Raw genomic sequence first — 72,089 nt, 5'->3', positions numbered from 1 at the left:
GCAGGAAATGATTATCAGTGATATCTATTTCCTGTTTCTTAATGTCTTAGTAGTGATACACGATTCGTTTTAGACACATTGGACAGTCCGTGTCGATACTTTACCAAATTGGGGAACGTGATTCACTGTTTGGTGTTGAGCTAGTCCAAACCCTGTAGTTCCTTTCAGTTATGTTTCCACGTTAACTCAGCTCACTGCGCTTAACCCATATAGCCTTCTGACACACACAGTCCACATCACTGCCATGACACGACCGTTTATATTGTGCAATCTCCGTGCCTCCGTATCTATTCATTGTGTTAATCAGTATCGTTCATGTATTCGGTAATGTGTTTTCTCAATCTGCGGCAAGCCGCTGTTCATTAAATTACCTTATCGCGATATGTAATTCGTCCTTAAGTGAGGCTCTTCCAAATCCTTACGAGGAAGTGGTAGAATTGTTTTCTGTGTTACGTTCTGCGGACTTTTACGCATTAGGTAATCCAGTACATGTGTCATCGTTTGTTTACTAAGGGGTTGTGTGTTACCCTTCACTGTGATGGATTGAAGTCGTGCCGTTGGCTGACCCTCCCATGAGGAATTTATTCTCCGATCAATGAATGCATAGACTACCCATCACATGAAGCAGCTCAGCACGCAGGTAAGAGTAACGGACGAGTATGCTCATACAGTATCGTTTCATCACTATGGCCGTAACTCTTTTTTTCTACTAACGAAGAGTTATCTGCCTTTCTTGTTCAGATGACTCTTCTTCATTTGGTCATAACTTTACGCATTACATACGAGTATTAAATAATAATATTTATGACATGTTTCTGTTATTTCATTTAAAACTGAGTTCCTGCGTACTCAGTTCGTAAATATCATTTAGTTTCTTCGCGTTTTCGATCCCGCATCAACTCATCTCATGTTTTGCAGGTGGTTTTTGTATTATGTATATGACTTAGCATAATGTTGAAATTGTTTGAGCCCTCTCCCTCCCCGGTGAGCAAAAATATTTACTTGGTGAACTGGTGAACCGGCCTTCCTTTTCGCAAAGAAGAGAGCCGTGAATAATGGTAATTGATACTTTACGATGTCTAGCAAATAACGTATCTTGAGAGTAAACGTAATTTATTAAACAATTCTAAGTAAGAATATGGAAAGGTTTTCCACACACTGCCACCAGTAACAAATTTTTGTTGGCCTACTTAAATTATTTAATAAAGTAACAGGTTTCGATGTACAAACCTCATCTTCCTGCGAATGTGTTAAAAAGAACGTTTAATAAAATTACATGCAGGATGTAACTAAATTTCCTTTACAGACTTTGAGGAGAGTTTTCTTACACCAAAACAAGAAAAAAGTCTAATAACCATGTGCTCTTTCACACCTTAAAAGCTATGAGCAGTTGTTCATCTTACTGCGAAACACATCTCTTCTGCTCCAAGCTCTTTGCTTTCCATGGGATAGTAGTGTGAATCAAATCAAGAAGAAATTGTGCAGCAGACATGGGCTCTAAAGTGCCCACCGTAAGAACTATGACCACTTAACATCTTCGCTACTATGAAACGCAATTCTGTTGAAGAAGTGTTCATAGCTCTTACGGTATGCGGTTTAGAGTCCACGCTTACTAGAGATTTTTTTTTCTTGTTTTGGTCCATTCCACCCGCTTCCAAAATATAGAGAGCAAAGAGCTTACAGTAGATGCCATTTCTTTTTCACAATGTCAAAGATGAACAAGTGCTCATAGCTTTAAGGTATGCATTTTAGAGACAATGTTTACTAGACATTTTCTCATGTTTTGGTGTAAGAAACCTATCTTCAAAGACTGTATAGCGATGCGGATTTCCTTAAGGAGTATGATATTTTCATTCTTAATATTCTTCAATACCTCTCTCGTGACCCATCCACCTTGCATGTACTGGACTGTTGCCAACAATACTATAGTGTGATTGAAATAACTTGGTGGTTGATGTTGTTCTTGTGGCCTTCAGTCCTAAGACTGGTTTGATGCAGCTCTCCATGCTACGCTTTCCTGTGCAAGCTTCTTCATCTCCCAGTACTTACTGCAACCTACATCCTTCTGAATCCGCTTGGTGTGTTCATCTCTTGGTCTCCCTCTACGATTTTTACCCTCCACGCTGCCCTCCAATGTCAAATTGGTGACCCCTTGATGCCTCAGAACATGTCCTACCAACCGGTCCCTTCTTCTTGTCAAGTTGTGCCACAAACTCCTCTTCTCCCCAATTCTATTCAATACCTGCTCATTAGTTATGTGATCTACCCATCTTCAGCATTCTTCTGTTGCACCACAATTCGAAAGCTTCTATTCTCTTCTTGTCCAAACTATGTATCGTCCTTGTTTTACTTCCATACATGACTACACTCCATACAAATACAAGGGCTATCCACAAAGTACATCACGTTTTGGAATTAAAAATAGACACGCTTTCCTTGCCATAGCCAGTCTACATTTTTAATCCTCTCTACTTCGACTATCATCAGTTATTTTGTTCCCCAAATAGCAAAACTCCTTTACTACTTTAAGTGTCTCATTTCCTAATCTAATTCCCTCAGCATCACCCGACTTAATTCGACTACATTCCATTGCCCTCGTTTTGCTTTTGTTGATGTTCATCTTATATCCTCCCTTCAAGACACTGTCCATTCCGTTCAAGTGCTCTTCCAAGTCCTTTGCTGTCTCTGACAAAATTACAATGTCATCGGCGAACCTCAAAGTTTTTATTTCTTCTCCATGGATTTTAATACCTACTCCGAATTTTTCTTTTGTTTCCTTTACTGCTTGCTCAATATACAGATTGAATAACATCGGGGAGAGGCTACAACCCTGTCTCACTCTCTTCCCAACCACTGCTTCCCTTTCGTGCCCCTCGACTCTTATAACTGCCATCTGGTTTCTGTACAAATTCTAAATAGCCTTTCGCTACCTGTATTTTACCCCTGCCACCTTTAGAATTTGAAAGAGAGTATTCCAGTCAACATTGTCAAAAGCGTTCTCTAAGTCTACAAATGCTAGAAACGTGGGTTTGCCTTTCCTTAATCTTTCTTCTAAGATAAGTCGTAGGGCCAGTATTGCCTCACGTGTTCCAACATTTCTACGGAATCTAAACTGATCTTCCCCGAGGTCGGCTTTTACCAGTTTTTCCATTCGTCTGTAAAGAATTCGCGTTAGTGTTTTGCAGCTGTGACTTATTAAACTGATAGTTCGGTAATTTTCACATCTGTCAACACCTGCTTTCTTTGGGATTGGAATTATTATATTATTCTTGAAGTCTGAGGGTATTTCGCCTGTCTCATACATCTTGCTCACCAGATGGTAGAGTTTTGTCAGGACTGGCTCTCCCAAGGCCGTCAGTAGTTCTAATGGAATGTTGTCTACTCTCGGGGCCTTGTTTCGACTCAGGTCTTTTAGTGCTCTGTCAAACTCTTCACGCAGTATCGTATCTCCCATTTCATCTTCATCTACATCCTCTTCCATTTCCTTAATATTGTCCTCAAGTACATCGCCCTTGTATAGACCCTTTATATACTCCTTCCATCTTTCTGCTTTCCCTTCTTTGCTTAGAACTGGGTTTCCATCTGAGCTCTTGATACAAGTGATTCTCTTTTCTCCAAAGGTCTCTTTAATTTTTCTGAGGGCAGTATCTATCTTACCCCTAGTGAGATAAGCCTTTACATCCTTACATTTTTCCTCTAACCATCCCTGCTTAGCCATTTTGCACTTCCTGTCGATCTCATTTTTGAGACGTATGTATTCCCTTTTGCCTGCCTTATTTACCGCATTTTTATATTTTCTCCTTTCATCAATTAAATTCAATATTTCTTCTGTTACCCAAGGATTTCTACTAGCCCTCGTCTTTTACCTATTTGATCCTCTGCTGCCTTCACTACTTCATCCCTCAGAGCTACCCATTCTTCTTCTACTGTATTTTTTCCCCCATTCCTGTCAATTGTTCCCTTATGCTCTCCCTGAAACTCTGTACAACCTCTGGTTCTTTCAGTTTGTCCAGGTCCCATATCCTTAAATTCCCAACTTTTTGCAGATTCTTCAGTTTTAATCTACAGTTCATAACCAATAGATTGTGGTCAGAGTCCACATCTGCCCCTGGAAATGCCTTACAATTTAAAAAAATGGCTCTGAGCACTATGGGACTCAACTGCTGAGGTCATTAGTCCCCTAGAACTTAGAACTAGTTAAACCTAACTAACCTAAGGACATCACACACATCCATGCCCGAGGCAGGATTCGAACCTGCGACCGTAGCGGTCTCGCGGTTCCAGACTGCAGCGCCAGAACCGCGCGGCCACTTCGGCCGGCTACAATTTAAAATTGGTTCCTAAATCTCTGTCTTACCATTATATAATGTATCTGATACCTTCTAGTATCTCCAGGATTCTTCCATGTGTACAACCTTCTTTTATGATTCTTGTACCAAGTGTTAGCTATGATTAAGTTATGCTCTGCGCAAAATTCTACCAGACGGCTTCCTCTTTCATTTCTCTCTCCCAATCCATATTCACCCACTATGTTTCCTTCTCTCCCTTTTCCTACTCTCGAATTCCAGTCACCCATGACTATTAAATTTTCGTCTCTCTTCACTAGCTGAATAATTTCTTTTATCACGTCATACATTTCATCAATTTCTTCATCATTTGCAGAGCTAGTTAGCATATAAACTTGTACTACTGTAGTAGGCGTGGTCTTCGTGTCTATCTTGGCCACAATAAAGCGTTCACTATGCTGTTTGTAGTAGCTTACCCGCATTCCTATTTTCCTATTCATTATTAAACCTACTCCTGCATTACCCCTATTTGATTTTGTTTTTATAACCCTGTATTCGCCTGACCAGAAGTTTTGTTCCTCCTGCCACCGAACTTCACTAATTCCCACTATATCTAACTTTAACCTATCCATTTCCCTTTTTAAATTTTCTAACCTACCTGCCCGATTAAGGGATCTGACATTCCACGCTCCGATCCGTAGAACGCCAGTTTTCTTTCTCCTGATAACGACATCCTCTTTAGTAGTCCCCGCCCGGAGGTCCGAATGGGGGACTATTTTACCTCCGTAATATTTTACTCAAGAGGACGCCATCATCATTTAACCATACAATTTAACCATAAAGCTGCATGCCCTCGGGAAAAATTACGGCTGTAGTTTCCCCTTGCTTTCAGCCGTTCGCAGTACCAGCGCAGCTAGGCCGTTTTGGTTAGTGTTACACGGCCAGAGCAGTCAATCATTCAGACTGTTGCCCCTGCAACTACTGAAAAGGCTGCTGCCCCTCTTCAGGAACGATAACTTAACGCATTGAAGTTGGTTACCTCCAATCATAGTACTCATCGTCACGCCCGAACTGTGCGCCCTGCCAAACTGTCAAATATATGGTGAGTTCATTTCCATATCCTTGACCTTCCTTGCATAAGGGGCAAGTTACAGTATTGACTTTGCAGTAGGTCGTGGATTCGAGTCTCGTCAGAGGTTTTGAATTTTTTTGTTATTGTTGATCTAAATGACTTTCACTGTTATTTTGATTCAGTCATTTGGTTTAAATGTAATTTAATTATTTTTAATCTTTTGTTGCGTAATTTTCATCATTGTATTTACTTTTTATTTGCTCTTATTTTGTCTCCCTCTCATTCGTTTTTCATTACGATCCTATGTGTCTTACCTACAACCCAGTGGTTCTCAATCTTTTTCTTGTTCGTGGCACGCTATCCAATGTAGCATGTTCTCGCTGTTCACTGAGGTACAAGTTGTCAAGAACTTTCGTCAGAACCAACAGAATTATTTAAACTTGGGTTTTACGTTCAGTGGACCTGGAAACTGTCCGTTACCAGAGAGTGTCTTGTGCGGATAAAAACTAAACAGTTAATCCATAGTCCCTGATAAACGGAAAATGTATACGAATAGCGAACATGATCACTTATCCGGGAAAGATAAGATCTATTTTAGCCGATTGATTTTATTAGCAGGAAAGCAAGCCAAAGCTTTGGTGCAAGCAAAAATGCAACCCCATTCTATTGCAAAGGTCGAAATATTTTCTACATTCAGGAAATAGTGAAATTAATGTCAGGTGGTGGTATCCAGAGGGAGGTCGATGATTTGTCTTCGGATATCCAGTGCAACGCCCATGAAAAGCAAAGCGACGGTCATATATTTTTACTAAAACTTGGGAACTCAACTGATATAAATATGTGTCAGTTACTGAGTTACATAATATTTTTTGACGAGGACTCCGATTATTGGACAGTTCCTTTCGTGTACTGAACTGCCCTCGACGTCACCTGGTTCAGGCGTGTACAATCTGTATCCAGCAAGCCGGAACAAGACGTGCTGTTCTGGAAAAGTTGTCTTTCTGTTTGCACAGACGGTGCACCAGAGTGACTGGAAGATTCCAAGGATTTGTTGCAAAACTGAAACGAGATTTCCCGACCGTGGATTGAACTCATTGCTTCATACAAGGTGCGGCTCTATGGTGTAGAGTATTCCAGCAGAACTTGAATGTGTTTTAAATTCATTCATTTACACGGTGAATTTCGTTAAGTGTAGGGCTCTTAAGACAAGACTCCTCAAACAACTGTACCATGAAGCGGGATCTCAACATAATACTTCGCTTGTACACACTTAGATCCGCCGGTTGTCAAAAGGTAGAGATCTGGAAATATTTTCTGAACTGAGAGAAGAGCTGTTAAATTTGTTCAGATTCGAAAAGACGGACTTTGCAACGCAGTTAAATGCCGAGGAGTGGTATCCAAAGGTAGCCTATTTGGCTGACATTTTTCGCCATTTAAATTACCAGCGAGAGTTGCAAGGAAAAGAAGAAAATGGGCTGACTACAAGTGATAAACACCACCTGGTTGTTAAAAAAAACTGAGAATATGGAAATAACACGTGGAAAGGAAAAATATTAGGATGATTCCTCTTACTTTCGAGACAGATCCACACGCTGACTTAATCTACGAACTCATTTTAAATCACCTCATGGTTGTTGAGAGTAATATGGCGCAATATTTTTCCACATTACTGTCGACAAATACGTCTGGGTGCGCAAACCTTAAGCCGTTGCACACCCAGTGAGAACCATTGCTATAGCCTGCAAGTTAGTACCAATCAGAGTTGTTCGTTGTTTGGTATCGTATGAACCGTTGTAGCCAGTGTGAGGATAGTTTCAAGTAATCAAAGAAAGCGGGAAATTACAGTTTGCTTTTTGGACTGTAACCGAAAATTTTTTACTTCAGTTTGCTCGTAGAGGTCAACTTTAAATGCTATGAAGAAAGCGAGCGTGGCCGATGTGTCGCAGATTTATTTCTCGTAATTATTGGCCGGATTTAAAATTTAAAATGCTGTCATAATCTGCTCGTCAGTAGAAATAGTATTATAAAAATTTAATGCAATAAGGCAAGTATTACAGTTAGAAAATGTGTGTTTGTCGTAAGGTAGCGTGACTGGCAGCACGCAAATACCCAGACTTAAAGTAGGATACGGGCATACGGCCTCAATGGAGGGCACTGTTCTCTTTAAGTAAACAAACCAGCCAATTGCTATGTATTTGCTGTAATCTAATTTAATGACCATTGCGTAAACAAACTGTTCACTTGGGCGAGCGTTTTGTTTATTTAGACCATAATTAATGGGCAATAACTGCCACGTCAGTTACTATTATTTGTGGGAAAGATGACGGCCTAGTGGGTTCATGTTCACTCAGGTGTTTCAAGCTTTTAGCTTGAAGTGATAACTATCATTTTAATGATGATAATTTATAACCAAAGAAATGACTTCTCCCTGTGCTGCTGTTGTTGGTCGTTCCCTCAGCACCGCCACCGCTGCTCATCAGCAACCCTGAAGTATCATTCTTAATCAGTACCTTGTTCGAGCAACAATGCCACCACCATGTACCGTCAGAGATCCTCCACCACTGAGGAGGACAAAAAGAAGAAAACTGTTTCATTCGAATGTAGGTATTAATTCCTCCATGCCCTTCTCATTATCGTTATTTTCACTATTTGCCATTTGTTAGAAAGATTTTTTTCTTTCGCCTACAGCGCTGTGGACTCATGATGATAATGCAACTGACCAGCCTGATTTATGGGAGCCATTCGGTTTTTCACCGCACTTACCTAATTTGACAGATTTAAGGTTCCCATTGCTTATTTTGTGCAGTTTTGAGCCTCCGGTGCAGCAGCATCAGGAGTGGTCTACCAACGGCGTATCACCGAACGATGTAAAAAGAACTGTTCTTGTACAGTAGTGAGCTACCACTATCAGCTGTGTCTGCACCACCATCTGTGTGGCTACAGTGGCATAACACGTGCATTAAAGTGTTCCTATTCACTCTTATATATATTCTAAATGTGAGTGATAGGAAACATATAGTTGTGTGCAAACATATAGTTGTGTGCATGCCCTCAGGTCATGAGTTCAGTCCTCTAATAGTGTTTGAACATTCGCAGTTTAGTAGCAAGAATGTTATACTTTTCAATCATACGAGTGATGGCAGTTACGTGAGAATTTCTCAAAGGTAGCTTCTCTGTTCAGCGATCAAAGTGCATTTTCCCGCCCCCCCCCCCCCTCCCTCCCCTCTGTTACTTCGTTGTCATTCAATGTAGCGGGGTCAGAGATTTTCACCTGCCTCGAAATGACTAGATGTTTGTGTTGTCCACATCATTTCATCATCATTCATAAAAGTGGCGAGATTGGACTGAAGAAAGGTTGGGAATTTGTAGGGGCGCTGATAACCGCGCAGTTTAGCGCCCCACAAACCAAACGTCATCATCATTCAATGTATCTCGGTAATTGTCTGAAAATTATTACAATTACCAGTGATTAGAATATGTCAGAGTACACCCATTTACGGGAAGTGACATTCAGAGACATGGTGTGCGCCAGTTCAGCAATTCGGTGAATTGTTAATGTTAATGTGGGTTGGTGGGATTAAGTTTACGGTTTTTTTTCCTGTGCTTGGTATGCTCTCTCAAATCTGGCTAATTAAGACACTTCTGATCATGCGCCATACTCAACATACATAAAAAAATTTGTACTTTATACTTTCAAGTATAGATGCAGTGCCGTTGTAGTACGGTCGGTAGTGTGTGTACTTGCACTAAGAAAAAAAAGCAGTGTGCTTCCATTACCAACTAACTCTAAGCTATTTAACGGCTTTGTATTTTTATATTCAGTTGCACTACCCAAAATAAATGACAGGGGGAGTTACATACTTGACGATTTTTTTTCTGGTTTGTTCACTTGATACGTACAATAATTCTTTTATTCAGAAAGATATACAAAGCACTGACTATAAATTACAGAGATAAAATTCTTTTTCTTAAAGGCTAGAAGTTACAGAGATAAATAGTATTGACTACAGATACTTTTTTTAATGACTAGATACTTTTCGACTAGATATTTGTCAACGACTAGAAACTAAGTCTTCAGTGGCGAACATATCCTTTTTTTTAGTAATGCAGCTGCCATCTCTCATAGTATTAGAATTTTTTAATGCACTATTACAGATTCTTTGTAATGTACGATTAGTTATTCTCTTTGAGGTAGAAAACAGGATGGGAGACGAGTGAAAACAAAATGTAGCCACTAATATATATCAAACGATTTATGCAACTACTCAAAACACACACACTATTTACAAACAAATGCCACATTGACACACTCAGTCACGCAGCTGAGTAGAGTGAGTATGAGAAGTCTCGACCTCGTTCTTACAGATGAATCGTTTGTCTTTATGATGTTACAGGCCTATTTTAATTTGCGAGATAGTGTACACCTTATTGTCTCGCGATCGTGTGCTCACGTGGCGCACCATATGTGGAAAAGAAGAATGCTCAGCAGGTAGGAGGCACTGTAAGTAGCCATCAATCGTGACGGCCAGGGATGCGAACACATGCATTTTGTATCTAAGACTCCACTACCTGCGAACCATTCGCCTCATCCTGCATGAGGTGTAATACCGTAAGCATTATCGGCCGCGTATCCGGATGTGTCGAATTCTTCGAGATAGTACCTAATTACTTTATATGGATCACAGCTTTTCACCCCGTACATGAAACTGCCTGTATCCGTATAAAGTAACTTTGGACCAGCGAATTTCTGCTTCACAAAGTCATAGTGAAATCGGTACATGTGGAATTCGCAAACGTCTGATATACACATACCAACATAAACGGCTTTCGGAATTTTATCGTACTTGACTCATCTCCACAGCGACGAAACCTTCATTGAAGATCGTGGCCCATTTAAAATTTGGGCTGCCGACATAATCCTGCCCGCCACAAAGCCCTCCCCCCCCTCCCCCTTCCAGCTGTAAACTAAATGTATTTTGCGGTGGCCTCTTAAATTTTAATGGTTTTCCCGAAAATAACATTATTCATTAACTTAAAAAAAATCTTTCTCAAAGTCAAGAGCCCACTATTCGGTATTAATATCAATATACTCTTTCAACGAGCTTGTCTGTGTGAACCATTGTAATTACTTATGTAAGTAGGCTGTTTATGTTTTCTCTATGTAAGTAGGCTGTTTATATTTTCTTGTTGGCAACGTTAAGTAGGCTGTTTAGGTTTTTTTATTGGTAACGCCACCTCAATATGAAAATCACTGGCTGTGCTGTGTGCAGTCTGTGGCTGCTTTGCATTGTTGTAATACTCGCCATTGTAGTGTTAGGCAGCTGGCTGTGAACAGCGCGTAGCGTTGCGCAGTTGGAGGTGAGCCGCCAGCAGTGGTGGATGTGGGGAGAGAGATGGCGGAGGTTTGTAATTTGTCATGAACTGATATATATATTATGACTTGTGATGATATCAAGGTAAATACATTGTTTGTTATCTATTAATATCTTTCATTTGCTAACTATCCCTACCAGTAGTTAGTGCCTTCAGTAGTTTGAATCTTTTATTTAGCTGGCAGTAGTGGCGCTCGCTGTATTGCAGTAGCTTGAGCAGCGAAGATTTTTGTGAGGTAAGTGATTTGTGAAAGGTATAGTTTAATGTTAGTCAGGGCCATTCTTTTGTAGGGAATTTTGAAAGTCAGATTGCGTTGCGCTAACAAAATATTGTGTGTCAGTTTAAGCACACTCATGTATAAATTGTTGAAAGGGGACATTTCATATGTCGACCCTTAGCCGAGGATACCTCACTGGAATCTTCTGATTTTTTCTTGTAGTTTGTGTAATTAGTGTAGATTTTGTTTATTGCTAGCGCGTAACTGTAGAGAGAATCTCCTTTGTAGTTGCAGTCTTTCATTGTTGTACAGTAAAACAGTTGTGGCATGCATGTAGATTTGCACCAAGTATTTCGCAGCTGCGCTGGCAATTAAGTAGACATTATTTCCATTGCTATGTTATTTTATTTTTGCTCTTCAAATTGTGTTTTTCTGTGTTGTCGTGTGAAATACTGTAACAATAATGGCGTGTGAAAAACGTAATACTAGGCTCCAAAGTAAACTGAGAAATGACAGTGAAAATGAAAGCAGTGTGTTAGCGCCACCGATTAGTGAATTAACTGATGTTCAAAGTAGTAATTTGGTAATTGTGAATAGGGAAATGGAGCGGGCTGCAAACAATGGTGTAGACAGTGAAACAGGTAGTGAACAGGGAAGCATTATCGATCGATCGGTCGGCAACAGCTCGCCTCAGGAATCCGAAATGACAGGACACAATTTCGCAAATACTGTAGATTCAGGTTTTGGGTCATCACCGTTTTCTCAAATAAGTCAAGACACATTTTCTGCTTGTCAAAATGTGAATGTTGCCGGTGCAAATGCACTGCCGAAAAGCGTAGAGAAACAGATTCCAGACACTAATACATTATTATTGCAATTAATGCAACAAATGGAACAACACCAGAGACAAACACAGCAACAGCTTGACACAGTGGAACAAAATCTCAAAAAGTTAGACACAATGGAACAAAATCAGAGACAAACACAGCAACAGCTTCAAAAGTTAGACTCATTGGAACAAACTCTTGAACAAACGCGTGAAGATTTAACTACTGAGTTACATCACATTGAATCGAAATGTCAAAAAGTCTGTAATGACGTAAAAACACAAATTTGTGAGCATTTCCAACCTATTTTTTCGCGTCATGAAAATGTATTACAGAAGCACGAAGCAGCCATAAAAGAACTGCAAACTATTGTTCATGAAAATCATGAGACCTTGCAAGCTAAAATTGACTCAGTTGCATCTACCGATTCGGTTACGCAACTTGCAAGAACTCAGGAAAACTTAAAGAACACAGTAGATACCCTGAAAATTGGTTCAGAAAGACACATGGAGGAAATAAGTACACTGTCGGAGAAAGTAGCCGAACTTTCGGATCAGGTCACTAACTTATCTACAAAGGTAGATGATGATGTGAATGACACAAGACCCGTAGCCTTCACTGACACAGAAGAGTATGAACAAATAAGAAAATTCAAACAGAATCAAAATCAAATCAATACACAGTACAAAAGAGAAATCCGGGAAGTACAAGATCAGCTGACACAGGTAATACAAGAATTACGTATTTCAGAGGACACTCGCGCTCCAATACGGGAAGAGGGACATAGAAATACGGAACAACCACAAAATAATAACACAGGACACTTCGGAAATTATGAAAGAAATTGGCAAGGCGCATTGGATTTTGAGATGGAACCGCCGAAACGAAGTAACAATGACCGACATGCGACTCGCCGACATGACGATTTTGACTATAAGCTGTTCATTACTACACGTAAATTCAAAACATTTAAGAATTCTGGCAACGACATTCACCCACAAGCATGGCTCCATCAATTCTCTCATTGTTTTCCTCCCAACTGGTCGTTAGAACACAGATTAGAATTTATGTGTGGCTACTTGGAGAATGAACCAGCTGTAAGAATGCGATCGGTAATTCACGATTGCCACAGTGAAGGAGAGTTTTACCATGCCTTCCTCTCAGCATATTGGTCTCAAGCCACACAAGACCGTGTAAAACATAGCATCATAATGATGAAACGTTTCGAACAATCTGAATTTTCCAGTCTTATGAAATATTTTGAAGACATGTTGCATAAGAATCAGTATCTTTCAAACCCATACAGCCCCTCAGAACTCATCCGCATTTGCTTAATCAAACTGCCTGAACATTTACGACATATTATTTTGGCAGGACGTTGCAAAGACGACATTGAAGCATTTCAGGGACTCTTACAAGAATTAGAAATTGACACTGACAATCGCGGAACGCGAAACCAGGAACACAGCAATTACAGGTCACATCCGTCGCAATTCCGCGATGAAAGAAGTAATAACTTTACACGACAAGGCTATTCTCACAACACAAATCGTGACCAAAACAGACACCACCCGTATGACAACCGTTGGCAGAGTAGTAATAACTACAGGGAAAGATCACCTCTCCGTGGTAATGACTATCACAGAGACAATAAGATAAACAGACAATACGGGAACCAAAATAAATACTATCAAGGGAGACAGAATAACTTTAGACGCAACGGACCAGCGCGCAGTTACGATTCAGGGAGAAATTCTCCACCATGTGACCGACAAGAAAGAAACTATGGAATCTACCGACATGACGACAGACGATATGATCGTAACGACAGACCTGAACTGCATCAGAACTGGCGGGATTCAAACAGAGCAGGGCCCTCTCGTCACGGTGAATTTGTAGAAGTTAGGTCTCCAAATCCCAATAACGACGCGCGCCAACAAAGAGACAATAGGCAGTGACTCACACCGCTGGCAGCAACAAAACGTACTTATGAAACTGATGACGCAGCTGCCGTAGCTAGTAATTACGTAAAAATGGAAGACATTAGGGACATCTTACTCCAGGAACACGACGTAAAACTTAACAACATTGCATATCCTGTGATTCACATTACTGTAAATGACGTAAAATTTACGGCAGTACTTGACTCTGGCAGTCCCATCTCAGTAATTAGTGAAACAGCCTTTAGCAAATGCAACAAATCGAACGATTGCCCCACACTTCCGTTACGTAAGATTAAATTACAAGGTGCAATCTTTGGAAAAAGTGTAGATGTACGCCAACAAACCAACTTAGAACTCTTTTGTCAAAGCCACAGCTTCTCTACGAACTTTCTTATTGTTCCATTATTGTCGACGGAAATTATACTGGGAGTAGACTTTTTGAATGAATTCAAAGCAATCTTAAACTTTCACGATGCTGAAATAAGTTTAGAGAAAGAAGGTAAGTCAATAGCTTTGAAATTTGAAGACTGGCTCTCAAACCATGATGAGGAAATTAATCGGCTTTACGTTCTGTTAGACAACTGTTCGGAATTTTCTATGGAACTAGACACTAACAATCACTCTGCAAGAACTGACAGGGATGATATCGACGGCATATTTGAAATTAATGAGTTAATTCAGAATAAAATTCAAACAATTGAGAATTGTAATGACACTGATAGGCAGGACCTTTTTGAGATTTTACAAGCACATTCCACAGTTTTTACTCATAAAACAGGAACAATCAAGGGATTTCAATACCAATTTCGTGTTCGTGAGCATACTAAATTTTGTGTTAGACCATATGTAATTCCAGCACATTATAGGGACCGTGTTAGAACAGAAATACAATCTATGCTCGACGAGGGCATTATTGAGCCTGCAGTAAGCTCATACAACAATCCATTACATGTTGTTGAGAAGAAAAATGGATCGATCAGGCTTGTCTTAGATTCGAGACAAATCAATACGATCATTATTCCTGAAACAGACAGGCCGCAAACGTTGGAAGAACTTCTTCAAAATTTTAATGGTGTAAAAGTGTTGTCTTCCATTGATCTCCGATCCAGCTTTTATCAGATCGAACTTCATCCAGAATGTAGAAAATACACAGCTTTCCTTTGTTTCGGCGTTTGTTATCAGTTTCGGAAACTTCCCTTTGGTTTGAACATTTCTTCAGCAGCATTCATTCGCGGGCTAAATTCCATATTACCTGAGTTCTTAAAACGTCACATCACCTTATATGTGGACGATATTCTGATAGCAGAAGCTTCATGGGAACAACATAATCGCACTCTCAACAGTTTGTTACATATTTTTGCAGAATCTGGAATTACAGTTAACTTGGAAAAGTCTGAATTCGGTAGGACAAAAGTGAAGTTTTTGGGACATATTATTTCTTCTGAAGGCATTCAGCCGGATCCTGAAAAGTTAGAAGCAATCAGAGCCATTCCAGTTCCATCTACAAAAAGACAAGTCCGCAGTTTTCTAGGTCTCGTAAATTTTTACCGTCGTTTTCTGAATATGCAAATTCTTGTTACACCAAAACTTTGTTCTCTCACTGGAAAAAATACTATTTGGAACTGGGACGAACAAGCACAGTTGGAATTCAATTCTTTGAAAGAAGCGTTACTTCACGCGCCAATCTTAGCTCATCCAGATCTGTCACAAGATTTCTGCTTAGCACGGATTCTTCTAAAGTCGGTCTTGGTGCCCATTTATTTCAAGAAGCCATAGAAACACTACCATTCAGAAAACCATTGCTTTTGCTAGCCGAGTGCTAACAAAATCTGAAAAAAATTATTCCGTTACTGAATTAGAAGCTTTAGCTATCGTTTGGGCATTTAACAAATTCCGTTTCTTTCTTTCTGGTAAGCACGTAAAAGTGTACAGTGATCATCGTGCATTACAATTTCTTATGTCTTCAAAATTAAATCATGACAGGTTAAAACGTTGGGCATTGTCTCTGCAAGAATTCCGCTTCACAATAGTCTACATTCCCGGCAAGGAGAACATTGTTGCGGACGCACTGTCACGCGCACCGGCTGGGCTTGAGAAAAGTACCACAGAAGGCAACCTCGAGAAAAATTTCAGTATTCTTTACATTCAGAAAGTCGCCTTTGAAAACTTCATCACCACATCTTTAAAGGACATTGCTCATGAACAAGATAAAGATCCGATTTGGAAAGACATCAAGAGCAAATGGCATGAAAAGACACACACACAGATTCGGCATTATTACCTGGTTAGAAACAACATACTCTTCAAACGCTGCACTGTTGATGACAAGCTATGGGTACTTTGCATTCCTGACGATTTTGTTAATAAGCTCATTTGGTACATTCATTTCAGCTACGCACATTTTGGCCCACGAAAATGTTATCATATTCTTCGAACGACTTGTTATTTTAACAATATGGAAAAGCGAATTCGAAGAGTCTTGTCTATTTGTAAACTTTGTCAAAAGGCGAAACCATCCACTGTCTCACATCGTGCTCCGCTGTTTCCTATTATTCCTTCTAAATTAAAAGAATTTGCGGCTGTTGATCTCTTGGGACCGCTTGTCAGAACATCTAATGGATTTTCGTACGTTCTAGTCGCTGTTGAACTTACTTCAAAATTTGTTTCTTTCACACCGTTACGTAAAGCCACTGGACGGTCTGTATCCAACGCCTTTGTTAAAAATTTCTTACGTGAAGTTGGACACGTTAGTAAAGTCATTTCAGATAACGGACCGCAATTCAGATCTGCTGTTTGGTCACGCATGCTTCGCAACCATAAAATCAAACCTGTTTTTATTTCATTGTACTCACCACATTGTAACCCCTCCGAACGGATTATGAAAGAAATCAATAAGCTTTGTAGACTTTATTGTCACAGAAAGCATCAGCATTGGGACAGATATTTACACTTATTTCAAAACGTGCTGAATGAAATGCCTCACGACTCCACTGCTTTACCACCTACTCTTGTACTGAAGAATGAAGAACCACCGAACAGAATCAGAGAGCTTGTACCTTTCCCGAATACACGTAAACTTCGACACAAAGACATAATTGATTTGGCTCTTAAAAATATAAAATCTGCAGCAGACAAAAGGAGAAAACTACACGGTAAAGCAAATGCAAAGAAGTTGTATATTGGTCAGAAAGTTCTCATTAAAGCTCATTCATTGTCACATAAGAAGAAACACTTGAGTCACAAATTCTTTCTAGTTTACAATGGACCTTACAGAATCCGACGTATACCACATGATAATTGCGTTGAAGTTGAAACTCTGCGTACTAGGAAGAGTAAAGGTTTACACCACATTTCACATGTAAAACCGTTTATTGAAAGATAATCTGCTTTTTAACTTAGTCTTTGTCATAAAATTTTTCGCTTCACATTACTAATATGCTTTGTCAGACTTAGAATCTGTTAACATACAACAATGTTTGAAGTTAAATATCCAATCAAGAACCAAGAGAACTTATTTAAACAGAAATGACGAATGCATTGTTATAGTGAACAGACGTCACAGTGTTATTGTGTGTGTACATTCTTGCTTGTTAGTTGTACGATTACGTAACGACTATAAGGCTCACATACTTAGAACATTTACCAGTACTGCTAATGAGATTTTAATGCAACATTTTGGTTATCTGAAAATACATTCTGTATTTAAAGTGCTTTCTGAGAGATACCAGATGACACAGAGGTTAGTTTATGTGACAGCTACACGATTTTTATCACGACGCTACTAATGAGTGACAATTTACAATGTTGCTTTTGCGGTGTATCTGTTTTATATCTGCACAGTTTTCTGAATTCTTCTGGAAAGAAAAACATGTTTTAGTAGTAACTTTTGTGGTATAGCAACAATGAGACAGCTTTTTCGTGGCACAACAATACGTTACTGTACAGTACTTTCTTCATCACGCCAATAAGCATAATAACTACGATATCTATACGCAAAGCATTTCACTTTTGTTTATCATGAGGTAAGTACATTGGCTTCTGCAGAACTTAGCTTTCGGAGGAAAATAACTACGACACTTCCACAGAGATTATCTTACAACAAGATGCGCATTTAGCGCTACAGGACACACATTTCAGTGATCAATTTTATACTTAAAACATTTATTTTTAAAGATTTTTGAATTACAAAGAAAGTTTTCCGTGATATATTTCATTCCATTGGTGTAATCTGTAACACCTGAGGGTATAATTACATTAATCCTCAGGGGGGTACACACTTACTTTGTGTACCATGTGTGTGGCAACCACAAGGAACCCTAGCTAATATGGTATTTGCTTATACAACTTTACACATCGGTACCATATTTCTCTAACACTCAAATTACACAGCTATCTGATCATTTAACAGAGAAAGAAACTTTTTTTACTACATCAGTGACAGGTGTTTACATAATTACACAGTTGGATAACTTCACACTTATGAAACTGTATTTTGTCTGTACTTTGTGAACTGTTCATATTTTTTCAGAACCATTGTGATACTATGAGAGCTTTGAATGATGTATTTGGTAAAGGGATTATGATTTTTAAAGTACGTTTGAGGCAAATGACACTTTTGACATGAGCAGAGAATTTTTTTAATTATTGGAGGAAGCTACGACGATTTTGAGATTTGACTGAGGTGTTATGATGTTATTTTTACGACGACGATGTGTATTATGCTGCTGAGGTATGTTTATGATTAATAGGCTGAGGCTATATGAGTTATTTGATTATGCTTCATATTTATAATGACGAAATATTAATGAGTGTCGATGGATACGTATATGTGTAATAAGGTAAGGAGTAATGAATAGTGGGTAGGGACTCTTGACTTGTGAAAAAGGATGTTGGAAACCAAGAATCGTACTTTAAGAGTTATGACATGTGTGAATCATGTGTGAATGTATCACAATGCCACTGAAAATTTTTTTGGACACTGTTATATTCATAGGATTTTGTTTCTACAGATTTGCAACGCTAATTCTTGACCTGTGAAATATTTTTATGTGAGACTGTCACTGTAGCGGAAACTGCTGTCGTAATATTTCCGTACGAAAGTTAAGTGACCACCTGCACATAATGCGTCATGGGCACCCAGGTGTATCAGACGCCTGGAGAACAAGCCATTAGTGTGAGTGCCTCGTCAGAAGCACAGGTAGAAAAAAAAAGGAAGGGAAGGCCATTGTCCACGCTACTGACATCTCCTTGTTGAAAGCATACTGTGGAGCTCGTAATTTATGATATTTACTGAAATGCCTAATGAAACGATGAGAAACATTTCACAGCTATTGCCTTGCTAGTTAAGAAAAATGCCATATGGCTTGCTTTATGTATTTATTTACACATTTTGTTTAATATCAAGTTTCTAGCTGCACTGCAGCATTGGTTAAAATAAAATTTATTATATGTACTAATATAAATATTTTATGCCTACAGATCCAGTAAATAATTTTATGATCTATCCAGAACAAATGAGGGAGCACAAAAAGACATTTAAGGAATTGCATAAATAATTTTTTTACGATTTGGTAACTTATCTACTAGCGTAAGTTTTTGTGATGCATCACTCTAATGTTAAGATGTGACATAGGTATTAGACATGGCCATTGTAGTGTAATATTTTTTCTGCTTGCGCTATGTCATGTTTAGGTATAAGTTGCTGCTGTTTGCCAGGCATAGTGTTATTGAATTTGACTTTTGCTAATTTATGCTGCTAGCTTTGCCAATTTGCATTTTTTTTGCATTGCTGTTTGTGTTGATTTGTTTTGTGATGCTGCATTACCTCGTCCCTTAGTTTAGCATCTGAGCTCAGTAGATTTAAGTTAGCTTAAGAGGGGGTAGCCTCTAAGAGAATGAGTTGCGATGAATTGGAAGAAATGCATTCAGAAGTTATACGAAAAAAAGTACAGAAAACAGGTTTAGGTAGGATTTTCTTGGAAATAAATGTTGAGGTAAGAAATGTGTGAACATATAAATACAGAAAGCATGCTTAGATAGAATTTTTTTGGTGGAAACAAAGGATGAAATAAGAGGAAAGATATATGAAGTTTTGGGTTGGACTGCAGTACCAAATGTTACACTGAAAACGAACCCTGTCCTTTCCTATTGGTGTTATCCCATTACGTGTTTGTGTACCCTTGTGTATTTGTTTTCTTCCTGTCTCTGTGTAGTTTCATAGAATTTTTTCTTCTTTTAATATTAAGCTACATTCACTATGATGAGGAATACTGTTATCCTAGAATATAATTGGCATTAATAATATGTTATTTACTTTGTAAAGATGTTAGACATTATTAATTCCGTTCTGTTTAATGCTCATGTGTGAAGTTGATGTTTCGAAAGTTATTCTGATCTTTTATGTGTGTAGTCATGTCATAATTCCTGTAACACTGACGTATATGTCTATTTCTATTCTTTTGTAACGCCTGTTTTACTACAAATGTTATCTGTATTATTATGTTTTTAATGAAGTTTTCTGTATCTTTGTAATTGTATTCTCATGTTATAAAATTGTAATTGTCACCATTCATCATATTATTAACTTGTAAGTTACATTTCACTGCACACGTTTCTGTTGGTCATAGTATATGGACAATATGTGAGAAGTAGGGACTGTTAGTGTTTGCACGTGTGTTAATAATTCAGCAAGGGACTGGATAACAGCATTGCTGGTTCTAAGGACAATTCCAAAAACTTTGTGAGTGCACAAGTGGTGGTTTATGGACTTGCTATATTCTCCGCAAGACTCTTCGATGGTGAATGTGCACCTGCACAATCGCAACAGATGGCTGCTGGCTATCTCTACAAGGACTACAGTGGGTCTGCACCTCTGGTGGCCCACCAATACCGTAATCTCTACCAGGACTCCAGTGGGTCTGCTCTGTGATGACCTACCTACCAATATTCTTCAAAACTTCGAATGACTCTGCTGTGGGTTTGCTCCATTGTGGCCCATTATCTGTCAGCATGTCAAGAGTCAGCACTGTCTTTCCGTTGGAAGGATAACGCTACTTCTTCAAGACTGCATGGAAATCCACTACTTCTGTGTGCATTTTCTTTTACTGCTCAAACTTTGAGAAAAACTCTGCATTTTTTACTGTGATGATCAATGTGGACTATCTTTATGGACTGTGAGAAAATTTGAGCTTTTGACCAACATTGTATCAATAAGTGTGTGCATTTGATTTCTTTGTTATTGTAATTATGAAAAATTTTATCAAATCATTATTGGCCACTACCCAAAAAAAATTTGTAAAAATTTTTGTGGGGAGCATGGGGGCTATGTAAGTAGGCTGTTTATGTTTTCTCTATGTAAGTAGGCTGTTTATATTTTCTTGTTGGCAACGTTAAGTAGGCTGTTTAGGTTTTTTTATTGGTAACGCCACCTCAATATGAAAATCACTGGCTGTGCTGTGTGCAGTCTGTGGCTGCTTTGCATTGTTGTAATACTCGCCATTGTAGTGTTAGGCAGCTGGCTGTGAACAGCGCGTAGCGTTGCGCAGTTGGAGGTGAGCCGCCAGCAGTGGTGGATGTGGGGAGAGAGATGGCGGAGGTTTGTAATTTGTCATGAACTGATATATATATTATGACTTGTGATGATATCAAGGTAAATACATTGTTTGTTCTCTATTAATATCTTTCATTTGCTAACTATCCCTATCAGTAGTTAGTGCCTTCAGTAGTTTGAATCTTTTATTTAGCTGGCAGTAGTGGCGCTCGCTGTATTGCAGTAGCTTGAGCAGCGAAGATTTTTGTGAGGTAAGTGATTTGTGAAAGGTATAGTTTAATGTTAGTCAGGGCCATTCTTTTGTAGGGAATTTTGAAAGTCAGATTGCGTTGCGCTAACAAAATATTGTGTGTCAGTTTAAGCACAGTCATGTAGAATTGTTCAAAGGGGACGTTTCACTTATTGTGTTGCAAAGGAAAAATACACGAGAAAGAGCCTTGTTTTAAAAAAGTAAAAATATAGTACTTACATTGGGACAATTTATCTGCCCCCCCCCCTCCAAAAAAAAAGGTGTTTCGGCGAAGGAAAAACTGAGAGATTTGAAGCTCGAATTGTTAGAGCATCCACCAAATTTGGACCTGTCTGACTTTCATCTTCTCAAGTATGCCATGATTTGTAGTTGGATAACGTTGTAAGACTAACGTTACAGCAGAGATAGATGAGTTTATTACCAATATTCCGGAATTGTACTTCAGAGATGCACCGGACCACTAGAAAATCGTTGTACAAAGTCGATTGTCTTGAGAGCAGACTACATCGAAAATACGCACATTTTTCATCTAATAACTTAGCAATTCACTCCCACACTAAGAAATATTCTTTTACTCCCACACTAAGAAATGTTCTCCCTGCCCTCATACTTTTTAAATTTCTTCTGATATGCAAGTCAAGTAGCCAAACAGGTAATTTCATTTTGATGCGGTTTTCTGAAGTGTGTGTGCTACATTACAGGTGCAGTTATAATTGCAGACTCGGGGAAGCTTCACGTTGGCACTGCGGAAGGGCAACGGCAGTGCGACTTGGTGGGACGGTGAGGGTCCTCGCACATGCGCCGTCATTAGGCGCGGAGAGCGACTGCGCCCTTTATGCTAATTGGCCGCCATGGTCTGCTTTATTCGGCGCACCGCGCCTAGCGACCTCGCTGCCGCCTTACATTTGTACGTTACAAATAAAACGTCTGTGCAGCCCACTACGTTTTATTCTTCGGAAATGCTTTCTTTCGAATCTTCCTATGTAAATTTACTGTGACAGTAATAATCGAGTTAATTAAAATACTGCAAATAACTGCCGCTTACAGCTTATGGTCGCTGTGACATTACACAATTCGAAAAGAGACTACGGAGATATATCTCCGACCATAGAAGAATTCTTTGTCAAAGGTGAAAGAAGTGACAAGTGTCAGAATACGTTCCGGGTATAAAATCCCATACCTTTTGATTTCCTTCACATTAGTGGCAAATGAAATGCCGTAATTCGTCTACTATTTCACAATAACGTATTTCTTTAGTTTGTGTACATATTCTTGCACGACATTATCTTTAGGACTTCATCTCATTTGGACTTTATCTGACTATTGAAAGACCTTCAGTGTGTCAACACAAAGGAAGGGAGGTTACAATTATTATATTTAATGAAATATTATCAAGAGAATTATTATATTTAATGAAATATTATCAAGAGAAACATAGCTCCTTCCTGTTGTTATTTATGCAGCTCAAATTGCGTATTAGATAGCACACAAAATACTCTAAACAAGGGGACAAATGTTAGTTAACTATGTTTCACCAAGAATCCATAGTTGAATCAATTAAAATGGATAAAAGCTTATGTACGAGCAACATTATCACAAATCGGTTCATACAGAATCAATTAATATAGGAATATGGATTATTAATTGTTGCAAAACATTTATTACTGAACAATTTACATGGTCTCAAACGGGTTATACATCAAGATGCATCACGAGAAAGAAACTGACGGGTGACTGGGAAGTAAGGAAGAATTTGAATTTTGCACCGTTTTGTCATAGGACGGTTGACAGCCGCGGTTTTTTATGTTTGTTATCTGCCCATTAGCAGCCTGATGGCTTTTGTACGGTGAGCATTGCCGTCTGATATTTATTCTCGTCATGGAGGAGATGACAACCGAGCAACGTATCCAGGTGATAAAAAGTTATTACAAACACTGTGAAGCCCCACAGCAACCGTTCGTGAATTGCGTGACACTCGGGCGTAATGCTGCTCCAACCGAATCATCAGTTCGGAAGTTGAACCAGAAGTTTTAGACCACGGGTTGTCTTTCAAACGTAAAGAAAACAGGACAACCGCATTCTGTTCGAACACAAGAAAACACTGCTGTCGTGCTTGACATTGTGATCGTAAGCCCCAGAAAATCGGTTCGCCGACGAGCTCAGCAATTGAATTTATCAGCAAGTTCTCTGCATGAAATCGTTTTAAAAGATCTGAAAAGATTCAACTTACACAAGAGTTGAAGACTGCAGACCGTGGAAAGACACATCGATTTGCTCAATTGGTCTTTGCTCGACAAGCGGAGGACGAGAACTTAACAAAAAGAATAATTCTCTCAGATGAGGCGCACTTCCACCTCAGTGCGTACGTCAATAAGTAGAACTGCAGAATTTGGGTCAACGAAAAGCCGCGAGTGACTGTGGAAGATGAGATCATCCACAATGCACGACTGTGTGGTATGGGTTCTGGGTAGGAGTGATCGGCCCTTACTTTTTATAAAAAATGATAGGGAGCTGCCGTCATTGTGAACGGTGACCCTTACCCAAACGTGTTTTCTGATTGGTTTTGCCCTCATATCGATAAAAATGACGATTTTTGGTTTCAACAAAATGGTGCGACATGTCGCATATCTCATGAAACGATTGCTCTTCCGATGAAAAGTTTCCACGCCTTGTGACATTTGTTGTGAGGATTTGTGAAATCAGAAGTGTACGTGAACGAATAACAAACAATAGATCAATTGAAGAATGAAATTAAAAGAGTTTTTAACGGCATTCCACCAGATGTTTGAGAACGCGTCATCGAGAACTTCAATATGCGCATTGCTCACTGCAGCGCGACTTTGGATGGTTATATGGAGGACATAATTTTTCATACGTAAATGGAAGAAGTTGCGTAATGTACTTAAAAAAAGTTACATTTTCAGTACATTTTGTATAATATTCGTCCCTTCTTCCCGGACACCATCTACAACGCCAAGTCATATGTAAGGTCCGTAAAGTTCACATGTACATGATAAAATTAAAGAAATTTCTTTTATGCTATACTGTTATTTTTGGGCTAGCACATACAGCAAATACGCCTTTACATAACACACATTGCCATCTGATTAATGCTTCGGTTTTTTCGTCTGATCTTTTTAGTATACTTTGCTTCGAGAGAACAAAAAAAGTTGCGTCATGATAAAATTGTGTGAATTATTGCAGTGTGACACTGCGAAAACATATGCGTCACCAAGCCTCAGATCGCTTAGTGCGTTTGCACGCTCTGTATGGACATAGGGCTTGGTACTGTGCTTGCATGTTGTGTAACACAATCAGTGCGGGAGTTGAATTCTTTCGTTTACGTCATTGGTCTGCTCTGCAAAAAGTACGTAGTGGGAGAGATATTCAACGACAGTACAGGTAAGTTCGACCACGTGCTAAACCGCGCTATAGGATCGTTATACTGTTGTAAACGCCCGAACACGTAAACCAGCTCAGCACCTGCACTGCCTAGAAACGTAGCCACAAATTCTAATTCAGACGTGTCCCGTCCGACTGTGTACCGTTTGCTTCTTTGTATTGTCAGTGATCCGCCACATGCATTTTCTCATATAAAGGCACCATTCGGCATGTTGAATACTGAGTGTAGCTCACGATGACTCACCGTGGACTACACACTCAAGAACAGTAGGATCCTACCCTGTTCATGAATTAATATCAGTTAAGTCTGGAAAGTGATTCTAGCCCTGTATCATCTGGCGCTCTCCTAGAACACGTTGCAATCCTGTCAGTATCGTGAAACAAAACTAGTACGGCTGTACGTAGAAAGGCATCATGTAAGGCATACCGCTGCATGTAGTTACTAGTAGTTACTACGGGTACTATGACGTTGCCATCTGTAAGGATGACATCATACGGTAGTAAGTGTGTCTGTTCCATAGTGCGTGTGAACGTGGGTTCAATGTAGTGGATGATAATGTCCGACCACAAAGGGATGACCCAGCCGGCTAGTATCTGCGACAAGAGGACTTCGAGTGACTAGCTTGTTCTACGATCTTAAACGCGATTGAAGATTAATGGAATGCTTTAGACAAGGCAAACGCAAAAGTTAACCTGCCAGTACCAGCCGCTTGTCCAGACATAGATTACGCTACAGGAAGCCGTGTAGGGCATCAAATACTGTTCAGACGGTTTGGCGTGCCGTTGATGGGGAGATGTCATAGCCTATACTCAGTCAATGTGTAATTTGTCAAAATGTAGGCAGAGCATCTTTTAGTGTCGTATCATGATCGTGCTCCATGTTATCTTGAGTATCTTGAAAAGTCCGTAACTACTTATATAGCTGCGCATTTGTTTCATAGCCAGGTCTTTTATCGCACTGTTTCGAACGGGAAATTGAACAAAGACATTAAGGTAATATTCTCATTTGTTTCGTCTCACATGTTCTCAGACAGAGATAAATGAGTAGAAAGTTGTCAGTAAGTTTTCTTTTTCTTCGATGGCCGATCGTGAGGGATAACGTTATAGATACTAAAAACTCAAGTATCAAAACGGGTGCTGAATCTCTCCCTATGAAGATGTTGGCAGTAGTGAAAATGGGGACGAGTCATGATATTTTTTCTCCGATCCTGAAACAAGAATCAAAATCCTATATGTGTCGGTTATACATTCTAACTACATAAAACTCTGCAGTTTCAAAGACCAGAGGTTTAGACGATGTTCATCGTGTTATTCTAAAGCAGAGGAGCCGATTAGAGAGGATTTGTGCTTCCAGATAGAACAATAAACAGCGAATTCAATAGAGGATTAAAACGCTCAGAGGCTCCGATTCCACTGAATTTGCCGGACCGCTTCACCTCAGTTTTTCCTGCTGCACTGCAAAGCGCCAGCGCATTCAGTTGCAATTCACCGTCAGTCCGTCGCGAAATACAAAATGGAATTAGTTACATCATACACCTGACTCACCATACTACCCACAGCCGGATTATTTCATCTTCTCAAAACTGAAGAATTCAAGATCCAACACGGCAAGGAATATCAAGAATGCTGCGACCTACAAACTTGTCAATATCGAAAATAGACTTCTTCGAGGGTACGAAGAATTTGAAAACTCCTGCTGAGCAATCTGTCACTTCAAATGGATCGTGTTTTGAGTAAACAAACAGCCAAAATTCATACACCTTTGACTGTAATTTAGCTGTCTTTGTTCGGAAACTCATGGAAAGCACTGTGTATTCGATTTCGACACTTTTTCATGAAACTAATTAATAGCTGATATTAGCAAACGAAGTATATTGAAAAGTGTATTTTCAAGTTGTGGTATTTCTTTAAAACGCCACTGTTTCGTTTACATGTTTCTTTTTAGTAGGAGAGTAAAGTAGTCTTTGGACCGTGGGAGAATAGCAACAGGCATTCTGGACCTTTGACCTTGACCTCTCCCCTGATCCTCTCCCCCTCTCCCATTCACTCACGCCCTACCACCTATCTCTTCCCCTCCCTTCCCCAGCCATTCCCTAAACCCCAGCACCCAAATCGCTAAGCCATGCCCCTTCCTCTTCCCTTCTCTTTTCTAAGTCACATCCACTTTTTTGGAAACAGCCAGTCAAATAACTTGTAAGCCACGTAGCTCTCTCAATAACAGCAGAGTACTTCATTGTTATATCAGCTCGTCCAATTTCATTTTTCAACTCCTTCTTAAGTTACACTTCTTTTTAGGCAGGTCACTCATTGAGCTTCTAAGCCAACACACATAGCTGCATTAAATCTCAGTCTTTTAAAGGCATAACCTGTACCCTTTGGTGTATGCGTCGCTGGCACAGTAGCTCAGCGTGTTCGATCAATGGCTGACTGCCTTCTGTAATAAGAAAAGTGATAATAATAAAAACTGAGGAAAGTATTCACCGATGAACTTCAAGGGGCATCATATGACGTCCGCCCAGACCATATGACGACAACAATGACGAACGGTCGGTAAAGCATGAGTCTCTTAATCTCAGGGTCGTGCTTTCGATCTCCACGCTGGGGAAACAATAATTAAAGAAAAGGTAGCGTCTTTTATTAGTAACCGAAACGTTCTCGGTCCCATGTTCTAGTCCAGCCATCTCTTAAATTTTGAATAAAAATCATCAGCAATGGAGGAGCGGACTCAGGTTCAGGGCATTCTCTTTCCTCTGGGGTGGGAAACTGTCACTAAAGACGGAAGAATCAGCAGTGATCAATGCCATGAGGCTGCAAAAGGCAGTGGAAACCACTGCATTAAAGATCTGTAATGTGTTTCCACTGGGCATGTGGCCTGTAATTGAAAACGTGTCATAATGATCACTCCATTGACAAAAGATTCCGGACTAGACCCCCATTCGTTATGGGATTGTCAGGCAGAGATGACCATGTGAAAAATATTGAATAACCAACGAAAGGATAACTTTCTGCGAGCTAGGCGTGAAATGTGAGAAGTTTGAACGTGGTGGGGAAGCTAGGAAAACAGAAAAGAGAAATCCTAAGGCTCAGTCTAGGTATAGTGGGCGTCAGTGATGTGAAATGGAAAGAAGACAAGGATTTCTGGTCAGCAGCGGAAAATGGTATAATGGTAATAACCAACGTCTCTAAAAAGAGCAATCACAGAATGTGGAAAAAATCATAGGTAAAAAGAAGGTAACGGCGAAGAAATTATGGCCAACAGAAGAAATATGTCAGATGATTGATGACGGAACTAATTAGATATTTGTGAGTTTGATATCAAAGGTGGGATCTTTCAGCAATTTTCTTATTTGTGGCCCAGCAAATATACCCTCTTTCATCTTTGCCTCACTTAATTTGGGAAACTTTTCTTTTAACTGACAAAAGGAAATTCAAGAAAAAAAAACAAGATACTTTTGAACAAAATAAATCGGTGGCGCAGGGAAGCTAAGGCGAAATGGCGGCATGAAAAATGTGCAGAAATCGAAAAAGAAGTGATTGTCGAAAGGACTGACTCAGCGTATAGAAAAGTCAAAACAACCATCAGTGAAATTAAAAGCAAAGGTGGTTACATTAAGAGTGCAATCAGAATTCTTGTGTTAAATGCAGGGAGAAAACAGATAGATGGAACGAGTACGCCGAAGGCCTCTGTGAGGGGGAAGACTTGTCTGATGACATGATAGAAGAAGAAACGGGAGTCAATTTAGGAGAGATAGGGGATCCAGTATTAAAATCAGAATTAAAAGAGCTTGGATGACTTAAGGTCAAATAAGGCAAAAGGGATAGATAACATTCCATCATAATTTCTAAAATCATCGGGGGAAATGTCAACAAAACGACTATTCACGTCGGTGTGTAGAACGTATGAGTTTGCCGATATACCATCAGACTTTCAAAAATACATCAACAATTCTGAAGTTAGTAAGAGCGGACAAGTGCGAGAATTATCGCAAAAGCAGCTTAGGAGCTCATGCGTTCAACTTGCTGTCGAGAACAATATACAGAAGAATGCAAGAGAAATTTGAGGATCTCTTGGGTGACGATCAATTAGGCACCAGAGAAGCAGTTGTGACGTTGCGTTTGATAATGGAAAGAAGAAAAATCAAGATACGCTCATAGGCTTTGTCGATCTGGAAAAAGCGTTCGACAATGTAAAATGCTTAACATGTTCGAAATTCTGAGAAAAGTAGGGGTAAGCTGTAGGGAAAGGCGGGTAATATATAATATGCACAATATCTAAGAGAGAAAAATAGGAGTAGAAGACCAAGAACGAAGTGATCGAATTAAAAAGGTAATAAGCCAGAGATGTAGTCTTTCGTCCCTTCTGTTCAATACAAGCATCGAAGAAGCAAGAAAGGAAGGTTCAAGAATGGGATTAAAATTCAGTGAGTATGTGAAACCAACTGCAGGAGAAAACACACACACACACACACACACACACACACACACACACATACTCACACACGCACATGGGTATTGCAGGGTAGGTTGTGCTGTGAAGTAATCATTGGGTAGGTTGTGCTGTGAAGTAATCATTAGGAAAAAGAATTCGATAAGTCGCGCCATTTCCAAGTTAATTAACATTGAAGTCAGCGAATCAGGCCTTTCAGTTGTCTTCACAGCGTAGATGATAGCGCACGAGACTGTTCAGCGTTTGGCTTGTGTTCGATCCTTACCACAGTCCCCTGTCCAATGTTTGTGTAACTCTCTTGTTCGGCTTTAGGAAACCAAACGAAGAACATCCTCTCCTGCAACATCGTTACTAGCGTTTCAGACTGTGGCTGACACCTTTCAATTGTGCCTTAATATATACCCACCTCATTGTGTTAGTTTTTTCTGTGTTTACAGTCTTCCTGCAAACACCTCGCATAATTTACACCACTTTTCTGCAGGGTGGAAACTGCACCGCGAAATGGACTATGCCTGTTGGTAAAGGCTATCCGTTTTATGTCCACGCATCCACACTTCAATACCTGACCTGTTGCCGAAGGGAAAACAAACATTAATGACTTACTTGGTGCCAAGCGTACTTGGATGTACTAACCAACCTAAAATCATACTCGTAATGGCTGTGATTATTAGCGTGAAAATGAAATAAATACTGTTGTAACGTTATTCGGTACACCGTCCTAAGTCTTTACAAAGTTCTTTACTTATACTCCAAACACCCTGTGTGTGTGTGTGTGTGTGTGTGTGTGTGTGTGTGTGTGTGTGTTTTCTCCTGCAGTTGGTGTGTACAGTAATACATGAATAAAGCGAAGATCTATTATAAACAATCATGATGAAGAACTGTTGTCCGATCCGACTCCGAAATCCCAAATGAAACTCGTTATAATCTGGATTCTCTATGGCGAACATCCAATGAGCGACAGAGAAGCATATAACACCGAAAAGGCAGATAAAATACCTTCTGCACCATCCAAAAATTTTGCCGTTTAATATTCCTTTAAAACTTATTCCGCACTTCTGATTCTGAATCTGTAAGCTGTATTACAGAAACTGTATTTAATAAATGATCGACGTGATAGTGTATTTATTTCTGAATGTATGTAATTGATTGTAATTATAATGAAAATGTTGTAAATTGCTGAGTAACGGCCAAGGGAACTTTATTTAAATGTATCTATAGCAACGACGAAATGGCAGTAGCTGTGCCGTTGTTTATCTTTGCGTATGTAGAGTTTCTGTCGCGTTGCGAGCAGAAAGGAAGCGGGGCAGCTTGAGTGATGGAAGAGTACGGAAGTGTTTGTTGGGCCTCCCGCAGACACGATGTGCAGGTATGCTCGCGCCAGTGTAGACGCGCCTGATTCGTTAACCTGCGAGAGCACGACAGGAGTGAACAGGCGGAAGAAGCTGCAGTTCTATTGCCTGGCTCATACGTATTCGTGACTGTGGAGACGACTCGGGTTTCTCATCCAGCAGCAGCACCAGTGGCAGCTCAACATTGTCGTCGGCTACATTCTTCGTCGTCCGCACAGCTACAACATCATAAGACTGTTAACTGAAAAATTATAAACTTAAGTAGACATTACCCAGTGATATTTCTTTCACAAAGTATTATTAACTTGACCAATAACCTGCAATAATAAAAATTGGAGGGCACCTGTATTGTCATTGTCCTCAGATATTATTACCAGGCAGGATCCGTTTCCTTTCCGTGCAATCACCGAGTGTCGTAAGAATATGAAAATTGATTAACTATTTCGTGCCAGTTTTGTGGGTTTGCTAATGACCAGTTTCAGTCTAAATTTTCTGCCTCTGTAAACGGTTCATTCTTGTATTGCATAACAGAGGCTTTAATAATTTGCATTTTTAAGTATTAACTTCATTCACTTAAAGTGGCGTAAATAAAAGATACAGCACAAGAGTGCGAAATTTCATTTGTTCTGTATTTAGCTTGGCGAATGACTTTTGCTGGCTTGGTATGTATCTTAGTGTTGGTATATTAAAAGTAAAATCAGTGGCTCATTTGCTTAAAGTAAAATCACTTCAATCTTTCAATAATCAAAAGTAAATTGCTTGCCTTTTTCTAAATTTTGCATTACGTTTCACTGAGGGTACCGAAAGTCATTTTTTACATAATAAGTTTAAGTTAAGCAAGTCATTTATTTAACCAGTAACTCACAACATTTAACTTTGCTTTCAAAATTAACTATTTCAGAGTAAGTAACTGAAAACTGAGTGCTTTCTAAACCATTTATTTTCTCGTGAACTGTGTCCTATGGAAATCATGACAACCTTCTGTTGCCACGCCAGTGATTATTTGCGTAAATTTCTGTGCCATTACCTTTTAAGATTCTGGAGATTCATTGTCCTAGCGGGCTGGCGACCGTTTAATTATCCTTTTTTTGGCTAATCAGTGTTTTCTTTGTGTTATCAATAATTTTCGTACTAAATATTACGAAGTAGCCTTTTTCCCCCTGTGTGGCTCAAGAGCGATTGCACTTTATTTCACCAGTTTCAAAATTATCATCAGTGTTTAGCTTAAGTTTAGAATGGATTCTACCTTCAGAAGAGTCTATTGTACACTTTCCTCCAACGAACCGGTGTTATTTTCCTTCGGTAGCGATAGCCTTACTCACTGTAAAATTTCATTAGGCATATGCGATCACGGTCAGTTATATCGCAATTCAGTAGGTGTATTAGGAAGGCGGAAGTCACACTCACATGTGAACGAGTTACTAATGCAAAATTGTAATAATTTTATTTATGGATTTTCCTTTACTTCTTGGTAGAACAATTCCATATTTAAGGTTGAATAACAGTACGCTCTTTTTGTTCTACTGTTCCTTCTTTATTTCAAACTAATTTTCGGTTTATTCAGCCAAAAACTAGTTCGAAATAACAAAAATCAGTAGAACAAAAACACTGTACTTAATATTCAACATTAAAATTGCAATAATTGTTATTAATTGTGACATTCTAGCAGAGAGCTGATAATTATCGATTACTGCTTATTTATTCTACAACAAACACAGTTCGAGCTTAGAGTCATCCTTAAGATTTTGTTCCTGAATTTCGTTGTGGTCGCTTTCAGTTTCATTAGAGAAGGAACGAAAAAACTGACAGGAAGTACACCACTTCTTCAGCGAGTTTCGAACCTACGACTGCAGTTGCATTAACTTCAGGAAATTACTGCCATGACATGCTGACAGCGAGAAGGTGCTGAAATGAACACTCACATTCCGAAACAGACAGAGAGACAAATGGCGTATAATCTGTTGTTAGTCTTCTAGAAGTGTCCATAGTCATGGATCTGATATTCTGTAAAATACCTCAATAAGAGTGGCGATAAGGATTGCAGAATTCTCATGAGAGGTCATATTGTGACGTTTGATATGTCGCTCTTGCACTTTGAGTTTCTGATCGAAGTCCAGTCATACCATTATGGCACGTGAACGAAAATTTCTCTAACTGTTACCGAAACAAGGGCATTTAGCGGGAGAGAAACAGTGAAGACGAATCTAATCATTCAATACAAATTTTCTGAAGATGTCTTTCAACCATTCAGGATGTACATTCATCCACAGAAAGGATGTACTAATGCAGACATCAAATGCCTCTCTGTTTGTTTTTCCAAGAGAGGAAACAGAAATAAATAAAATAAAGTAAGAAAATAGAAGACTAGAAACCGTAGTGACATTTGAATGACACTGGCTAAAACCAAAATGAGTATAACACTTCCAATCTTATATTTTAAAAGCTAATTGGGTACATAAGATAGATGAAGTCTTGACCCTACACGAATGAGATTTGATAGGAGATGTCCTTAATTCTCAGATCATTGTACGAGAAAATTGCTTCAGTTGACAATAATAAAGACCACTAAGAGAACCGACGTTGGCATCCATCGTACAGATCATCTGAGGATAAACCCCATCTGGCTAATCATTGACAAAAAAACTAGAATTCTCGCAATTATAGACATCGACCACATATTTCATACCCTTAGCACCGACGATGCTGGGAGAACGAGTCACCAGCCGAGCGCATCAGCCGAGCACAAGGTCCTAACATGGTACCTCTATGCTTCTTGCCAGCGTGAGGAAAAACTGTAAAGCACCGAACGTCGTTGACAGAAGATACTTAGGAAGAGTAAAGGAAAGAGAATGTGAAACGCTGTGGTTGTGAAACATAGTAGTGCCTAAAACGTGAAGTTATTTTATTTTCTGTGTCCAAATACATCTACAAATGATGTATGCAGGGCATGAAGCTGCGCATTCAGACTAGTTCCGGTTACTTTTAATGTAATATTCCTTCTTGCTTTCTTTTTTTGTTTAACAACTTGGCAGTTTTGTGTCAAAGGCAAAGTTCTACGTAGTTTCATTTCAAGATACTGGCGCACGCACAGTAGTAATCAAGGTCTTGTTGTATCTATTTCATTTGCAGTTCCTCCATAACTGCTCACTTATTTGATGAAAAGCACATAACACTGGTTTTCTTTTTAGCTTCCGGATGAACTAATTGGTCGCTGGTGTGGGTGTTTTAGAGAAGAGACACAAGAACACCACCTTGAGGTAGTCTTTTCTCTGTGTCCTCCAGAGGCTCTTCCTGTTTTGTAGTTAAACACAGAACCATATGTACTGCAGATTCGTGAAGTAAAGAACAAAACTTTAGAAGGTGGGTCAATTGAATGCCTGTAGGAGATGATGTCTCTCATCGAAGTGCAACGTATCGTACATGGCACTTAGTAGTTTGGCTATGCTTGAAGGCAATAAACCTCGCAAGACAATCTGCTCTGTTGTCTCAGTTTAGTTGCGAGTCCGGTCGCAGTCTGTGCGTGGCATGTTAGATACCGCGCTGTGAGGTGCAGTGTTTGATGCTGGAATAAAATTCGTAAAGATCTGTCTTCAAGTCCCCGTCCATTCAGTTTTAGTTTTTCTTTGGTTTACCCAAACACAAAAGGCAAATACCGCAGTGGTTCCTTTGGAAAAGGACCGACTTCGTGTGCCATCCCATTACCTGGTCGTCTATGGTACATTAAATTCTAACGCTCATTTCTTCCTTCCTTGGACGCGGTAAATGATTCGATGTGAAAAAAACACTTCCCATTGAATTCAAAGTGTATGTGCCCTATTCTTTTCTATGTCATTAAGCAGCAGTATATATGCATATCGTCCAGTAATCTCCAGGGCATTCTGTTTCACTTTTCTGTGTATAAGCTAGCAGATTAACGTCATAGTGTAGTCTTCGAAACTCCCACCTTACGGTATGATGCAGCGGATACAGGCTATTAGGTTCGCATGCTTATGACGTTGAAATCGAATCACATCATGATTTAGGTTTTTTATGAGTTTTTTAAATTACCTCAAACGAGTGCCAGCGTTTCTTCTTTTTCAAGGCAGAGGCTGATTTTCTTGTGCAAACGAGATAGTGCTCCGTCCCTAGTGCTCTTGCCGTTGACTAAATAAAAAAAAACCCAATCTTAACTTCCAAATAGCGCGTAGAGATATTCCGCAGAGAAGTGAAATGGCACTTTATAAAGCGCATTATACACTGACCGCAAACCGATGCCGTAGACTGCGGGTGCTTGGAGGTTGATACGTGGCGTGGAAGCCTTTGGCGAGCGGCCGCAGCTTGCGCTTTCTGGTCACGTACGGCAACAGGCGGGAGCGGCCGGGGCAATCGATGGACGTGGGGGCCCCGCCTGGTCGACGACCGAGACTCAGTCCGCGCAGCATGCGCGAGCGAGCCGTGGCGAGGCTTTCCGACGACAGCCCCGCTCACTTCACGCCTCTGGCCACCCTCTCGAATGCTGAGCGTAATTTTAAGAAACGTGAAATGTATTCGCAGTTGAGAATTCGAAGAACCGTCAACGGTCGAAGGGAATGGTGACAATGAAAATGTGTGCCGGACTGGGACTCGAACCCAGATTTCGCGCTTTAGGAGAGCGGTCGCCTTAACCCCTCTGGCTATCCGTGCACGACTCGCGGCCAGACCGAAACTTCCATATGTCATCGTTCCTGCGTCGTACTCGTACACGCATCATGTAATTCCCGTATACAGGAGGACATTTTAACTGAACGTCGCTGCCCGGTATTGAAGGATAAACGCTGGTTGATAGTGAATTTAGGTCCAAAATGACGCGTCCTAATGCCCGAAAGGATTTTATTGAAATTGTCACTGCTCGTGGAAACCACCACACGCAAGTAATACGAATTTTTATATAGCAATGGGCTTTAGACTTTCAGGATCTTAAATAGTTGTTGTTATGATATCCAGTGGGTCCAGAAAAAATGTACACACTCTTTGATAATAAATATTAATGTAACGAAATTACATACCGTTACAATCCTTGCACGAGGGGGTAGGTTATAAAGTATTCAAAGTGACCACCATTAGCAGCCAAACAATACCGACGCCGCTGAAATGTTAACCGAACTACGGCTGTCAGTGTTGTCGGTTTGGTAGTCGCACAGGACGCCTTGATGGTTTCTCGTAGCTTGTTCAGTGTACGTGGCTTAGGCTGACAAACGCCATTTTTCAAGTTCCCCCGTAGGTACAAATGAAGAGGTGTAAGATCTTGAGAACGTGGTAGGTACCCAGCAGCTCCTCTTCGACGTATCCAAGGTTCAGGTAGATTTTCATCCAAGTAGGCTGTGACATCTCTGTGGTAGTGATGCGGAGCGGCGTCTTGTCGTAGCTAAAATCTTTCATTTCCAAACACCTATCACACAGCAGGTAAAATCGATGTTTGCGGCATATGAAGTTAATGTGAGAATGGGTCATTCAAACTGCGCGATGACACACCACACTACACATTAACACCCGTTAGATTAACATGTTTGTCCAAGTGAACGTGGGGATTTTCAGAATCCCACTATACGCTGTTGTGGCCGTTTACAGTACCGTTCAGTTTGAACTGCGCCTCGTCAAGCCAGATAACCATCCCTGCAAGCCGTTGGTCCTCGCGAAACATGTCTTCAAACCACGTGTAGTACTCCATCCTTCGATGCGTGTCGTCCTCGTTCATAGCGTGCAGCGATACACTTTCCACTTAACAGTCTTCAGAATTCGTCGCACTCTTGACCTGCTTACCCCGCTTTCACTTGCACCCCGCTTTACAGATTTTTGCGGTGACCTTGTAAAATGTTGCAACATAGCAGCGCTGGAAGCTGGACTTGGTGTTGTTAGTCGGCCAGACCTTTCCTTATGCGCACCCTGAACAGTACCGTCGGCTTCAAATTTATTACGAATACGATAAATTATTGTACCTGTTGGTGGCTGAGTTCCGTACACATTACGCCATTGTCGTTGTGCCGCCATCTTGTTTTCGTACTTCCAGTACGCCTCTGTTGCTCAAACGACAATCTTACTTCATTCATCTGCTGGAAAACGCGCGCCAAGATCTTGAGAAAACAGTGGATTAAACTGCGAAAAATATCAACGATATGCAATTTTTTCCAAAGATATTAATTATCAAAGAGTGTCTACATTTTTCTGGACCCATCTGTACATTAGTTCACCCTCCAATGAGGCAGTTGTAAATAGGGGTGTTTCGGAGTAAGATCGCATAAGATTTTGTTAGAGGTCCAGCACTACTTCGTTGTCGTAACCAATAGCATATGCTTTGTGTACTCCATTTTGCTTATGATGGGCAATGCTTTATATAAATATATTAAAGATACCTGCAGTGCGAGAGGTAGGCTATGCTTGCTCCCCCAGCGCTACTCTTTCACCTTAGCAGTCTAAGTTCTCACTTGCTTACACCCACTGCCGATTGCCATGTTAAAGCGTCCGCACTATACAGCAATGATGTTTTGTACATAAATCGATTTACCGACAGAACGTAACACATCCACTTCACTAACTTTTTCCCCTGGAAGCGAAACATTTTGAAGTATAAATTAGGATGTGTTTGTTAGACATTTTGCTTATACTTTTCATAGGATACTGGTAAGTCTTTTCACTAGACATGCATCTTCATACGGCGATTCTGAAATTGTTATTTAATAACTTCAGTGACACAATGAGTGACGGAAAGGGAAGAACGCAGAAGGGGAGGAGAAACGAAATGAAACTTAACGAATTGAGAGGGAATGTGTTGTTATTTCAGTGATACAATCTGGAGTCAATTTTACGAAGAACTGAGCGGTATTAATCCACTTACCACTATTACGTTGCACCCTCTCTGGCCTGCATGGATGCACTGATTTGGTTGCAAAACGTGTCAAAAAAACCTCCATATCCTCTCCTGAGACAAGTTGGCCCACCATTGTTGTAACTGGTCCATAATATCCTGTCACTGGGACGGACTTGACGACATGTCATCCCACAGATTTTCTATTGGGGACAAATCTAGAGATCCTTCTGGCCACGTGAGTACCTAAACATCACACACACACAATTCATAGAGAGACGTGCAATGTGTGGAAGATCGTTATCCTGTTGAAAAATGGCAACACAGTACTGTTGCATGAGATGTAATACATTAGGACGCAAGACGACTACTGCCATTGTACCGTCTGAGTTCCCTCGGTCACCGACAGCCATGACATGATATCTTATCTGATGACTCCTCACACCATGACACTACTGTGCCTCTCCAGGGTCCTCTGCCCAGGTCACCTCCATACTCGCCGATGACGGTCAACAGGGGTAGTGCCGAACCCTAAATTCATCGCACAATGCGACCGTTCATCAGCAGTCCACGTCTCCCAGTCACGGCCCAACTTCAAACACAGCTGTTTGTGTTGTGTTGTCAATGGCAACATAGGACGTGTGGCTGCTGCTATTCGCTGAAATGGTGTGAGATGTTAGAGAATGTTGCAGGGAATCCATTGCTTGTTCTCGGGTGGCAGACGAAGATTTGAACGGGATATGACGTGCTTGATGCGCAGTTTGGTGCTCTTCACGTCTGGCGTCTGGGGAGGTGAGACATTTTCTACTGGAACCTAGACGCTGAGTATGACTGCACTGCTCACATTTCCATGCAATCCAACATTGCCCCAAATATCTGCATATTGCTCGATTTGACTAAGCAGCCAAATGGAGACATATAACGAGACCCTTTTCAAACTCTGTTAGATGCCGATAATGCTGTCTCACAACAGTACGCAGCGTCTCCATGTCCTTCACAGTGATCACTCAAAATCTGACTCTCGTACCCCATATATATTGTATCAGGCCTGGTAACACTAAACTCGAACAAGAGTAACAAACTCCAGTGGCCGTTCTACCTGTCACTGAGAAATGCAGCTCTTAATCATGAGCATACTCGTTGATGGTGTGTACGTTTATGAAGTAACATTTACATCCAACCACAGTAGCGCACCTAGGCTAGTTAGATTGCTATCTATGTAGGTAACCCGCACTATAGACTAAGAGTGATCAACAGTCTTCAAGATGCTGCAGTTTCAATGACCAGCACACATCACACCCTCAGACGTGACAGCTTATCTATCCCAACTGTCCTAAGTATTGATCAGTAAGAAATTCAAACATTAAGAGAACAATGTGGGTATGAAGACGATGATTTATGACTCTAACGTGAACAAACTGGACCTGTTCCCCCACCAGCCACATCTGCCACTAGGTCAAATAAGCATTCTGTGTTTATTTAGGATTTAATTTACGACCCTAGATGTAATACTACTGTCTGAAGGACAGATGTTGGTATTCATTTAAGATTAAATATTTTATTCAATTAATTATCCTTATCACTAACAAAATGGCTGCCTCTATATTTATGTGACCCTTATCTTTATCACCATAATTTAGCTTTATCTTAATTTGTACAATTTATGACCCAGTATGGCCAACACTGTCAGAACATATTTCCCCAAGGCTTTAAAAATACTATAAAGCATTGCCAAAACTGTGCTAAATATAAAATGGCATTAAATGCAAGACAGTTAACAATTACTGGTGTTAAGTAACTTTTTAATCTTTGTTCAACGCGAATAACGAACTTGTTGTTTAAATTATGTCAGGTACATTTTATAACCAAAGTACACTCTTACTACATAACAATTATATTGTAAAGGAGCAAGATTTATTTAGCACACTCTTGTTAAATAACAATTACACTGTCAATGTTCATAAACAGATTACACTGATAGCCCGTTGTTGCATGTTTAGCATGAACCACAGGTGTTTGTTTATTTATTTATTTTGTGGTCACGAATGTGTAGTCACCATTGTGACGATATGGAGGAATATACAATCGGGCTGAATAGCGGTCCATGGCACCTAATTATTGTTTGAGTCCTGTGACACATGGGCCAAGTGAGAGTACTTCATTGTTTAAAAGTGTGATCTGAAGATGACGCAAATGTAGCATTAAAACTGGTCGCATGAGTGGTAAATACAAATATGGCTGTGGTGTTCCATTTCCATTACTTACATTTTCAGCAGCTGTTCCACGTCTACAAGCAAATGGACTTTCACAAGCCATGAGATGAGGCTGCTGTAGCAGTGGCAGTGACGCGTGCTGCCTGTAGAGCCGGCATCGGCCTGGTGTGGACAGGTGCACCTATGAATTCATTGTGCGGTCTGCATGGGGGAGTCCCACACACATGTTGCTTGTTTTCAGTAAAGATTTAATTCAACCCCTCATTCCTACTACACTGACTGTTACAGCAAAATGAATCTGGCGTAATTGTAAATAACAAGTTCGTTGTTCATGTTTAAGAACACTAACAGGTTATATTACACACCTAATTGTTAACTGTCTAGCATTTCAGGTCATTTTATACTGTTTGCAGTGATTGCGATACTTGTAGGGTGTTTTTAATGTCTTGGGCAAGCATGTTTTGATAGTGTCGGCCATCTTGGTCATAAATTGTGTTAAATAAGATACAGTATCTTGAAAAAACATCTAGCAGCCGTATTGGGTCATAAATTTAGGCGATAACGATAAAGACGACATAAATTTAAGAGGCAGACACCTTGGTAGAGATAATCATAATTAATTGAATAAAAAAATTCTTAACAACTATCATCACCTCTCCTCCACCCAGTAAGGTCACACATAGGATCATAAATTAGATCATAAATAAACATGTAATAACAGCCCAGATGACCTACTGGGAGGGGTGGTTTTTGGGGTGACAGGAACAGTTTGTTTACATTAGGATAATAAGTCAATGTCTTCATACCAACTTTGGTCTCTGTGGTCACAGTGGTGACTACACTTTTGAAATATACACTTCTGATGAATAGCAGCCCATAACATCTAGTTATCGTATGGTGCATAAGCCAGTGACTGAAAATATTTATTTGGTTAATAGTAGGACCTGACGATGATGCAAATGCAATGCTGAAACAAGCCGTCTGACTAAAATATACTACGAAAATACCGCTGTGGTGTTCCATTCTTATTACTCTTCTCATGGCTAGCCATTGTAAGCTGCAAGCCCAGATTGAGAGGCGTCAGCCTGAAGCTGAACTGCGTCCTCTCATTTTTAATTTATTTCTTCACGTTGATATACTAATTTGCTAAATAATTGAATCGTGCTTGTGATATTAAACTGGTTTGTGGTTATTGATGAATGGTTACAGGGTCCATCCACAGTTTCATTTCATCCTTCCTTCTAATTTCTTTTAGATTGGTGCATGTTTTTGGCAACTCCTTGTGCATACCAGTTTCATGGAGCTGCAGTAACAAAAGGAAGCAGGAAGTTGATCGCAGCTTACCTGACGTCTGTTCCGAAGGGGACACCCTAGTGCAGTAAGGGTAGACTGGTCTGAGGCAACATAGGCTGCCAAGCGGTAGTCTAGCAGGCCCACGATTGGTGGAGAGAAGTGCATGAAGTGGTTCTACTGAAGTGCGGAGAAGCAGAGGGAGTCTCACGGGCGTTTACATGGCAGGCACTCTTGGAGTGGTGTTTTTTCATGTCTTGGCGTTAATTAACCACCCGTTGCTGTTGTTGTGGACTTACATAAATTTCGCAGTGCTGAGCTGCGGAGGCGGAAGGACGTCATCTGGCTGTCTGGCAACTCATGTTTGGGGCTCATTCGGCTGCTACAACACACATCCTGCAGCTGCAGTTTCCGTCATACAATTTGTAAGATGTATCTGTGGTGTGAGGGTTTGAGACTGATGAAATTTTGGCACTCTCGGACAATGAATGACTTCAAATGGCTCTGAGCACTGTGGGACTTAACTTCTAAGGTCGTCAGTCCCCTAGAACTTAGAACTACTTAAACCTAACTAACCTAAGAACATCACACACAACCATGCCCGAGGCAGGATTCGAACCTGTGACCGTAGCGGTCGCGCGGTTCCTGACTGTGGCGCCTAGAACCGGTGGGCCACCCCGGCCGGCTCGGACAATGAAGAGCACTCAATCTGAAATCGTCACGTAAGTATTTGTGTGGCTCACCAGTGATTTCTTGGGCAATGTGTGCGACAATGTATAACCATTCATGCAACTGGCTGCTAATGGTTAGTTTTGTGGTTGTTTTTCAGATCAAATATGGTTCTACCCATTCGTTCACCCATTACCATCGCAGTGTTGCAGCCCTTATATTGCATTTATTAACTATATCGATGATTGTATTTGGTTTGATCTTACTATTGTGTGATACGTCGTGATATCAAATTATTGTATCTTGTTGATCTCATGTGAACATACATAGGAAATAAATATTGTAATTTCACTGGATCTTGAATTTTATTTACATATTTAGAAATTCTATCCGTTTTCATGGTAGGTGTTGTAAGTGTAGACGTACCAGCACAATAACGCAGTTACCTGGGGCAGTTCTGATCTCATGTAATAATTAATTTTCATTCAAGTAATTTTCTGTTACGTAAAAGTTTTGATAAGTAGTTGGATTCATAGGAACAGTCAGGCACACTTAGGTCAGGCAGATCGGACACTTTTATCGAACTTTGGTTTTGGGGCTTAGTCATTATCCTTCCTTAAAATGCTTTCTCATGGCAGGATTTGTATAGAAGATTGCAAGTTCTTCTGCTAAGCAATCAGAGGCGTGTTAATTAAATGTGGACGTTTTTATCATTAAAAAAATTTTAATTCATGCTGTGACTTAAATCGTTTTATAACATCAACATTGATAGAATTACAGCGAAATTTTTAGTTGAATTCAAATTTAAAATGAAATACTAAAACAGGATAGATTACATTTATGTTGCTGCCGCAATCACTAATATATTTTTCTTTCGCCCTATATGTTCTGTGTTTTTGAATCCTGGTCCACACTGTCGCTACTTTCAGTATCGTATGATCAGATGCAGGACTGTCGAGAAATTTTCGCTGAACATTGTAATTTCAACAGAGCTATGCAAGGGGTGAGTTTAATATTGAACATGGAAGTAGGAGATAGTGATATGGAATTGGCCATATTACGAGAGCTGGATTTAATCTTTGCGGGACATACTGAAATGAGTGAGCATGATGAGATATTGAACATAGGAGTTCGACCTGAGGGCGCAGGGTCAGCGCATGGAATGGAAGAAAATCTATTTAGAGGATCGTTGAGTGTGGAAGAGAATGCAAAGACAGATTTTTTTCACTGGTGATGCCCAGTTGGGTCATCCTGGCATGCCATCAGTGCTCCCTGTTAGGAAATGGAATGAACTCGAAGTCCTTCTCGGCATCAGGACACAGATGTGTCGGGGAGCGAAAGAAAGATATAAAAAGCAGGAATGGAATCGAAAGAAAGGTGTGAAAAACAGGATCGGGAATCCAAAAACAGGCAAAAAACACTGTGTGAAAACTGTGAACAAACCAGAAAGAGTTTCGAGAAGCACAGCAAGGAGATGAAAGAGTTTTGGACAAACGAGAGGTGCGATTGCGAAAATTGGGGTGCAATTAGAACAGTTCCGAATCATGCAGTGGCAGATCGTCGGGGAGGAGCGTCAACAGGAATTGCAAGAGAGTAGGATGAGAGAGTTGATAGGCTCAAGGATATAATCAGTAAAATTGTTTAATCGGGTACATGAACACTCTACTGCATCCTGCAGACTAAAACCAGATCTTACCGAGTAACTACTAGTGGAACCAGATCATCGGAGGACGTACAATTGGACTACACATAATTCCTCTCGCTCTGAAAATTTCTGTCTTTTAGAGAAAGCGGTAGTTTACTCCATCCTGAAGCATGGAACGAACAGTTTGTTTATTCATTGCCACCTTGTGTATGGCCATTGCACTACAGTTTCAAGCCCACCTGCAGATCTCAATACGAATCCGCAATAGTAATGTCTTCAAAAACTCCTTTTACTTAGATACACACCCTGATCAATTACTGGTCATCAGATGTGCATATCAGACTAAAAGAGGGCATAATGATTGGGTTGAACTTAAAAGCAAGCTCGAGCTTCTGTAGCCTGGAAGAATACTTCAAAGCTATGTTGCAAAAACATCAGTTCCTGATCACTCCATTTAGCCTGGCCGAATTAATTCAGCGTTGCTGCATGAAATAAATTAATTCAGCGTAGCTGCATGAAATAGCCAGCAAACTATCAATAAACACTTGTAGGGAAATGCGAAGAGGACATCGAAGCATTCAAATCAGTTTTGCAAAAATCAGAATGTGTGCATGGTAACAACAATGAAGGAAATATATTGAGGGAACCACAACTGAATTCTACAATACCTCAGCGATTTTATAAAGAGCTGTGCAATGAGTGCTTCTGCTCTTGTGGCCATGGGCACTATCAGCAGCATCAAGAAAACAAATGTGGCAATGGGTGTAGGTGTGAAACAGGAGCTAACAGTCCCTGAGATTGCAGGCAACAAGCTGAGGTTGTGGAGATTCGAGGATCAGAATTCTAGTTCAAAAAATGGCTCTAAGCGCTATGGGACTTAACATCTGAGGTCATCAGTCCCCTAGACTTAAAACTAATTAAACCTAACTAACCTAAGAACATCACACACATCTATGCCCGAGGCAGGATTCGAACCTGCGACCGCAGCAGCAGCGCGGTTCCGGACTGAAGCGCCTAGAACCGCTCGGCCACAGCGGCCGGCTCAGAATTCTAGTACTCCACGATGCCAATGATGGGAGGACAACACGTGTGTAATGGAGCAAGACGATCCCATGGATTGCCTTGGAACAAAAAATCTAAATTTACTAGCTTTTGACGTTATAAGAGTGGCTTTGTTGGAGGATAAGGAGAGTGAGAGCACTCAGAGTATGCATCTGGCGATTATTGTTTCTGTTGGTGGAACCAGACTAGGAATTATCTGGGATGGCATTAGTCAGACTTCCGGCATATCCAATACTGAATCTCGGAAGTGTTCCAAGAGCAACAAATTGCCCATGCTGAGACTGCAATAGACAGAAGTGAAAGGAGTGATTGAAGAAAAAGTGTCGATATGAGTCATCATGTGTGACTAGAGTTTGCATGCCTAGGTCTCAGAATGGAAATTTTTTGTTGGTACTACAGTTGCCTATTAGCCTCTTGTTTGTTATGGATTTTATGTTTGAGGATTAAGTAATTGGTGTACAAATCCTGCCTTGTTGTTGAAAACTGCGTCAGAGGCTGATGGCAATGCAGGGAGCTTGATAGAAGGAGAAGTAGGGTTGAACATTGGGGAAAAGGATATCAGTGTGTGGTATAAGGACAAACTATGGTTTTGCGAGACATGCGACCATATTTTCATCTTAACTAAGGTCTATGAAGAATCTTCAACACAAGTTCAAGCTTAAAAAACATGCCAAATCTTGTGCACTTCCTTACTTGACGCTGCTGTCCTACAAAAGGAATGTTTTTTAACAGATCTAGGCAATGCTCGATCAAGGGGCAATCGAACCAGCAATTTCATCATATAACAGTCCACTTGTAGTATTTCCAAAAAGGCATAGCACAATTCATGTAGTTTTGGACTCATTTCAAATTAATAATGGTGCTCAAACTAGAAATGAACCGACTGGAAATCATGGAGGAGTTACTGGAAAAATTCCAGGAGGTATAAGCTTTCTGTTCACTCGACCTGTGTTAGATCTACTGGCAAGTTGATTTTGACCCTTCTTGTCGCCAGTACACTGCATTCTTGGTTTTCGGTATATGTTATCAGTTTAGACATCTTCATTTTAGGCGTAACATCTCGTCAATAGCATTCATACTCAGGATTGCTAATGTTCTTGATGAGTCGTTGCAGCACCGAGTAATGTGGTAGGTGGACAAAATCCGGATTGCCCAGAAGTTGTGTGAACTGATGAGTAACAATGTATTGCAGATGTGGGTGGGAACGTGGAGAGAGAATACCAGTTGTTGAAGAAAGCCCTTACGACTTGTATGACCCTTTTTCTGTCAATTATTTTTTCGTCTGTAAAATTTTGTGTATGCTTGTTCAAAGGATAGTGTAAGTTACATATCAGTTGAGGACCAAAGAGTCAGTATGGTAATATTTATACTGTCTATTCAAATAAACGAGGGCGCGGCCTTCTGCTTTCCTTTGAGGGCAGCTAAGAGATGCCTGGCTGTCCACTTTTGTTTTTTACCATCCTGATCTTGTGATGTATGCATTTTTGTCCATAGCTCGACTGATTTCTAGTATATTAAGCGAATTTTCACACAAAATGTGTCAGAATACTTTATTACAATACCAGTCCACATACTTATGTTAATAATTATTGTACTTCTAGCTCCAGTTTATAGTTTTTTGTGGAAGAGACTCAACAGTTTGACATGGCACCGAACTGCCACTAACGTGACTTTGTTGTTTTATTTTCAATATCTTGCTCTCTTATCATACAATCTGAACCTGCAGTCATTCGAAGAAGTCCAAGAATTTTCACTGATCATACAGCAAAGAACGATTATCAGATTGCAGTATACAGTTTGCATTTTCTGAATTTCCACTGGTCCACATCTTTAGTTGTGTTGGTTCCAATAACGATTTGGGACAATTACAACATGCATTCTTTGAACTACTTCAGAATTCATTTAGTGAATGGAGTGGAAGCCAACTCACAGACTATTCCCATATCAACTCATCCCAACCTGACACACGACTGTTGCATTACCACAGGTAGTGCGAAGATGGAAAATATTGAATTCTTGGTCCTCTGGAGCTTTATATATTTGTTAAAGGACAGCTTCTAAACACCATGAGCTGCACTTGAAGTGTTTATTTGCCAAACAGGTATTTAGGCTTATAATCTATCGTCAGTGGCCCCTGATACAGAGGAACAAACAATTGTACGTAGATAAATTTCCACATGACAGCTGCACACATAATAGCAGATACATAAGTTTACTTATAATATATATCTATATAGCAATCACATGCATTTCTGTTAATTTCATAGGATATGAAATCCATCCTCTTACCATCCTCTTACACAGTAACAGGTTGTCATCTACGTCGTTACTGTAAAATGCTAGGCAGCGGCAATCCTTGATCACATCTGACGTAAGTGTCATACAGTTTTACTGATTGGTCAAAGAGACTACATTAATTATCTTTTGTTAATTCTAGGATCATATTTAGATATATCTGTGACATGTATTCGTATATATAAAATACAATCTTTGAATACTTGGTATATGAAGGCAGAATAAACAAAAGGTATAAAATTACAAAAAAAATCCAATATATCTCGTCAAAATATACAGTTGCATGTACAGAATGTGAAGAGACACCAAACAGAATTGATTTGATTAAAACGCTGTGAAATATATGTATATACATCTTATTCTGTAACCCTGTTTGTTTGATAAGTATGTCGTCCGATTCTTTCGTTATGTGGGTGATATTTCAATTTCCTCTAGAACTTTTAATAATCTGCCTTTTTCTGCTGAATGAAGATGTTTTTATTAATGTCATTAAAGTAATACTTGTATTCTCTTAATTGAGCATTGAATTTTTGAAAGAAATTAGGCTTATAGAGAAGGTAATTTCAGATAATGAGCCACAGTTTTGGTAATGCCGGTGGGTGCCTCTGCTAAAACGTCGCGAAATTATCAGTGTTCACCTCGTCCTACCAGTTGTCATCAAACCTGGTAGAAAGAATTATGCGAGAATTAGGGAACCTGTGCACATTGTACTATGCAAAGCAGCATGCATCTTTGGATGTTCTTTTACATGAGTTCCAAAATATCATGAATGAATTCCTGTTTACTACCACATCACTGCTGCCGATCATAATTATGAAAAATCAACTACCATCAGATAGCATCCAGGAAATTATAGATTTTCCTCTTCAGTGAGCCCTACAGCATAATGGTATAGTGACGCTGGTGTTAGTCGTATTAAACAAGCTGCATTTAAGTGCATGGAGTGGGAAGATCAGAAGGGCTCTGTACAGGAGTACTGGGCAGGCCCGACAGTACTTGTGAGGTCCCATAGGCTGTCCAATAAGCAGCAAGCATTCTCCCATAAGTTTTTTGATTGTACAGTGGATCACTGCGGGTATGCAGACCTGTGCAAAGAAATGAAGTGGAAGCAAAATTGATTAAGACTAAGAAGTCATATGGTGTACACATGTTAGCAGCGTTAAGCCGTTCATTGAATAATTTTGTTTATTAGACCAACGGGAGACGAACTTACAGTGAAAATGACGTATCTTGAAATTTTGGGGGAATATGTGGTTGGAGGTGACTGGAAGCATTCAAGTACAGTGCTATACTGTGCCGTCTGACCAGAAAAATACTGCATTTGCGCCAAGTGTTGGCAAATGTATTACATTTGCAAGCAATTTTCGAATACATTGCGAGAAGTGGTTTCATGATGGCGTGGGCAGAAATGAATAAAATCGATAAAATTACGAAAAATGACGAAAATACGTGTACATTGAGGGAAAATACGTAGTTTGGAGACACACTGCAGTGCAGTAGCAAAATCCTCATTCTTCTTCTATCTGGTTCGTGTATGAGTGGAGTCTTCCTAATTTTCCCGATAAAGAACAATACTGTTACTGCTCTTGCTATATTTTCTACCACCACATGTTGCAGGAGAAAGCTTGGTTTGGCGCTGGCCGTACACATTGTACATGGTTGGCGGACAACATGTTCCCAGTTCCCTGAATGGACAAAACAGGGTCCTGTCGCATTAACACAGCTCACGCTGTTCCTCCATGGGCTGCGGAAGATCTCAAAAATAGCGCTCTCCGACTTCTGCTCAGTTCCAACTTAAATTGGGACGATCATATGGACAGAGCTTCAGGGAGGGCGGGGCAGAGACTGAGCAACAGTTACGAGATGCAGAAGGTCTGTCTAAAACCATGTTGGAGTTTGGCTGTATGGGATCCTAAGCAGATAAGTCTGGAAAAAAGATGACTCGTTTCAAGATATGAGAGTGTCACACATATGTTTCACCATTGGCTGTAATCATTGAAATACATCTCCATAGTATCCAATGCAAGTGTGTGGATGAATGGATAGACTTGATTCCAAATCACAGGCAGCATTTCTACCAGAAAGCTTAACACTATCAGCAACTATTGTGTGTGGCTGTGGAACCAAGACTGCTTTTTATGCAGGGTGACAGTAACATAGTCGTTGTGATTGAGTTTTTAATGGCACAATCGTTACGCAAAATGTATGTTGCCGGCGGTAGCAACCTTCAGCGGTCAGCTTCAAATGTCGGTTCTCAATAGTGTTCCTAAAAAGAACATCATCTTCCCTCCAGAGATTCCCAATTGAGCTACCTGGTGAGTGTAATCTGACTGCTGAAAAAAAATTACTCGTCATGCAAAGTAACTCTCAACATGAATTTAATTAATTAGTCTATCAGTTTGATATCAATGGCATGCCGCCTGGCGGGTGGATGCGATGGCTAGAGTACCAAGAGTACCAAGGATATGATTCTTGACTTGGACCGGTAATCAAGCTCTTTTTCGTTGCGGTGATATCTTTTAACGAAATTCCAATTTCCCATCTACACAGAGAGAGAGAGACGAACTTCGCAATAAAATCAGATGTATTACCGTATTTATAAAGTGATATTTAGTATAAACCTAATACTTACAACTTCTCTGTGCCCTTACTTTGTATGAGGCGGTGAGTTTGATTACTTTAAGGGAATTCGAAAGTGAGGAGGCGGTCCTTTGATAGCGGTAAACCTTAGCACTCCGTCATGAGCCAAAATGAGCTTGATGTTCGAGGCCTGGGATGCAGCACGTAACAGATTAGAACAGATTTTTTTCTACTTGATGGGAAAATACTAGGAGAAAATGTAGCCCATGCCGTGCTGTTACCAGGATTTCCACCACAAGTAATGATACTTTAGCGGTATGAAAAAGCGTGTATGCCCCAACTTCTTCTGTCTTCGAAAATAACTTGTTTAAAAGGGAGAAATCTACATCTCGTGTGAGAAATTCGAGGTATATGGCTAACCACATTGCTGTCTTTTTAGAATGTGAGGTTCTGTGTCAGAGTGGAATTTGTTAAACTACTGTATACATCCAAGCCACAGACTCTGATCTGAATCTGATGCTACCTGTAGCCTGGCATATGCGAGCAGCCCGTAGTGGCTTGCTCTTCACGCATTCTACTTTAAAATTGTGACTAAAGCTTTTTCGCTTAATATTTATTTTATACGTGACGTACTGTTAATCAGTTTTCAGTCTTCACACTGTATTTCTAAGCTTTTACATAAGCAAAAAGTTACCATGTCTGCCGTTGTGAAATAAAACTTTGCCTGTGAGTTCATGTACTAAATACTGTTCATTTTAACATTCAGCTGTCTATATTTTAAATGTTAAGTAGCCTACTTATATTTACGGCCACTAGATGGTACTCTTGATGTAATGTTCACCTGCCCGCACTTACTAATGCGGGCACCTCAGTCTGTTGCTACCTGTGGCTTTATAGGTATAAGTAGCCAGCAGAGGCTCGCCAATCATGTATTCTTTTTAAAATTTTTGTAACTGTTAGTCAGTACTTACACTTTTATATAAATAAAATTTTCCCGTAAATCTGTACTTACGTTATAGGCCACTTTAAATATTTAATTTCTGATGAAGGCACTCCTAGAAATGTTGACACCTGGTCAAAAAGACTAAAAAGTGTGACCGAGTGCTTATTTACTTCAGCTTTAAACTGCAAGAAGGTAGACATTTAAGGAGATAGGACCTGGATAAACTAAAAGAACCAGAGGTTGTAGAGAGTTTAAGAGAGAGCACTAGGGAACGATTGACAAGAAAGGGGGAAAGAAATGCTATAGAAGAAAAATGGGTTACGGCTACAAAATACTAACACGAATTCCCTACAGACGAATGAAAAAACTGGTAGAAGCCGATCTCAGGGAAGATCAGTTTGGATGCCATAGAAATGTTGGAAAACGCGAAGCAATACTGACCCTACGACTTATCTTAGAAGATAGATTAAGGAAAGTCAAACCGAAGTTTCTAGCGCTTGCTGACTTAGAGAAAGCTTTTGACGACGTTCACTAGAATATTCTCTTTCAAATTCCTTTCAATATGAAAGGGAAGCAGTGGCTGGGAGGGGAGTGAGACAGGGTTGTAGCCTATCCCCAATGTTGTTCAATCTGTATATTGAGCAAGAAGTAAAGGAAACAAAAAAAATTGGAGTAGGAATTAAAATACATGGAGAAGAAATCAAAACTTTGAAGTTTGCGGATGAGACTGTAATTCTGCCAGAGACAGCAAAGGACCTGGGAGAGCAGTTGAACGGAATGGACAGTCTCTTGAAAGAAGGATGTAAGATGAAAATCAACAAAAGCAAAACGACGATAATGGAATGTAGTCGAATTAAGTCGGGTGATGCTGAGGGAATTAGATTAGGAAATGAGACACTTAAAGTAGTAGATGAGCTTTGTTATTCGGAGGGAAAAATAACTGATGATGGTCGAAGTAGAGAGGATATAAAATGTAGACTGGCTATGGCAAGGAAAGCGTTTCTAAAGAATAGAAATTTGCTAACATCGAGTATAGATTTAAGTGTCAGGAAGTCTTTTCTGAAAGTATTTGAATGGAGTGTAGCCATGTATGAAAGTGAAACATGGACGATAAATAGTTGAGACAAGAAGAGAATAGAAGCTTTCAAAATGTGGAGCTACAGAATAATGCTGAAGATTAGATGGATAACTAATGAGGAGGTACTGAATAGAGTTGGAGAGAACAGGAATTTGTTGCACAACTTGAGTAGAAGGGCTCGATTGGCAGGGCATATTGTGAACAGCACTAAGGGTAAAAATCCTAGTGGGAGAGCAAGAGTGGAATACATTAAGCAGACTGCTTGCACAGGATATGATAGCATGGAGAGCTGCATCAAACGAGTCTCTGGACTGAAGACCACAAAAACAAAATAATATTTAGTTTCCTAAAGAGGCATTACTGCCACCATCTACATGTATACTCCGCAAACCACCTTGCGGTGTGTGGTGCAGTATATTTTTTGTATCATTGTCACTTCCCCCCCCCCCCCCCCCCCCAGTCCTGTTCAGTCCCGAAAGGTTCTCGGGAAGGACGATTGCCATTTAGTCTCCGGGAAGACCGAATCTCTCTAGTTTTATATTCATTGTGTTTTCGCGAGGTATACGTAGGAGGAAGCATTATGTTGGTTGACTTTTCTAGGAACTTAAGCTCTCGGAACTTTGACAGTAGACCATACCGTGATCCGGAATGCCTCTTTTGCAGCGTCTGTCGCTAAAGCTGGTCCATCGTCTCCGTGATGCTTTTATGCTCAAACGCTGAAACTAAGCGCGCTGCTCGTCTTAGGATCTTCTCTCATTTCTCTATAAATCCTGTCTGTTACGGATCACATATTAACAAGCAATATTCGAGTAACGGTCGAACGAGGAATGTGTAAGCTATCTACTTTATTAACGGTCAACATTTCCTGAGGACTCTTCAAATGAATCTCAGTCTGACATTTGCCTTTCCTGTGATTAGTTTCATGTTGTCGTTCCAGTTTAAGCCGCTCCGTGCGCATACACCTAGATATTTTATGGAAGTAACTGCTTCCAGTGACGGTTCTGCAGTCGTGGCATCATACAATAATGGGTCTTTCTGTCTATGTATACGCAACGGGTTACATTAGTGAGCGTCTAGCGTTGATTATTTGTAGGTTTTTCTCCGTGTCGTTACAATTTTCTAGCATCGCAACTGCTCTGTATACAACAGCTTTATCCGCGAAAAGCCTTATGCAACTTCCAATATTGTCTACTATTTCATTTATAAGTAAAAAGTAATGGATCTACATCATTCACTTGGGATACGCCCAATATTACTTTTACGTCTGAATATTTTCTTCAATTGAGAATGAAATTATCATCATTTCTGGCACTTGTAGACTTAGAGAAAGCTTTTGACGATGTTGACTGAAATACTCTCTTTCAAATTCTGGAGGTGGCAGTGATAAAACATAGGGAGCGAAAGACTATTTACAATTTGTACAGAAACCAGACCGCACTTATAAGAGTCAAGAGACATGAAAGGGAAGCAGTGGTCGAGAAGGGAGTGAGACGGGGTTGTAGCCTGTCCCCAGTGTTGTTCAATCTGTTCATTGAGCAAACAGTAAAGGAAACAAAAGAAAAATTTGGAGTAGGAATTAAAATCCATGGAGAAGAAATATAACCTTTGAGGTTTGGTGACGACGTTTTAATTCTGTCAAAGACAGCAAAGGACCTGGAAGAGCATTTGAACAGAATGGACAGTGTCTTGAAAGAAGGATATAAGGTGAACATCAACAAAAGCAAAACGAGGATAATGGAATGTAGCCGAATTAAATCAGGTTTAAATGGTTCAAATGGCTCTGAGCACTATGGGACTTAACTTCTAAAGTCATCAGTCCCCTAGAACTTAGAACTACTTAAACCTAACTAACCTAAGGACACCACATACATCCATGCCCGAGGCAGGATTCGAACCTGCGACCGTAGCGGCCACGCGGTTCCAGACTGTAGCGCCTTTAACCGCTTAGCCACATCGGCCGGCTTAAATCAGGTGATGCAGAGGGAATTAGATTAGGAAATGAGACACTTAAAGTAGGAGATGAGTTTTTCTATCTGGGGAGCAAAACAATTGACGTGGTCGAAGTAGAGGAGATATAAAATGTAGATTGGCTATGTCAAGGAAAGCGTGTCTAAAGAAGAGAAATTTGTTAACATCGAGTACAGTTTCAAGTGTCAGGCAGTCTTTTCTGAAAGTATTTGTATGAAGTGTAGCCATGTATGAAAGTGAAACAAGGACGATAAATAGTTTGGACAAGAAGAGAATAGAAGCTTTCGAAATGTGGTGCTACGGAAGAATGCTGATGATTAGATGGATAGATCACGTAACTAATGAGGAGGTACTGAACAGAATTGGGGAGAACAGGAATTTTTGGCACAATTTTACTAGGAGAGATCAGTTGGCAAGACACATTCAGATGCATCAAGGGATCACCAATTTAGTATTGGAGGGAAGCGGAGCGGATAAAAATAGTAGAGGGAGACCAAGAGATGAATATACTAAGCAAATTGAGAAGGATATAGGTTGCAGTAGTTACTCGGAGATGAAGCGGTTTGCGCAGAATAGAGTAGCTTGGACAGCTACTAACACATTTTCATAGCAGCTTTGTTAACTGCTGTGTAATTTTAGTGAATCCCTTCATGAGCTCACGGTAATAATTTTGTAATCCAATAAACGACTGTAATTGTTTAGTAGTTTCTGGCATCGGAAAACCACATACAGTGGAAGTAAAGTCGAGGATCAGTCCTCACTCTGCCTTGACTGACAATGTGCCCAGGATAACTTGAGACAGCAAAATATCATTTCTCCGCATTAAGTGTAAGGTGTGTTGCCTTTAACCTTAGTTGCCTTCATCCAGACGTTTAACATGATCTTCTGTAATTCTCGAACAGATGTTATATCTTCAAGATACGCCATACAGATTCTTAGTTTTAATCCGTGAAGTGTGAAAAGTGTTTTGTGTCTGTCTTCGGGAAACACTTCCAGTTGGTGATAACCAATGCTAAGATCAATCGTTCGAAAATCTTTATATCTTTCTAGGTTGTCTAATTTTTGCATGTGTTTGGGATCAGGATTGCATCCGTTGTGGTTTGTGCGCTCAGGTAATGGTAGTCGCAACAAAGTCGATATTTTCGAATACCGTCAGCTGACTTTTTGGGTACAATAATAATATTTGCTGACCACGAACTATCGCTGTGCTCACAATTGTTGATGTATAAGTTCGTTTACTAGTGGCTGTGGGTGTTTCTCTATTCTGTTCCGTTTCTTGTAGACTAATGGATTATCACCTGTTGGTATGTGGTTCAAATGGCTCTAAGCACTATGGGACTTAACAGCTGAGGTCATCAGTCCCCTAAACTTAGAACTACTTAAACCTAACTAACCTATGGACATCACATACACCAATTCCCGAGGCAGGATTCGAACCTACGACCGTGGCAGCAGCGCGGCTCCGGACTGGAGCTCCTAGAACCGCTCGGCCACCGCGATATGTGGTATTGCATGATACGAATTACTTGTAGTGGATCATCTGGACTTAATAAATCTGAATATCGTAACAACAAAGTCTCCAAGGCTGTCTTATATGTGACGAATCTTGGCACGTAGTATGGACGCAGTGACGGTTTGTTTGATGCTTCAATCACCTCGTAATCCATTGGCATCCTCATCCTCGAGTTCTCCTAACTCCCTATAATTAATCCTTTCGTGAGATTTACTTCATGTGTCCAAAAGTTTCCCAAATCACCAGTTCCCCAGTAGCGTTGGTTACGGTCACAACGCTCCTTCGTATAAAACAGTGCATTTCATCTAATGCTTCATTATTCTGCTGTGGCCCAACCACACATAACCTCGGCTGTAGCACGTCGCCATCTAAAGATACCCAAAACAAAATCCCTGTACCAGCAGGTACTTTGTCATGTGTAATTATGTTTAATGTATGTGTACGCAGTTCAGTTGGTGACACCTTAGCAATTGGTGTACTGTGCGACAGTGAAACATTTGCAGCCGTTGGACTCATCGGAAACAAGTTCCCACCAAGTTCAACTGTACGCTGTGCTAGATTACTTTTTGCATGATGCGTCCCCAGGAAATCAAGCTGGAGGACCGCGGGATACTCTTGTTCCACAATTGACAACATTTCCATATGCTCATTAAACTCTATAGTTCCTATCATAAAAATGAGCTGTGTTGCCCCTAATGATACCTAATCGTTATTTCCCATTCCACGTAAATTATACCTTGGGAGACTCCTTTTCTTCTGTTTTTCACGAGGTTTAGACTGATCACAGATACATATGCACCGGTATCGACTAAGAATTTACATTATTTACCATTTACAAAGCCCACCAAACAGCAACCCGTCTCTACATTAATGTCTCCATTTCTCTGACTCACTGGGAATGTTTACCGAAGGGCGAAACATCCCTGTTTATTTTTAACGTTTTCCGTTGCATATTTCCGTTACCCTGCCTTGTATAACCCACGTTCATTTGCCTTGTGGCCAAAACGTCCACACCTGTAACACTGAAGTTGATTGCATTGCGTCTTCAAATGCCCTTTCTTCCCACAACAATACCAGTTATTTTTCAGAAGCAGAAATTCGTTTATCATTGCATAGTTGTGTATGAATATCTGTTTCTGGCGAATGCGTGGCAACACCTAGTGCTGTAGCCAAATCCTCTGCATTTTCCTTTCTTGCACTTCACGAATACTCCTTAGGAATTCCCCGCAAAAACAAATCGAGAGCTCTGATTTTTCCTGCATGAGTATGACGCAATCCGCTTCTGGTTTTCCTGTCATACCATATGTTTGCGGATTTACTTCAAGGATTCTGTTCAAAAAGTCTCCACAGTCTCATTTGTCTTCTGTGTCAACCGACTCAACTTTTCTCTAAAAAACCTACCAGGGTGTTCTGCTTATGGCAAGTCTGACGCAAAACCTTCTGTTAGTTGTTCAAATGTACTTGCCTTGCACAGACTTTTGTGATACATCACGTGTGCCTTGGCTTCATTCGTAAGCCATCCGTAGAGTATTTTCTGACCAATTACTCATTGTGGTGGCAGCCAATACATCATTAATAAATACCGTTCCATCATGTGTTGTTTTGCCGAAAAGGTGATCAGGTTAGCTACTGAAAAATCTACTGAAAAGTAGGACTTTTCTACTGGCGAAGTAAATTCACTCGAACCTGACCGTGGCTCCTGCGCAGCTCGCAAAGATTCTAATTGAACCATCAATTTATCGTGGTGTAACTTTCTTCTAACAGCTGTGACACTTGCTACTTTAGAGCGGCTGTACTCTCATTAGTAACAACTGGCGTTGTGCCTAAAATTTTAGCGCGATTTACCACTATCTTATACTTATACTGAAAATACGTTCTTCCAACAGGGCAACATATACCAATCGAGATAAATACAACTTACAATGTACGAATCTAGACTCAACTACTTCCTTTGCCTGATCATCGCCCACTGACTCGCACTGCATTCGTGTGCTGCATGGCCATACCACATATAAATAGAAAAAGTTACTGTACGAACTTGGTATGAACTTAGTCTATTGTTCTCTACGACCCACTTAATTACAAACAGTGCATCTCACCAGTACCAAATATGTCTCTTTACAATTTCCTTTGAATTGTGATAGAACAACAAATTCCGTAGGTTTCAGAAAAGATACTTTGGACATAGCACGCCCATCAGTACGCGAAAACTCTGTGGCATATCATAAACAAAGAAAGAGAAAAATTCTTTTGTACTTACCGCTTTGTGAGATGTGTGAACTAGTAGATGCAGACCACTGCCTCCGAATTTCAGGTGTTGGAGTCAAACACTGCTGATGCCAAATCCTCTGATGACGGCGTGGGAGTGTATGCTTCTGGCACGAATTATATATAGGATCGAGCAGAGGCACCACTACGTGAAGTTAGGGTATCTGTTGGGAACATGTGAAACGTCGAAGATGCTGGTAAAACATTATTAGAGTCCAATGATTTATTCTCAGTGTTTACCTAGTCGTCATTATTCCGCACCGGCCTCGGCTGTTGCTCATTCATTTACATGTTGGATTCTACCTGACGTCTGTCCAGTCAGTTCCGCACTTGCACGTCCAGGTGAGGTTTAACAACCCCGGAGCCGCAGCGGGTTGCCAGCGACCAGGCGCGGTGCTGCACAGTGTGAAGTGGTCTCAGGATGGCTGCTGGAGTGTCCTCGGTCCCACTCCGAATTCTGTGACGACCCTTGATGATCCATCTGCGATGTACCTGGTGCCAGTAGTCATGTGGTCAGTTGATCTCCACCTTACCCCTGGTATGTTTCAGGATCCGGAAGCATCTGAGTGTTTAACAGGATTTTGGACCCCAAGAGGCGCTGTTGTTGGCTACCACACTGAAGTTCAGTGCTGGCAGTATCCTGCAATGTGATGTTGTCGGAAGACAGTAAGTTCCTCCATAAGTAGATGATAGATGGCAGCATGAAGTTCATCGGGTGACAGCTATCATCTCGATTGGCGCATGTAGGACATAGATTCACTACAGTATTGTAATCATTAAATTGACTGCTTTTACGGCGAATGCCATTGATCCCAGTGATAAGCTCACGTCGAGAGCTGGGATATTTAAAGGGAGCTAATGTGAGACTGTGACACAATCCTTGGTTCATAATGAACGAATTATCCTCTTCATTCCGCTATATTCGCTCAACAGGTTGTTTACTGCTGTGTCAGTTCCTCTCTGGGTGCTCTTGTGAAATAGATAGAGTTTCTTGCAACACCTCTTACGAGCCAACGAATCTTCGTGTCTGCTTTCTGCTGAATGTGTATTCTCACTCGACATATGGTGTCGTAATCTGTCGATGACCTGACCCACTTGCGATATATTGTCTTGCTTACTGGTTCCTCATCTGTCTCTGGCATGACTCGAGTTTGCCTGTAGCTATGTGAATGAGTATTAACAAAGTTTTCTCATTTTTTACCCTTTACTAGTCAGTATCTTACACTAGAATCATTCGTGCTGCCCTGTCAGTCCTATTTGGTATGTGTCCTAAACACTTTAGTGGTACTCAACGACGGGTCTCACGTGTGTTTTGCTAGCACTCTCCTCTGTAGACTAACTACATTCTCTCAGTACCCTACCAAAGAATCGATGTCTGCCACCTGTTTTGCCGATAACTGACGTTATGTGACTATTCCATTTCATACCCCAACGAATTGTTACAGCCAGTTGTGACTCATTATATTGTAGTACGGTTTTACACTTCTGAACATTTTAAAGCAAGTAACCAATCGCAGGCAATATCGACTGAGCTATCCAGGCACGACTCGTGACCCGGCCTCACAGCTTCATTTTTTCTAGTGCCTCTTTCCTACGTTCAAAACTGCACAGAAGTTCTCCCGCATATTTTGCAGGAATGATGCTCTTTGAAGAAAGGAACGACGGCTAATCCCGCAAAGTGTGCAGGAAAACTTCTACGAAGTAGGAGAAAGGTATTAGCAGGATTTCCGCTAATGCGGCTCGTGAGTCGCGCCTGGATAGGTCAGTTGATTAGAGCGTTGCCCACGAACAACAAGGTTCTGCATTCGAGTCCCGGTCCCGAACACAGTACAATCTACTTGTAAGATTGAAAATAGCGCAAACTCCGCTGCAGAGTGAAACATTCTTTCTTCAATTTACGAATATTTGCGCTACATTTTCGGATTGTCTTTCGCTACAGGTAGTTGTACCACCTGAAAAAAGAGACTACCATTGGCACTAGACGCATGATTTTCAGGAATTAATATGAGACGAGCAAGTATTCGATTTGCCAAGACCGTTGTTTCCGTAATCCATGCTGGTCCCGTATTATGTTTGAATTCAGAAGTTGCTCTTAGTTTCAACAACGTATGGGCGCCAGTGACAGTGGATGATAGTTTTGTGGGTCACATCTGCTGGTCTTGTAGATTAGTCTTTCTCTGCATCCTTTAAATCACTGGGCTAGGTCCCTTGGTTCGAGGGGTACAGTTTGTTTACGGTTATTCAGCTACAGGTTCTGATTAGAATGTTAAGTGGGATTCCATCAGACCTTAATATTTCTTAAATTTCAGCGATTTCATCTGTTTCTCAACGCCACTGACACTGATTTCAACATACACTATGTGGTCGAAACTATCCGGACACCCCCAAAAACATACGATTTTCATATTAGCAGCATTGTGCTGCCACCTACTGCCAGGTGCTCCGTATCAGCGACCTCAATAGTCATTAGACATCGTGAGAGAGCAGAATGGGGCTCTCCGCGGAACTCACGAACTTCGAACATGGTCAGGTGATTGGGTGTCACTTGTGTCATACGTCTGTACGCCAGATTTTCACGCTCCTAAACATCCATAGGTCCACTGTTTCCCATGTCATAGATAAGTGGAAACGTAAAGGAACACGTACAGCACAAAAGCGTAAAGGCCGACCTCGTCTGTTGACTGACTGAAACCGCCGACAGTAGAAGACGGTCGTAATGTGTAATAGGTACACATCTATCCATACCATCACACAGGAGTTCCAAACTGCATCAGGATCCACTGCAAGCACTATGACAGTTAGGCGGGAGGTGAGAAAACTCGGATTTCATGGTCGAGCAGCTGCTCATAAGCCACGCATCACGCCGGTAAATGCCAAGCGACCCCTCGCTTGGAGTAAGGAGAGTAAACGTTGAACGATTGAACAGTGGAAAAACGTGTGGAGTGACGAACCACGGTACACAATGTGGCGATCGGATGGTAGGGTGTGGGTATGGCGAATGCCCGGTGAACGTCATCTGCCAGCGTGTGTAATACGAACAGTAAAATTCGGAGGCGATGGTGTTATGATGTGGTCGTGTTTTTCATGGAGGGGGCTTGCACCCGTTGTTGTTTTGTGTGGCACTATCACAGCACAGGCCTACATTGATGTTTCAAGCACCTTCTTGCTTTGCACTGTTGAAGATTAATTCGCGGATGGCGAATGCATCTTTCAACACGTAATGAACGGCCTATGGCGGAGTGGTTACACGACAATAACGTCCCTGTAATAGACTGGCCTGCACAGAATCCTGACCTGAATCCTATAGAACACCTTTGGGGTGTTTTGGAACGTCGACTTCGTGTGAGGCCTCACCGACCGATATCGATACCTCTCCTCAGTGCAACACTCCGTGAAGAATGGGCTGCCATTCCCCAAGAAACCTTCCAGCACCTGACTGAAAGTATGCCTGCGAGAGTGGAAGCTGTCATCAAGGCTAAAAGGCTAAGAGTAGGCCAAGACCATACTGAATTCCAGCATTACCGATGGAGGGCGTCACAAACTTGTAAGTCATTTTCAGCCAGTTGTCTGGATACTTTTGATCACATTGTGTACCTCTTGTTCGCTGTAGTGCGAGAATTATGCTGGAACAGTTCCTAGATCTTTCTTTGTTTGTCCGCAGCTCGTAGTCGTGCGGTAGCCTTCTCGCTTCCCACGCCCGGGTTCCCGGGTTCGATTCCCGGCGGGGTCAGGGATTTTCTCTGCCTCGTGATGACTGTGTGTTGTGTGATGTCCTTAGGTTAGTTAGGTTTAAGTAGTTCTAAGTTCTAGGGGACTGATGACCATAGATGTTAAGTCCCATAGTGCTCAGAGCCATTTGAACCATTTTTTATCTTTCTTTGTAAACCAAAATTTGAGAACGTCGAGCATTTCTGTTTTACCTTTACTACCCCCAATTTCAGTTCTTCTGCCATCCCTGAGTGTCTAGACGTTAACTTTGGTGCCACTGGCAACCGTTTGTATACATCAAATTTTGTTTGGTTTTTATGAAAAGTCTTTCTGTTACAATAGTTCAATGAAGGCTTCATACCTGTCCCATTTTTCAACTAAATCTGTTTAATTTAGCATCTCTGTCTTTAGCCTTATGTTTTTCTTTATTATGCAGTAGTCACTGTTTCTTTAAAGTTTCTTTACAGAGAGTGTTTACCATGGGGTCGCGCCCTCTCACTTTGCATTTTTATGTACAGTTCTTAGTCAATTATTCTTATAAACTCGAAACACATGCTCCGTCACAGAGCTATATTTTTTTCCTGCCCAGTGCTAATTTTTCGAATTTCTTGTTGAGATAGACACTCTCTACCTTTTTAATTTAACGTTTTGTCTCTCTCAGTTTCGTAGGCCTCCGTACGCAGGTAACCATTGTTGTTACAATTGAGTCATGCTCACTGACCCCACATTCCATGTAGACAACCTCTAAGATGTCAAGTCTATTTGTTTCCATTAAGCCTAACACGCTGCCGAACTGTTCGTTCTTAGAAGTTTTGAGAGAAGCCATTTATTATTGTTCCGCAAAATTTGTCACCCAAACCTCTTTCAAAACCGCTATTAACACAAGCGATTTTTGGATAATTAAAGTCTCCACCGGTGACGACAACATGATTAGGGAATATATAGACTAGTGAGTTGAAGCTCTTTCTGGAATTTTCGGTGGTCGATAGAAGAAATCAATTTTCTTAGCCCTCCCTTGGTACTGTGTCTTCCCCAAACGTTCAGACTAGTATTTGCCTCAAAGATCTCACCACTGTCAACTTCTGGTTTAACAGGCTTTCTGTATCTAATATTAATAGTAGCTAGGAAACAATTCAGCCTTCGCCCTCTCGAATAGCAGTTATTTTCGTGCACAGTTTTTCAACTAACCATCGTAAATAAGTCTTATGACAAATATCGATGATAATTTCATTCTCAATTGAAGAAAATATTCAGACGTAAAAGTAATATTGGGCGTATCCCAAGTGAATGATGTAGATCCATTACTTTTTACTTATAAATGAAATAGTAGACAATATTGGAAGTTGCATAAGGCTTTTCGCGGATAAAGCTGTTGTATACAGAGCAGTTGCGATGCTAGAAAATTGTAACGACACGGAGAAAAACCTACAAATAATCAACGCTAGACGCTCACTAATGTAACCCGTTGCGTATACATAGACAGAAAGACCCATTATTGTATGATGCCACGACTGCAGAACCGTCACTGGAAGCAGTTACTTCCATAAAATATCTAGGTGTATGCGCACGGAGCGGCTTAAACTGGAACGACAACATGAAACTAATCACAGGAAAGGCAAATGTCAGACTGAGATTCATTTGAAGAGTCCTCAGGAAATGTTGACCGTTAATAAAGTAGATAGCTTACACATTCCTCGTTCGACCGTTACTCGAATATTGCTTGTTAATATGTGATCCGTAACAGACAGGATTTATAGAGAAATGAGAGAAGATCCTAAGACGAGCAGCGCGCTTAGTTTCAGCGTTTGAGCATAAAAGCATCACGGAGACGATGGACCAGCTTTAGCGACAGACGCTGCAAAAGAGGCATTCCGGATCACGGTATGGTCTACTGTCAAAGTTCCGAGAGCTTAAGTTCCTAGAAAAGTCAACCAACATAATGCTTCCTCCTACGTATACCTCGCGAAAACACAATGAATATAAAACTAGAGAGATTCGGTCTTCCCGGAGACTAAATGGCAATCGTCCTTCCCGAGAACCTTTCGGGACTGAACAGGACTGGGGGGGGGGGGGGGGGGGGGGGAAGTGACAATGATACAAAAAATATACTGCACCACACACCGCAAGGTGGTTTGCGGAGTATACATGTAGATGGTGGCAGTAATGCCTCTTTAGGAAACTAAATATTATTTTGTTTTTGTGGTCTTCAGTCCAGAGACTCGTTTGATGCAGCTCTCCATGCTATCATATCCTGTGCAAGCAGTCTGCTTAATGTATTCCACTCTTGCTCTCCCACTAGGATTTTTACCCTCAGTGCTGTTCACAATATGCCCTGCCAATCGAGCCCTTCTACTCAAGTTGTGCAACAAATTCCTGTTCTCTCCAACTCTATTCAGTACCTCCTCATTAGTTATCCATCTAATCTTCAGCATTATTCTGTAGCTCCACATTTTGAAAGCTTCTATTCTCTTCTTGTCTCAACTATTTATCGTCCATGTTTCACTTTCATACATGGCTACACTCCATTCAAATACTTTCAGAAAAGACTTCCTGACACTTAAATCTATACTCGATGTTAGCAAATTTCTATTCTTTAGAAACGCTTTCCTTGCCATAGCCAGTCTACATTTTATATCCTCTCTACTTCGACCATCATCAGTTATTTTTCCCTCCGAATAACAAAGCTCATCTACTACTTTAAGTGTCTCATTTCCTAATCTAATTCCCTCAGCATCACCCGACTTAATTCGACTACATTCCATTGTCGTCGTTTTGCTTTTGTTGATTTTCATCTTACATCCTTCTTTCAAAAGACTGTCCATTCCGTTCAACTGCTCTCCCAGGTCCTTTGCTGTCTCTGGCAGAATTACAGTCTCATCCGCAAACTTCAAAGTTTTGATTTCTTCTCCATGTATTTTAATTCCTACTCCAATTTTTTTTGTTTCCTTTACTTCTTGCTCAATATACAGATTGAACAACATTGGGGATAGGCTACAACCCTGTCTCACTCTCCTCCCAGCCACTGTCTCCCTTTCATATCCCTCGACTCTTATAAGTGCCATCTGGTTACTTTACAAATTGTAAATAGTCTTTCGTTCCCTGTATTCGACTCCTGCCAACTTAGGAATTTGAAAGAGAATATTCTAGTGAACGTCGTCAAAAGCTTTCTCTAAGTCAGCAAGCGCTAGAAACTTAGGTTTGACTTTACGTAATCTATCTTCTAAGATAAACCGTAGGGTTAGTATTGTCTCACGTGCCCCAATATTTCTACGGAATCCAAACTGATCTTCCCCGAGATCGGCTTCTACCAGCTTTTCCATTCGTTTGTAAAGAATAGAATTCGTGTTAGTATTTTGCAGCCGTGACTTATTAAAGGGAGCTGGAACGATGAAAATAACAAAATTAATGTGTTTTGGTTCATTTCATTATAAAATTATTTGTAGTTTTCGGAATAAAACAAGTCAAGTTTCACCCTTCTAAGTGAATTCTAAGTGTGTTTTTTATCGTTGCAAAGTTGTCGCGCCGCGTAAACGCGTCGTAGCGACTTAGTGTGTCACCTCTGACGGCGTCGCTCGCCGGCTGCAAGCAGGGTATCTTTGCGGAATTAGACAGTGTTTTGTTTTCCAACGTTGTATAGCTTTAGGTCTGGGACAAGTGACTGTTCATGTCGGTAACCATAAACGCTATACCCTGTGTGTTGACTTGTGGAGTTTGCTTTATGTTGTTTCGCTGTTCAATTTTGCGTATTTGAGGAATTTTGCTCGTGCCTGTTTTACGTACGAGGGCTATCCACAAAGTACATTACGTTTTGGAATTAAAAATAAATAAAGTATTGGAAATTTTTTTATTATAGAAAGATGAAAGCCACACTTCAATACTACTTTTCTACATAGTTGCCATTTAAATTAAGGCACTTTTTCGTAGCGATGGGCAGGCTTGGAAATTCCTTCGTCGTAAAATTCGGCCGTCTGCGCCTTCAACCACGTGGTTACCTCTTCTTGAAGCTGTGCGCCGTCATCAAAACGCTGCATAGCCAACCACTTCTTCATTGCTGGGAATAAGTGGAAGTCGCTCGGTGCCAGGTCGGGACTGTACGGCGGATGAGGAAACAACTCCCACTTAAAAGATTCGAGAACTTCACGAGTGGCATTTGCCGTGTGGGCCCGGGCGTTGTCGTGAATCAGCGAGATCTTTGAGCCCAACTTTCCCTTGCGCTTGTTTCGTATTGCTCTTCTGAGGTTGTGCAGAGCTTGGCAATACCTCTGAGAGTTTATTGTAGTTCCTATTTCCAGGAAATCCACAAAATCGTATTTCTACCGGGTTACTGATTAACCACGTGGTTGAAGGCGCAGGCGGCCGAATTTTACGACGGAGGAATTTCCAAGCTCGTCCATCGTTACGATAAGTGCCTTAATTTAAATGGCAACTATGTAGAAAAGTAGTATTTAAGTGTGGCTTTCATCTGTATATAATAAAAACATTTCCAATACTTTATTTGTTTTTAATTCCAAAACGTAATGTACTTTGTGGATAGCCCTCGTATTTGGTTTGTGGATATCGATATGCCCCGTTGCAGCAATCGAGTGTTTAAGAAAAGGCGCAATGAATGGCAGAAGAAATCTTTTGTTGTTTCGAAGGGAGATGCTGCTCAGACTGCTTCACCGACTATCCCAAATGAACGTGATAGAATTTCTGCCAGCAAGAAACTTTGTGACAGCAAAGAAAAATTTGAAAACTATGAAGGTGACAGTAATGATGTGAATGAAATAATTAACATTTTCTTGCGCTCTAATATTTTGAAACATAACGTATTATGCCAAGTTTGCAAAGAAAGAGGACTGGAATTGAAAATACCTTCACACATTGGTTTGGCATGTAAAATGTTATTGAAGTGTAACAAATGTGCTGAACAAATTTCGTTTTCTAATTCTAACAGTGTTCCTCGTAGTGGTAACGTTGGAAAGAAGTTGTGTTATATAAATGTTAGGCTAGAGTATGGCTTGTGTTGCATTGGCAAGGGCAGTGCTTCAAGGACAATGTTACGTGTAATTATGAAATTGCGAAAACCACCAACCAAGTTTGATTTTATAATGAATTGGTGGAATCTTCTGCTGAAGATATTGGTCAAGCAACAATGAAGAAAGTAGTTGTAGAAGCTGTGACAGATAATGGAAATTGTAGAGATTTAACTGTTGCTTTAGATGGATCATGGCAACGTAGAGGTCATAAATCTCTAAATGGAGTTGTGACAGCTACTAGTGGAGACAGTTGCAAAGTAGTTGATGTTGCATGGGGGCTTACTTATATAGAATGCAAATAGTTTTTAATTTTTTAGTAGCTAACTGTCCGGTTACGAAGTCTCGTAAACGGTTGGCCCTGACTAGTTTTAGTACGCAATCTGACTGCGTAGAACAACAACAAAGAATGAAAGAAAATTTCCGTTAACACAATTAATTAATTAAGTCCCCAGCAACTATAAAACCTAGGAAACAACAAAACACAAGTGTAGCTGTTCTGTGTGTGGAAGTGTGATTCAACGTACACTTCTGGCACGGTTCTTCGTCAATAAGACAAGATATTTTGAACACCATTTATTCTGAAGCAATTAAAAAAAATATAAATACTATAATTGCGTAAGGAAGCCAGAATTACACTCTAATACAAGAACACAAGCCAGATGCTTTGTTGACTGAACCTGTAATGACGCATTATTTAAGACATTGAAATAATGAAAAAAAAGGAATTTTTTTTACCTTCATATATATTGACGAAAAGCACTCTGATCATTACAATATCTCCACTCGAACAACATCCGCTGTGTAGCCCACCAAACAACTGCATAAAACATGGCCTCAAATAGTACAGCTATCAATATCCTCTCAGCAAGATCTGCACAACCACTCACTACGAGGACATCTCAACAACGACTTGACTCCTACTACTTCTCAACAAGCACTGACTACTGCCACATCTCGACAAGCACTGCCAGTGGAGGCGGCGGAATAATACTCTTTGGCGCAATCTCTGGCGCTGTGGCTCAGTGTAGCCACCTTTCATATGCCTTTCCTCCACGGGCCAGAATTTGATGGTATTTTTGCCAGCATTGGTGGTGAAAATACCACCAAAGTCGTCCACAAAAATACAGACAAAAATAAAAGATAATATTAATACGTAAATATCACATAATTAGATAAAATTTTGGCTTTGCACTGACCTTGCAATAACCTAATATATAAAATACAGTAAGCAATACAAATTCTTTCATACATGTGACTTTACATAATAGTTTACACAATACACAAAAAATCAGTTTATACAAACGTTCACATAAAATGTTTTCAATTATTCAAAAAAACAAGTAGTTGATAGTTCCAGCAGTAGCACCCAGCAATGGTCAACAGGTGCAAATACCAACAAGTGACATCACTTCAGCAGAAGCAGTCCATCAGTGGCACCCAGTAATGTTGAACGGGTGCAGACACCAACAAGTGACATCATTTCAGTAGAAGCAGTTCCATTAGTGACACCCAGTAATGTTGACAGGTGCAGACACCAACAAGTGACATCATTTCAGCAGAAGCAGTTCATCAGTGGCACCCAGTAATGTTGAACGGGTGCAGACACCAACAAGTGACATTTCAGTAGAAGCAGTTCCATCAGTGGCACCCAGCAATGTTGAACAGGTGCAGACACCAACAAGTGACATCATTCAGCAGAAACAATTCCATTAGTGGCACCCAGCAATGTTGAGCAGGTGCTGACACCAACAAGTGACATTATTCAGCAGAAGCAGTTCCATCAGTGGCACCCAGCAATCTTGAACAGGTGCAGACACCAACAAATGACATCATTCAGCAGAAACAGTTCCATTAGTGGCACCCAGCAATGTTGAGCAGGTGCAGACACCAACAAGTGACATTATTCAGCAGAAGCAGTTCCATCAGTGGCACCCAGCAATCTTGAACAGGTGCAGACAGCAGTCCATAATATTCACTATCACTAATCACACTGTTCATCAGCAGAAATTAAACATTTCTATGTGTCACACATCAATGTTGAACAGGTGCAGATGTGAACAACAGTTTGAATGCACACACAATTGCCTTTACAAAATTATTATCAATGCTCTTACACTAAACATACAAATTATAATAAACACACAAATGATATCAGATAATTGTCATATTAACTATTACAAATACACAAATATCAGTAAACCTATAATATTTATGGGTGTCAGTGCAAGCCACTACAAACAAGTAAGATAATATTTAGGAGATAGGTCGGTACCAATTATTTGGGGTTAGGAAAGGAAAACACACAAAACACACTGACTCATCTTTCATCCACATTAAGTGCTACTCTGTAGTTGAATAGTGTTAACTGTGTAAATGCAATTTTGTCAAAGATTTGATGATCGACATGTGTATCAAGTAGTAGTGGCAGCAATGTATAACAGTCAATAATAGTTAGTCAACGTCATAGTCATCATGTCAAGACCAATGTTTGCCAAGCCAATCAAATGTACGGTTGCTGAACAACTGTCAGTGTGCCAAGATATGCAAATACTTCCTCTCTCCAAAAAAAGTATATACTGCTTAGTGATTTAACAAAGTGTGTGTGTAGACAATCTTCCTTCTACTTGAGTGTTCTAGTCTGCCATCTTCATCCTCCTTGTTCCATATAAACCAACAAAAAAAATATGCTCCTCACTTACTTTACCTCTTATCCACCAAAACTCCAATAATCATCCGCATCACATAATCTCAATACTTCAATAATACCTCTTCAATACGTCGATACGTATAAACCTTATTACCAATATCATTTCACTTCCATAACAACTCTTTCCTCTAGTCAGTCTCCTCGAACAAGTACAGATAAAATCCTAGTGCAAACTTCAATTCATCATCCCATGCAATCCGAAGACACAGTGTCCACACACAACCTCTGTGTAATCCATCTGACCCAAATCTTCTACTCATTATGAATTATAAGATACATTTTGGTTACCTTGTCCATCATCAAACAAAAGAAATGCATACATGACTTCTAACAGCCTTTAGTTTGAATAACTCTCAGTAAGTAAGTACAAGTACGTAGTATGAAAGATCACATAAGACTTTGAGTGAATAAATCGTAATATTTCACAGTGTGTACACCACTTCAAAAATCATGGCAAATCAGAAACATACATGTGGAGTATTTCTTGTGTCAAGTGTCACTTCCTATTTCAATTGCTCACGAAGAATGCAGTGTAATAACTGTCAATGGTCTAACCCTAGTGTTGGTATGTCATGTCGTTAGCTTCCTTCCTATTAGCATAAATTTATACAGCTTCCATAAAACCTCCAGCTCATGTGACTTCTATGACGTTTCTTGTACTAATGTCGTTCGTCGAATTACTGCAGTTCATTTTCTTATCTTAAAATATAAAGCACTGAGCGTAAGCAAAACATGCATTAGCGAGTAAATATACCAGTGAAGAACATAATGTCAACAAGTGGATGCAGCACAATTCCTACCACGAGGCTCTGCCAAGCAAACAATCTATAATTAATACCATAGTGTGACCTAAACTCTATGTTCGTGCACAGTAGATCAGCATTTCTATATACCAAATTAAAGAGTAGTTATGACAACAAAACAGAAATGTGTAAATATGCAATCCATACGCACAGCAGCAAACATATATCTTACGTAATAAACAGGTCATTAGCATCATATCAGCATAAGCAAATAAATGTTCATATGTAATCTTAATAAGTAAACATTAAGGCGCAAGCAGATAAATCACAAAGTGCAACCTACATACATAACCACATCAGCACAATTAATCAGTTGACAATTATAATTTAAATAAATAAGCACAGCAGGCACATAATTAAAAAATATGACATCAGTGAAAAAGCATAGCAGCCAAGCGATGCATAATATACATAAGTAACAACCCTGTTCATTAATCAATCATTGTCAAAATCAGTAAACACAAAGTATAAATCACGTAATCGCGAGCAGCAAATTACGTCTAAAGTTCGTACCGAAGTGGAAATATGTTACCTGAAAAATAAACTCAATTAATAGTTACCTTTTTAGTTTATTACTTTCCTCTTCGAAATTACATTCTTCCTGAAATTTTCTCGATAGCAAGTCCTCTTAACGTCGGACACACACAGAATTTACCTGAAGTTCTTAAATATTTTATAGAACCGTATCCTGAAAAATACTGAACGTTAATAACATAATTCATCAAGTCACTATAGCTTTATACTGAATTTAGTCGGAGAAATTAGACTGTGTATTTGTTTACGGCTGTCAGTGCATTTGCACTGAGCGCTCGATCAGCTGTAGGCGCGTGACGTAGGAAGTAATTGTTTGCGGTCAACGACTGCCTTGTGCGGCGCGCAGACTTGACTGTTGCTTTGAGTATGCGCCGCCGCCGGAACACGGCGCGGTATCCTTGCATTCTCTGCGTGTTTACGGATAACTGTTGGTTTCTCGAAAATATGTCATTCCACAAAAATTTTAACGTTAGATATGTGATGTACTCCCTTAGAGCGTCGAGATTGAAGAGTTTCTACTTCGACAGTGTTAGCATGGATAATTTTGCGAACTCTATATGGACCATTATAAAGCAGAAAAAATTTGCGATACAAGCCTTTTCCTTTGTGAGACAAACGATGAGACTTAATTAACACCTTCTGACCAACTGACAAGGTTTTTAAACGACCAGGACGTTTAGCTGATTTCTCTCTTCTAGCAGCCGCAGATGCAATATTTCGTAGAGCCAGGTTGACAACTTCAGAATGCCGCAGTTTCCGTGAAGGCGGAAAAGGAACGATTTCAGAAATGCGATTTGTCGGTGCTTTATTTTTTAATGTCGATATAGGCGGTAAAGAAGTTGATTCATTAGGGAGTTCATTCAGAATGTTTTGAAAAATATGAAGATACTGATCCCATGTTCTGTGATTCTGATGACAATAAAGACGACACAATTCATTGATTTCCTTCATCCATCTCTCTGAAGCGTTAGATTGAGGGTGAAAAAGTGAAATGAAAATTGGTTTAATCTTATGACGCCGTAGAGTACGAAGCCAAATTTTAGAGCAAAACTGTGATCCATTATCTGATATAACCTTATCAACATGACCCACTTCTTTAAGAAAATGTTTGATGAAAGCATTAGATACTGAACGAGCTGTTGCTTTGCGTAAAGGTGTAAAACACATATATTTTGATGTCAATTCCACTCTACTAAAATGTACGCAAAACCATTAGTAGAACGAACCACTGGACCTAACAAATCGACTGCAGCCATGTCCTTTAATTTCGCTGGAATGATAGGAAACAACGGTGCTCTGTGAGAAATAGTTGGCGGCTTAGCCTTTTGACATAATTTGCATTTGGCAAGAACAGATCGAATACGTTTTTTCATATTACTGAAGTAGCAATTTTCTCGTAATTTATGAAAGCATTTTCTGGGACCAAAGTGTGCATAACTGAAATGTGTGTACCAAATCAATTTATTAACCCACTCATCAGGAATACAAACAAACCAAACAGAGTTGTCGGCCGATTTTCGTTTAAAAAGAATATCATTGCGAACTAGATAATACTGTCTAATCGCTACGCTTTCCTTTCTCCTCCACATTCTCCTTAATGTCCTTCCAGATTGGATCCTTATTTTGCTCCTTAGCGATGTCCTGGAGCGAAGACGAAATAAAATTCTCAAACGCAACACCTTGAATATACATCAAACAATAATTGTTTTCTTTGCAGTCCTCCTCAGCACTTTGTTTCAAACCCATAGGTGCACGTGACAAAGCATCAGCAATAATATTTGAAGAACCCTGTATGTAAACAATACTAAAATCAAATTCCTATAGATACAGCGCCCATCGTGACAATCTTTCATGTGTTAATTTTGTTGACATAAGAAATTCCAGAGCTCGGTGATCGGTGTAAACCTTAGTATGTCTCCCATATAAAAATATGCGAAATTTTGTGAAAGCCCAAATAACAGCCAAGGCTTCAAGTTCCGTAATCGAATAATTCTTTTCTGATTTAGAGAGAACACGACTTCCAAATGCAATAGTTTTTTGTACTACAACGCCGTTTTCTTCTATCTCTTGAAATAAATGTGCACCTAGGCCTTTGTATGATGAGTCCGTCGCCAAACAAAAATCTTTAGATAAATCCGGATGTGAAAGAAGTGGAGCAGCAACTAAAGCATCACGAAGTTGTTCAAATTCTGATTGAGCTTCCTCATCCCAACACCAATTAGAATTCTTTCCAGATAGTTCACATAAACGAGGTGTGGCC

Source organism: Schistocerca serialis, chromosome 1 (genome assembly GCF_023864345.2).
Source record: "Schistocerca serialis cubense isolate TAMUIC-IGC-003099 chromosome 1, iqSchSeri2.2, whole genome shotgun sequence".
Classification (NCBI taxonomy): Eukaryota; Metazoa; Arthropoda; class Insecta; order Orthoptera; family Acrididae; genus Schistocerca; species Schistocerca serialis.
The sequence above is the reverse complement of the archived record's forward strand: the minus strand, read 5'-3'. Positions refer to the sequence as shown.